Source organism: Miniopterus natalensis, chromosome 8 (assembly GCF_054644295.1).
Source record: "Miniopterus natalensis isolate mMinNat1 chromosome 8, mMinNat1.hap1, whole genome shotgun sequence".
Classification (NCBI taxonomy): domain Eukaryota; kingdom Metazoa; phylum Chordata; class Mammalia; order Chiroptera; family Miniopteridae; genus Miniopterus; species Miniopterus natalensis.
The window spans coordinates 1,267,164-1,336,088 of record NC_142088.1 but is presented as its reverse complement, the minus strand read 5'-3'; the positions used below and the strand labels follow the sequence as shown (position 1 = coordinate 1,336,088).

Genomic DNA, 68,925 nt, shown 5'->3' with positions numbered 1-68,925 from the left:
GTCGCCCTCGCCTGGGAGACCGTGGCTGCCCCAGGCCAGGGCGCTCTGGTGGCTGCCATGGGCACGGGGGGGACACTGAGGAAGCGTCATTCTGTTTGACTCTGGGGTAAAGGTTCTTCCTAAGTCTATCCTGACGTCCCTGAGTGAGGGCTGAAGCCTGCAGCGTGGGCTCTTCATCACTGGTACAAAACAAGCAGCAACTTTGCATCAGAAAATAGTTTGAAGGGAAGCAGAGCGACTGTGGAGGATGGTGGATGATTTAATATCATTCTCAGGACACTGTTTCACTGGCAACAACACTCGTTTTTTATTTTACTTTATTTTATTTTACTTTATTTTATTTTATCTTATTTATTTTATTTTATTTTTTTGTTTTATTTTATTTTTTTCTCTTGTATATTTCAAGTCTTCTCGCCACGCTTTGCCCCGCCTTGCAGCATCTAGGAGAGTTGGCGCTGGGCATCCAGAGTGCAAGCTGAGCCACTATCAGTATATTCTCTTAGCTGGCATATCATTTATTATAAAAATATGTAAAATATGCTGCTGGTTATTTTTGAGAAACTCTGTGAGTATCATTACAACAAGGAGCACTGGTATTTTAGGCCCCTCATCAGAGCTGCCCAGGTCGGGGTCTCTGCAAGGGACTGAGATTTACCGATGAAAGCCTTCCTGTCCATGGCTTGAGCTGTGGAGTTACCGGCGACGACTGTCATTTACTCCGTGATTACCGTCCATTTATCAGCTGGACTTCAGGGCTGCGTCTGCCTGGCTCCCCATCAGAGAGCATGAAAGGAGATGGCACGGCTATGCGGGCAAGTGTGCACGGGTGTGTAAGCATGTGTGTGCATATATATGTGTATATGAAGCAGGCCGTGTCCTCCTGGAGACTGTATTCAAGTCAGGGCAAATAGAAAACACAGTAAACCAGCTGTATACTTAGTTAGGTGACAAGTGCTATGGGCAAAAGCAAGACCGGGAAGGGATGTGAGTGGTCACCAGGGGAATTTATAAATAGGATTGACTGTCAGGAGAACCATGCCGTACGGTGTCTGAGAAAGGACCTTTCCAGAAAGAGCAGGAAGCTCAAGGCTCTGAGCCAACAAAAGGCAGTGTGGCCGAGGACAGCAAGGAGGCCAGTGTGGCCGAGGACAGCAAGGAGGCCAGTGTGTCCGAGGACAGCAAGGAGGCCAGTGTGGCCATGGCGCAGAGACTGAGGCTGGGGGTCAGGGGATGAAAGCGGAGGGGCCCGAGGGGCCCGCACACGTAGGATCTGGCGGGTCCTGGTAGGGACTTTGCTTTTCACTTTCAAGCCAGATGGTTTCGAACAGAGAAGTGACGTGATCTGACTTAGTTTTCACAGGATCATTCTGGCTGCTGTGTGGAGAAAAGTCACAAGGAGGCCAAGACTGGAGCGTGTGCATGAGTGTGTATGTGTGAGTGTGTATATGTGAGTGGGTGTGCGTGTGTGTGTGTCAGGGCGTGTGTGTCAGTGTGCGGGCCTGCCCTGTGATCCTGGGCAGGGTGTGAGGAGCTGAGCTTCGGGGGGAAGTCTCGAACCTCCACCTCTGGTGAGCGACGGAGCCCGAGGCTGCTGGGGAACAGCCCGAGCAAGCCCAGCGTGAACTGCGCCACCGCAAGCCCAGGGGGCCCCGGCCTCTGCTATGTGCCACTGAAGCGTAGCTGCACTGATGCTTCTTGAAACATGAATTTTCAGTTATTTTTCTGAGATTAAGACTAGGTGGTGGGGGAGAGGGTAGTTGGGGTGGTTCACAGTGACCCTATTTTAGGATCCAAACCACCTTTAAACGTGGGACATGGTCCAGAGAGCTGGTTAGACTTGCTGACCTGGTCCTCTCGGCATCAGTGCTCCTCCTGACTCCACAGCAGGCTGTGTGGGTGGGGAGTGGGTGTTGCTGGGTGTTTCAAATAGTGGGCAGCAGATACATTGTTATTCAAGGCTGTAACCTTGTTGCCGGGGGAACAGAATAAGGAAAAGTCTAACCGCTTGTTAATCGCATGTTGCTTCTCAGTCTAAACAAAATGCATCTATCAGTATCCTTAGTATTAAGAATGTTAAATTCTCACTTTTTTTTTTTATTTCTCTCTCCCTACTCTGAACACTTAAACATCTGAGTATTTTCATGAAGTTCCTCCCATGAACTTCAGCAGGAAATGAAACCCGATGAAGAGGTTATAGGTTGATTAAAACTCAGTCCTTTCATTCTGTGCACTGCCCTTCACTGGGGGTCACCGCTGGCAACGGGAGGACCATGTGCCCTAAGTACAGGTGACTGTGCCTGTGTAACAGGAACCCCTAGTGCTGAGCAGCCCACACGAGGTGAGCTCTGCCAGGTGCAGCCTTGCTGGTGCCAGCCGCCTGACCGAGGGCACTCTTAGAGGTCATAACAGTGACATGTTATGGACAGTCCACCGACCACTTTGAACAGACCTCTAATCTGACTTAGGCTCCTGGGGCCCCGCACAGTGGCTCCGTCAGGGGGCGGCTGTCCCCTAGGCCCCCCTTCTGGGTGGGCCTCGGCCTGCACACCCGTCTGCCCGCCTCTTCTGAAAGTCCAGCTGCTTCCAGCTCTGGGCGCACGGCTCCGGCTGTTGGAGAGCAGTGCTGAAGGGGACAGCTCCCCAGGGCCCTGTGCAGGACCACAGGCCAGGTCATCGGAAACGTGGGCCCCCCAGGGGCAGGGGAGGCGGTGCTCAGGGCCCGCCCCGTCTTCCATGGGCTGAGGTCTACGGTTCTAGATTTCTTGTGAAAATGGCCCCTAAAATCAGCAGCCTCTGCTCGGCGCCTGCCTACGTTGCCTTACTCAGCGACACCCTCCTCTCAGGTTCTGGTCCCAGTTCACACCTAGATGGGGACCAGGATGTCACCTGGTGATCGAGAGGTGAGCACATCGGTGTCTTAGGAGTGAGCGTGGTCCTGAAGCTGGTTCGTAATGTCGGTGAGAGCCGTGGACACAGGTGCTGCTGGGCGGAAACTTAACAGTTCAAACCAACAGTGGGAACGATTTCAGTGCCATTTCAAAATAACATCCCATGGGGGGGGCAATAAATCACATTAAATAAAAGTTCAAATCAGCATATTCTATACATTATTAGGAAAAAATGATAAGGCATTAATTTGAGTGCTGTGGAAAACATCGAGTATTTATTTTTGCTTTCTTGTGGATTTCATTAATTTAGATTTAAGTCTTTACAGTTCAAACACAAGATTAACAGGACACATATCAGTGTAGACAGTCTTGAGGACTTTATTCTTTAAATTTTCATCTGTTTTAATGGTGCCCAAATCTTTGAACACGAGTTGTATTCATCTCCCGAGAACGCCCTGGAGCGGCCCTGGAAACCCGGCCGTGTGACAGGTGGAAGCTCTGACTCTGGGCGCCGCTGTCTGGTGATTGCTCATTTGAAACACCCTATACGGAGCCGCGCAAAGTCCCGATTAATTCATGAAATGGCTTCGATTTTAAAAAGGAGAGAGAGAGAAAAGACAGGAAGCAAAGGTTTGGGGCTGTTTTAACATCTTTTAAGAAAGGTGAGGCAAAAAAAAAAAAAGCAAAGCAAGGTGAGCCAGCCGGTCCCTGGGGCAGCGACAGGGCCTGGGAATCAGGGGAGCGGAGCCGACTCGACAGCCGGATACACTGTTGCACCTTCGGCTGGATACACTGTTGCACCTTCAGAGCCCGTGGCCTGAACCTAACGTCTGCTGAGTGCAAAGGTTTCCTGACCCACAAACGTGGGAGCTGGTGTCAGCTACACGTCAATTAGTGACCCCTGTGGCCAATTTACAGAGGATTCACTCAGCGCGGGGAGCTGCGGGGCCGGGTCTTTCGGGGACGCCGCGCAGGAGCACTGCCGGGGCCGTTTGTATTTGCCGGTCAGCCGAGTCCCTGCTCGGTCTCTCCCCCAGATCCCATCCCTGTGCGGACCTGAGGACCTGCCGCCTGTCCCGGGTAAACTGGCATTAGAGAGGCTGGAAAACCAAGATCTCGGCCAAGCTGCGCAGGCTCGGGGAGCGGCGCCCGGAGGGCGGTGAGTGTCCGGATCCGGGGGAGGCGCGACTGGGCCTTGCCGTGTTTCCTGGGGGGGGGGGGGGGGGCATCACAGCGGCCCCATCAGGCTGGCTGGTGACCTCGGCGTGACACAGATGCCCAGGTCTGGCCGTGGTTCCAGAGAGCAGAAAATGCCATTTTTTCTACAGCCACTGTTAAGAGTTTTCCTCTCCATCCCTGGCTTTGGTCGGTTTGCTTGTGATACGACTTGGTTACAGCTTCTTCACCTAATTCCTGTGGTTAAGGTTGGCGGAGCTTTGTGGGTCTCCGAGTTTATAGTTTTGCATCAAATCAGGAAAAATTCTTGGCCGTTATTTCCCTTTTTCTTCAGATATTTGTGAATCTCCCGTGTCTTTGCCGAGCGTGCTGACGTGGGGCCGCGGCTCTGCGCCGCCCTAAATCTGCTGCGAGTCCCGACCCCTGAGCGGGCTCTGGGCGGCTCAGGCTCGTGGGTTCCTCTCGCTGTAGGCCCTGTGGCCTGTGTCTTTGCCCGCCGGGCTCTCCTTGGCCGGATGTCAGACGTGGTGAATTTCTTTTTGTCGGGCGTGGGGGGCATTGTATTCCTGTGAATATCCTTGAGCTTGCTCTGGGACACAGCGAGTTTCTTGACAACAGCGTGGGCCTCTGAGTCTTGCTTTGGCGGGAGCAGAGCCCGGCCGACCCAGGGTTCTCGGCCTCTGCTGCTGGGGCAGGTGCGGGGCCTCGGCCCGGTGCCCCGCGAGGTTCTCCAGCCTGAGTGGCTGGAACAGGGGCTGTTCCAAGACCTGTGTGAGTGCCAGGCGCGTCCCTCCAACCCGTTCAGGTGACCCTTCTCCGGGGCTGCGGTCGTTTTCCTCACATCTGCTGATCAGAAGCCAGCTAGTACTTCGGGGTGAGCCTCTGCAGGCCTCCAGCTACTTCTTTCTGGAACTCTGCCCTGCAGAACGTAGTGGCTTTGATCTCCCCAAACTCTCAGTTCAGGGAGCCTGCGGGCCATGCGGGGCCCTGGCTTGCGCGGTGGCCTGAAAACTCAGAGCAGTAAAGTGGGTGCCATGGGACTCGCCTCACTTTCCCCGCCCCCAGGGGTCACCGTCCTTCGCTGCCCGGGTTTGCTCTGGTTTTTGTCTCAGGCGCAGGGAGGGGCACGGTGCTCAGGTGAACCCCACCGGGCCTGCCTCCGCCCTCTTGCACCCCCAGCGCCTGGGAAGGTGGGTTCTGAATGTGCGTTGAATTCATGAATCAATGAGTAGGCGAATGCAACCACACGTCACAGGGCAGGGAAGGGGCGCTCGTCACAGGCTTGCAGGGTGCAACCTGTCTTGCACACTTGTTTGTGAATGAGTCTGATTTCTTCTCGGTGACACTCGGTGAGGCCCAGGAGCCTGTTGGACTCATTCTTACAACACCCTTAGGACTTAACAACTCTGTCTTTCGTACTTTAGGCCTTTAATAAATGTTCGCTTATTGAATAAGTGAACAGGAAACATGATGTGCGCGTGTAAATGAAACCAGGCTGAGGTACGAATGTGTGCGAACCCAGCAGCTCCGGCCTGAGTCCTCTGCCCCAGCCCCGTGCTGCTGGGTCCCAGCCGGCAGGAGTCCTCGTGACAGAGCTCAGCCTGAAAGGTGCAGCCGTCACTGCGACAGTAAACTTCACAGGGAACGTCTCAGTCTTTGCCAGGTTTTCAGGTCACGATTGGATGGAAAGAGTAAAGGGCAGGGAGGGTTAAGGCGTGAGGACCGGTGGCCACTGAAATCATCCAAAGTAAACGGGTCACGGGAGTCGCCGGGGCATAGAAGCACCTTCGCAGGTGTGGAGCCTGGGACGGTGCCTGGCAGGCAGCAGCCGCTCACTGTGTCACCCTAACTCCGTCCTGGCTCGGTCACTGCCCACAGCCTGGTTGCAGGAACTCCCACCGCTCGGGCGCTCACGGGCAGATGTGGCTGGAGGCTGCGTGACCAGGCTGAGAGCAGGCGTCGCCTCGAGGGAGGGGTCATAACCTATCGCAGGCTGCAGGATGCGTCCTGAGGGGGCGGTGGCTGTGTCCTTCAGTCAGGGGGCTGGGGGGGGGGCACAGACTCAGGACACAAATAACCCCTCTGGCTGGACCACAGCAGGGCCAAGAAGACAGGAGTAGGAGGCGTGGAAAGGTGCCTGCCTCCTTCCTTCCTTCCTCCCTTCCTTCCTCCCTCCCTCCCTTCCTTCCTCCCTCCCTCCCTCCCTCCCTCCCTCCCTCCCTCCCTCCCTCCCCCCCCTCCCTCCCTCCCTCCCCCTTTCTTTCTTCTTTCTTTCTTTCTTTCTTTCTTTCTTTCTTTCTTTCTTTCTTTCTTTCTTTCTTTCTTTCTTTCTTTCTTTCTCTCTTTCTCTCTTTCTCTCTTTCTCTCTTTCTCTCTTTCTCTCTTTCTCTCTTTCTCTCTTTCTCTCTCTCTCTCTCTCTCTCTCTTTCTTTCTTTCTCTTTGGTGACGGATGACGAAAGATGAACAGACCAACCACATTCCAACCGCTGCCCGAGGTGACACCATCCAGCAGAAAGAACACCCCGAGTTCCTGAGACTAATTTGCTGTCCCTCTAGCAGATGAAGCTCAAACCACAAATTCAGTTGTTCATATAAAAATCAAAGGTACCGTGTCCTGCACACCCGAGTTGGTAACTGAGGCCCACGTTATGATAGCAAAGGCCGCCGTTTATAAGGACCTCACACCCAGGGCCTAGTTAACCCCACTGCACGAGATTTAAGGGGGAGCTTTCCGATTTTTCTCCCCTTTCAGACTAATGTTGCCTGCTCCCAGTTTGGTAACAGGGTCTGTCACCAGCACAGCACTGGGGTGAACTCCAGCTCCCGGGGGCACTGGGGCCCAAGGCCCTGGGAGCGCAGCCACCCAGCCTGCCCCTCCCCTTCCCCCGCTCTGAACCCCATCACCCCAGGGCCTGCAAGCCTGGGGCGCGTGACATTCAATTTGCAAACCCTGGGAACCTCCTCGCCTGGGCCTCTCTGCCGTGTAATCAATACCTGGCCCTAAACCACTTTATAGCTGGTTTTATTGTTAAATGGATTCTAACTATTTGGTGATTACAAGCGACTCTATTTTTGACTTGGCTCAGTTCTTCCGCCGCCTGCACATGTGTTCCCAGTGCCTCGCAGAAGCTGCGGGGGGCCCTGCGCCCCCAGAGACCTCCACAGGCTGCAGGAGAGAGCAGGGCCCGCCCGGCGCCCAGAGCCTGCTGCTCGCACTGCCCCCTTGTGGCCACGCGGCGGACGCGCCCCCGCAGGGCCAGCTCCAGCCGGAGCTCGGGGGAAACCCGCTCTCCAGCCGCAGAGGCTTTGCCCGCGTCCCTTTCCCACGGCGCGTCCACACCCAACGGTGAGCCCGCGAGAGGTCACGTCGGGGCCGTTCTCTGTCATGAGGAAGCAGCGGAAACGCTGCATTTTTTTTTTTTTAACTTTAGAAGTGTAGGTCATCATTTTGGCTGCCCGAAATCACAGGATGTCCAAGCTCGGAAGGAGGTTTGAGATGATCTTGTTTAAATCCCCCTTTTGGAAAGATGAAGGAGATTAAAGCCCAGAGAGAGAGAGACTCATCTGAGATCGCACAGCAAGCTGCTGAGCGTTTCGGGTGTGGTGCCCGGGGTCCCGGCGCTGGCCCCTGCTGGGGGGCTCCAGCTATGGGATGCTTGTCCCTTCATTTCACACAGCAGGAGAGAGCCCAGCAGTGGGCCCAGCGGTGAGGCTCACACGGGCCCTGAGAGCCCGGCTCTGGTGCTGCCTGGGCTCCGAGTGGTCCCCTGGGCCGGTGGCCGCCCCTCCGGCCCGCGTCCAGCCTTCTTCCTGAGCTGGGGCTATCACCTCCCCATTTGTAAGTGCACAGCTCAGTGGCGTTAGTACAATTAGTACATTCCCATGGTTGCACAGCCGTCACCACCATCACCCCCAGAATTTCCCATCTTTCCAGACAGAACCCCTGTCCCCATCTCGGCTCATCCCCCGGCCCCTGCACCCACCATCTTCTCTGTCTCTGTGGCTGACCCCTCAGGGACCTCATGTATGTGGATCCTGCAGCACCTTCAGTGGCTGGTCACTGTCCTCAGGGGCCACCACGTTGGAACCTGTGCCAGACAGGATTCCTCCCTTTTAAAGGCTGAGTCACATTCCGCTGTGTGGATGGACCTCACCGCACCCCTCTGTCCTTTGTGGACGGACACGTGGGCTCCCGCAGTTCATGTGGTTGCACCGGAGCCTGGTACGGGGAGCCCATCACATGGGTTGAAGTCACAGAGAGGGGACGTGTCACCCAGAGCCCTAACGGGGGGTCACAGGCCCTCAGCAGCCTGGTTTCCTCCTTCCTGCCTGGTGGCTCCTTCCGGCGGCTCAGGCCACTGTCCGATGCTGCTTGAAATTGGGAACTGGATGCAGAAGAACCGAAAAGAGATGTCCTTTCAGTTGCCCTGAAAACACAGGACGTGTGTTGATTTGCTGGGAAGGTCGTTCTCAAATGAGCAATTTCCAAATGCATCAGACAGACACGTCCCTGGAGGGTGCCGGGGGCCAGGGGGGTGGGGGGGTGATGTCTCCATTTCTGTGAAGTTCAACTTGGACTCAGCCTCTGGAAGGTGTGGTGGCCCCTCGAGTGTTACTGGCCCCCCCCCCCCCCGATGCTGCGGCCCCTTCAAGCAGGGACTGTGCTCACTGCCGCTCTCCCCTCTGCCTCACTCTCCCCGGAGCGCAGACGTGGAGGCAGGACTTTTACACGCCTGTCCCGTTACCGCTCCCTCCCATTCATGCCTGAGACTCTCCCGTGGCCCCAAAGAGCTGTTCCCCGAACCAGCATCCCCGGGGGCCAGGCGGGTCCCCAGCCCCACCCTCACCGTGAGGCCCAGTCGGGTTCCGTCTGTCACCCTCGCGCATCCTTTAGTTTCTGCGCTTTTACCCAGCTTCCCTTTCAAATCCTGCGGCGGGACCAGCAGTTTCCATTAGAGCAGGTTTATGGTTTCCTTCCAGGTCATCAGCGCTCAGAGGGCCTCAGGTAGATGCCGCCTTCGCTTTGCTTCTACTGAGCATCCTTTGTCCAAACAAGGGCAGAGGCCTGGGAGGGCGCCACGGGCGGGGCCCTGGTGCGGGAGCGGGGGACCCGGGCAGGAGCCTGAGCGGGGCACAGCCAGCCCCAGGCGCCCGACAGGAGCCCATCCTGGGGCTGCAGGCACCGGGCAGCTCCAGGTCCCCGGGGATCCAACGGGAAGGTCATTAGGGGGTTACTTCAAGTTCACTCATCTCCTCGGATAGCAGAGAAGTGTGTGCAGAGAAAAAGTCACTGAAAGTTAAGTAAAGTCCCCAACAAGTGTTATAAAGAAAAGACGTCCACTGTGACCCAGGGTGTCCCATGGTCACCGAGTTTCCTGGAGCGAGAAGCTACTCCCAAGACTTAACATTTTGAATCAGGGTTCAGCTACGGCCTTGGTCAACCATGATTTAATTTTTAAAAACAAACTTCAGAAGTTTAAGTCTTTTAAAACTGATTTTTAAAACTAAAAAATGTGTTCTTCTAGCAATTCCTTAATCTCTAATAAACTTAATAGAGGCCATTTTGCAGCTAATGCGATTCTTTTTGAAGTGACTTTCTAGTTTTCACTTACATGAGCTCTTAGGAAACGGTAGGCTGCTAAGTTGAAGCTGGAATGGTTTTCTGCTTTACGGCCGTTAAGGAGGTGCCAAGGCTTTTCCAAACAATCTCGCATTTAATTAAAAATCGAAATTGAGTTAACAGGATGCAGGAGAAGATGCCATTTCACTCACACAGCTTCCCTCCCTCCCTCCTTCCTTCTCTGCAGCTCAGTGAGGTCCGAGTCTCCTACATTTTTGAGCGGAATGACTAAAATGACGGAAAACCTCTGAGAAATTTTGGCAAATCCGACGTCAGCCTCGGAGCAGCGTCGTTTCCATCACCCGCTTCCCAGGCGGCGCCCCCAGGGCCTCCACATCGTGTTTGGGCGGAAAGGGGGTGATTCCGAGGGCACCCTCCGGGAAGGGCTTCCTCAGGCGACGGGGTGGCTTTCAGTTCCAGCTTCCCACGCTCACGCCGCGTTTCGGACACGACACGGCGATATTTTGGGTGAAACTGTCTCCACTAAGCCTCTGGGTTTTTCCGAATTTGTCTGGATAAAAGAGAGGGGCAAAAGTATTTTCCATCTGCAATGTTTAAAGTCCTAAGACATTTAAAAACCTGCATTAAATTAACGATGGAAACGGGATTCTCTGTCTCCAAATCTTCCCGGGATTGGGAACGATTTCTCTTTTCTAATCCAGAGCCTGTGCGACGCGTACACAGGGCACCTCTGCCCGTCTCTACACGTTGGGACAGAAGCACAGCCCTTGCCGAGCGAGCGTTTTGCTAAAACACATTCCCACAGGTTTAAAAATGAATGTATTTGCCCCATCAACTTCTTACACAATGAAGACTTTATTTAAAAAATCAGGCTTGGGATCACTGGTTCTTTTCTGAGACCTGTCATGGGAAATACACCTTCCAACGAGAAAACAGGCTCCCTGAAGGGTAAGTTTACTAAAGCTCATTTGACGTAACCTTCCAGTGGGCGCTCACTGTTCGGGGTGAAATGCAGACTCCGTCCCACGCGGCCTAGACTCTGCCCCCGGGAGTCCGAGGTGCCGGGAGGGGGACCGGCTGGCCCTCTGTCCGGGCACAAGCGAGCGCAGGCCCAGTGCGCCGTCCCACCTGGCAGCTGCCCGGAGCTGCCTCCCTGCAGCCAGCTCTGCAGCCTTTTAACCTGCAAGTGCCCCCAACTTATCAGTGGCAGTGGACACACGTTCAGGTCACCTCCCCCCCAGTACATGTCTAGACCCGGCCACACTGTCTCTGGCTCTGAGGAGACACGCGTTTGTGTCCTTCTCTCTGGATTCGCCACCAGGGTGACTGCCCGGGTCCCGGCCCCGCCCACTCCCGCTTGTAAAACCCACAGGTGTGTCTGCCGGCTGTCACCTGTCCAGCTGGAGAAACAGAGTCCAGGTTTCCGTGTAATTACAGGTTTCCTCTCACTCCTTTAATCAGCTGCTGACACCTCGCTGCTCAATGTCACAGCCAGCACACCGACACACACCGAATTCAAAAATTCATAATTCAAAAGAAACCTCTGCTTAGTAACAAACATAAAACCCACCATTATCCAATACAGGCAAATCTTGTTTCATTGTAACAAAACATCAGTTCTCTGCCCCAGCTTTATTTTGATTGGGGAAATTCTTTTTCCGACAAAGCAATTTCTCTGTACAAAGAAACATTGTATCTTTTGTTTATTTTCAGTCCTCTGATCTGACACAAAATAGGAAACAATCTTCTAGAGAGTAATTCTGTTTCAGAAAACGCTTGACTGCCTGGCGGCCGTACAGAAGGGAATATTCCTTCAAAAATTATTAGCCTTTGGGTCATAAAGACGACCTAGGGGTTGTTGTCCTCTAGCAAATCACCCTAATTTCCTCGAACTCTAGTTCTTTACGTAATTAAAGCCGCCGCTTTATTTTATTTGAGGATTTAAATGTGCTTTAGTGTCCCCCATGGCCTCAGCGACTGTGAAATTCAGTGTTTTGAGCCCGGTGTTGGGATCAGCTACCTGTGTGACTTTACTGCGGCCCTTCTCATGATAACAGTTTAAAATGCGAGGGTGCCAAGGCCAGGAATCGGGACCAGGTTGGGTGCCCATTGTCCTGGTCTCCTCCTGTCTGTCTCCCGTGTGGGCTCCAAGCCGATTTCTACAGCCAGTCGGGAGAGGGGCTCCCAGCGTGTTTATTGATACAGAATGTTCGGGACCGACAGACGGGCCTTTGCGTGTGATCAAGCGACTTTCTGTGCGAATCTTAGGAAGGCGGCATTCCAGACTTTAAAGGGAAGGGGGGTTGCCATGGCAACGGCACAGGGGGCTGGAGATGGGGGTTCCCTCGAGAGCTCCAAGGCGAGCAGAATTCAAAGCATTTGCAACTTAAAAAAGAAGAGGAAACTCCAGGACTCTGCCAACTATGTCCACAGGAGCGGAACCGACAGAGGGTCCTGCCGAAGATCCAGCTAAACACGGGCGAGCCCTCGCCGGGAGAGGCGGGACCGTCGGCTAGAGGGGCGCAGAGCCTGGCCTTTCCCGCCGAGGGGGTGCCCTTGCGGCCCAGGTTCCCAAGGACAAGTGTCCTCGGCGGGGGACTGCTCCCCCTTCTGCTCCTGACCACCCCGGAGGCTCCCTCTCTCATGGCTGGAAAACAGCGTATCTGAAGACAGGAGACCTGCTGGGAAGGGGACCCGCCAGCAAGGTCCCTGCCACCCGGCCTGCGCGCCGCTCAGAGACACGGGGCCCGGCCCCGGAGCCAGCGCTGGGGCTCCCGATGCCAAGGCCGGTGTGTAGGTGGAGCAGCTCCGACTAGCGCAGGAATCTCTCAGGATTGCAAATAATAAACATTAGCGGGTGAAGAATAGAGCTGACTGTAAAAATACGTGGTTTGGAGTTGCCGTACCTGCAAGAGGAACAAAGAAAAGAGATTCCTAAGTGGGGCTCGTTCAAACACACTAGAAACGGGGCGTCTCACCGCCCGCCTGCCGCCTTGTAAGAGGGGACGGGACAGACCGTGGGAGCGGAGAGCGGGATCCGGGCGGGGCCACTGTCCAGCCTGTGGCCTCGCGGGGCTCCCAGGTGCTGGCTGAGGGGTGGACAGCAATTCCAGGGCGGCAGTGACCACGGCGGGCCCCCCACCTCTCCGCCGGCTGCTGGCCTGTGTGGACAACAGGTCACACTGTGGGCTCTCCGGTGGTGAGTCAGAGAGGTGCCCTCGCACGTCCAGGGGGCATCCGTGTGGCCCCGCTTTCCTGTGCGGGTGCCCACAGGGCTGTACCCCAGACACCCCCACCCCTATTACTTCACGACGCCTCACTGGGCACCCGCACCAGCCGCTGAAAACAAGGCCTCGCAGCAGAGACGATGCACAGGGACCCCGGGAGGCTCTGGTCCAGGCTCCCGCCCAGGCTCCCCCACCTCGCTGTGGTCTGTGGGTGACTCATTTCGCCTCTCACAGCCTTTGTTTTCTTGTCTGCAAAATGGGTCCAACAATACCTTTGCCACCCCTGGAGGCAGCAGCCAAGGAGAATAGAAGAGGTGCCCGGGTACCGTCAGGGGCAGTCCTTACAGACCCCCCAGGTGGCCGACACTGTCATTTCCACCCGGGGCTGGGAAAATCGAAACCTCCGAAAGATCACGTCTCTTATCCAAAGGCACCGAGCTGGGGCGCAGCCGGGAGGCGAGCTGGGAGCCAGCCGACGGCGCCGGCCTGACCGCGGCCACACTGCGCGAAGGACCAGGGTGTACAGCTCGCGTGGGGTGGTGGCTACGCCGCGGCACACGCTTGTCAGAAGGAAAAAGGGTGAACTTTACTAAATGCCAGCTGCGCCTTAGTAACAACGGGGAAGCACGCTGCACAGTTTCCCTGAGTTTGCAGGAACGTGTTTTGTTTGTTTTAAAGAATTTTAGTGACTTTCGTTCGCTGCTCCCTTGCTAGGGACCCTCACCCTGCAGACGGAACCGTCGGCGTTGGCCCAGCGGCGCCGCCTCCCAGGGAGACAAGAGCCTGGCGGGGACTCGGGGCTGGTGGCCGGGATCCCAGGCCGGGCTCTCCGGGCGCCCAAGGGCCAGGTCTCAGGGGCCATCACCGGCCACCTCCTGCCCGGCGTAACGCTGAGCGCGGGCACCGACCCGGAGGCCCGGGCGTCTTTAGCTGTAAACGCTGCCCGCCTCTGAGAACGAAGCTTCTCGCCTGACGGGCTCGGTTACGCCAACTTGGCGTGGGGGGCTCTGGGGCCGCCCTTCTGTCTGGAGCGTCTGTCTCTGCTCCTCTGCGGGGGAGTCACCTCTGTGAGCACACGTGTGTCGGAGGGAGGGGCAAACAAAGCGACAGCCCTGCCGGTGCGGCTCCGTCCGTTGGGCGTCATCTGCGCCCCGAGACGTGGCCGATTGAACTCCTGGTCGGGGCACACGCCTGGGTTTCAGGCTCAGTCCCCAGTAGAGGGCGTGCAGGCGGCCGGCCGGTGTCCCCCCTCCCTCCCCCCTCCCTCCCCCCGATGCTCCCCCTTCCTCCAGGGGCCTCCCTGGGACCCCCCCCCCCCCGCCTGTGCAGCGGGTGGATCCCGTCCCTGCGCCCAACACCACGGTATCCGGGGCCCCGCCGCCCGGCCGTGCCACTGGCCCTGCACCCCGGGCTCCCTGTGCCCGGCCCGGCCTGCCCAGCCCGCTCCCCCGGCCTCTCACCCGCCGGCCCCGTCGGGAACCTGCCCCACGCCCGCCTCTCCCTGAGCCCGACTCCCACTCGCCCTGCGGCTCTGGAAAGGGCTCCGCTCGGCCGGGTGGGCGTCTCAGGGGCGGCTGGGAGCCCGCCGGCCGGAGGGAGAGGACGTGGGTGGCTTTCGAAGGCAGTGTTGTTGAGTTAGTGTCGCTGGCATTGAACGCACGCGTTCCCGCTGCTTCCCCGCCCACGGAGGAAACCCGGGTCAACGGGACCGAGGGACCCCTGAGATCTGTCCACACGTCGACTATTTCAAAGCGAAGTCTCGCTGTCTGATGAGCCGACGGCTGTGCCTCCTTGGCTGGGAGGCTGGGTTAGGGGCCTGGCCAGGTGGCGGGGCCGGTTCAGCCTTCCCCGCCACGGCGGTCACACAGCCACCTGCGTTTGTACGAACAGAAAGTATGGATTTCACAGAACGCAAACCGCCTCACCCACAAGCCGAGCCGCACGGGTTATACGGCGAGGGCGTCGGGGCCTTCGGCGGGTCTGGGCCGCGTCACACCAGCAGCCCGCTGGCGAATGTTTTCCGTTTCACCAGCTCAGTGGTTATCCTGAAACCTGGAGAAGAACCAGGTTTAATTCTCCGTACAGGCCGGGCGGGGGGAGCACTCCGCCCCCCTGTCTTTTCAGCTCTCCTCCCTCTCGGGGAGCCGCCCCCCCTCCGCAGAGCTGGTCCCACGGGGGTGACCCCAGAGCACCCCCCCTCCGGCCGCGGGGGCCGCCCGAGACCCAGCAGAGCCCATCAGGATGCTTCCCTGAGGCAGCGGGGGCCGTGGTCTGGGAGGGGCAGGCACAGCCGGTGGCAATGGCCTGGCCCCCAAACAAGAAGGGGGTGCAGGGGAGGGAGACAGAGCTCATGGGCCGGGAGAAGGGTCCCAGCAGCGTCCTGTCCTGGTCCTGCCCGGTCCCCACGTGGGGCCTCATCCTGGCCCAGGGCACAGACCTGCTCCGAGGTGCCGGCCTCCGGGGTCGCGCAGTCCCGGCCCTCGCCGGAGCAGGACGTCCCGCGTGGGGAGCCCGTCCTCCCCGCTAGGAAACTGCTGACTGTACTGTGCCCTTTCCAACTTGGCCTTGGAAAGCAGGCCTGTGATGACACACGCACTTCAATCCAGCAGTTTCCTTCTAAAACACGACCCTAAGGAAATAATTAAAGGCGTGCGCAAATATTTAGCTGGAAGGAATTTGTTACAGTTTTGTTTAGAGTAAAAAGTTAGAAATCGCCTGAGCTGTGGAAGCAGGTCCTGGCCCCTGGGACTCAGGACTGTCCCGCAGCCACGGGTGACGCTGGGCAGAGCCCGGGAATGGAGAGGCTGCCAGCGCGGCCTGAGCCCGCGGGAGAGGGGCGAGCCGGCCGCGGCCGCGTGGGGGCCGCGTGGAGGGAGGGCGAGGGGGGGACATCTCCGAGATGCCGACAGGGAGCCCGCAGGTGGGGCCTGAAGGAGCCTTTTGTAGGAAAAGTGTATTTCCTGTATTTCCACAGTGAATGTGTTTGGCTTTTGTATTAAATAGAAATAACAAAGTTGTGATTTAAAAAATGATTCACAATAAGAGTTAACCTTCTCTTTTCTGAAATTATTACCGTCTGAAGGGGGACATCGAGGCCGAACGGCAGAAGCCTGCCTGAGGCCGGGGAAGCCCCCTGGGCAGCCTGGGGCGACCGAGGCCGGGCGCCGCCTGGAGACAGGTCCTCAAGGCGACACCTTGGCTTTCGCGTCCCTTTGGGGAGAAGGGCCTGGGTCAGGCGGAATGGCCGGTGTACTAATCCGATCGCCGGCAGCCCCAGCAGCAGAGAGCTCTCCCGGGCGACTCGGACGCGCGGGTCCCGAGGGTCCACAGGCGCGTCACACAGGACGGAGCTCACTTTCAATGGACATTTTGAAGAAGAAATAAATGAAAGCATTGGCGCCAACGACAGAAGTGTGCCCGTGAGGCTTGGACTCGATGGTGCGAGTCTCTCACAGAAAGACTCACGGCCCTAAGGATATAAAGTCGTCCTAAATTAATTCAGATTCAAGATGCTACAGGATTTCTCCAACTTCGAGAAGAAGTCATGTGAAATTGGCTGCGAAAAAGAAAGAACTTTAAAAAGGCAGGGATGGGAGGAAGCGAGAAGCGAGCGAAGCGGCCCGAGCAGATATCACAGCCGTTTCCAACCCACACGCACTGAGTGGATTCCTGGCCATGAGCAAGGACCCAGCAGTCATGAGATTTGTCCCTGCTGGTTCCAAACGCTCAGAACTGCTGATTTCGGTTTAAAACACGGAGCCAAGAGAGCAAGTGAGTAAGGCAAGCTCCAGTTCCCAGAATCGGAGGAAAATCTCAGCCCCAGCCGTGGGCAGGCATCGGCCGCAGGCTCCAGGGGGCGTGGGCTGGAGCTGCCACCACGGAGGTTACCGGTGACCGAGCAGCGAGGCTCGGGGACAGTCCAGGGGGTGAGGGACGGGAGAGCTCCCTGCCGCGCACGGACAGAGAGCAGACGCGTCTCTGTGTTCGGCCCCGGCTCACGACCTGGAAGAAAACACCCTTTTAAGAAGTTGTGGGCCCGGCCGGCGTGGCTCAGCAGTTGAGTGTTGACTTATGAGCCAAGAGGTCGCAGGTCCAATCCCCGGTCAGGGCACAGGCCCGGGTCGTGGGCTCCATCCCCAGCAGGGGGCGTGCAGGAGGCAGCCGATCAAGACTCTCATCATTGATGTTTCTCTCTCTCCCTTCCTCTCTCTCTAAAAATCAATAAAAACATATATGTTTTTTAAAAAGCTGTGAAATGAGAAGAAACGGAGCCTGTTCTGTGGGCAGGTGCGAGGCCGGTTCACGTTCCCTCTCTCGGGAGTGGAAAGGCCGGTGCTGGGAACGGAGCTCACGCTCTGGGCTTCGCCGTGGGTGAGGCTGGGGCTCTCAGAGCCAGGTCACAGGACCCACTTTCCCGAATGGGAGAGCTCGCACCCAAAGAACTAGAGTTAACAGAATAATCCGAATGGAACGCAGAACTAAAAATACTTTAAATATTCAAAGAGCCAGAGGGAGGGAAAAGACTCTGTAAAACAAGACTAGGCAATCATGAGACAAAACTAAGCAAATCTGAAAAATAGTTGAGTAGAAACCCTGGGTTGGTGAATTTTTTTAAGCTACAAGGGCAGAGCTGACAGAGTTGAAGAGAGAAACAGTCAAGTGGAAATACACCTGGAAACTCACCAGCCCGCAGCCGAGAGGTAAAAAAATGGACATATGGGCAAGAAACAAGAGACGGGGGGAGTAAGAAGCCTGCGTGGGTGCCCACGGGACAGGAGGCTCAGGGGCAGGGGCAGGGGATGCTGGAGGCTCCCCAGGCCCGAAGGACGGCACAGCCCTGCCGTGTAGAAATGCCCTCAATCCCCAGACGATCAGAAAAAGAGCAAATTCACACGAGCACAGAACCTAGAAACCTGCCAAATACCAAGGAAGAGGGAAAAATGTCCCAAAAGCTTCCAGGGAAAGAAAGACGGACAGACTGAAGGAGTCACAGGGAGGTGGTAGACCAGGTGTCAGGACACATGGGCACGTATCCACCATCATTACGGGGCCTACACGGACCTCAGACAGACAGACAGACAGACAGGGGGAGGAGAAGAGAAAATCCAGGAGGAGAGAAGAGCATTTGACAAAGGAGGTGTCACGCCCAAGGTCAGGGAGGGTCCGTCCATCAGCGGTGCTCACTGCACTGGTTAGGTACCTAGATAAACACGGGCGTTTTCCGCCTCCCACAGCCACCAACATTAAGACGAATGAGTTAAATTTAAAAATAACAATAGGACAAAATGTGGCGTGAGTTAATTTAAAAATGTGTCGAGCGTTGCTGATGGTGGAAAAACGCAGATCAAAGCCATGGGCTATGTATGGTAAGCAGAGATTTTTAAAAATGTTGAGGCTGTGTGCCGGGCGGGTGGGGGTGGGTAGCCTCCCGGATTGGGCAGGATGTGATGGGACACCCTGGGGAGGCGACTTGGGAAAATGTATTAAATATGATCAGGTCCCACCGTCTCCGACCCGGTGATGCTACGCTGAGTCACCGGCTTTAAAGAAATAAGCAAAGACGGAGACAACGATTTATGCTTGAAAGTGGGCCTCACCACCTCATTTATAATAATGAAATCTGAAAATAACCACCACGTCCATCATCGGAGACAAGTCTTCCAATAAATCATGGGAAAATGGTGATGAAACATCACACAGGCGGTGTAAACTGTTTCATGAGAGCTTCTCACAACAGAAAATGTACGTGGGATCGTGTTAGCGAGCAGGTGACGCCCGGCCTGCGTGGCTCAGCCGCTGAGCCTCGACCTAGATCCAGGAGATCAGGTTTGATTCCTGGTCAGGGCGCAGGCCCGGGTTGCGGGCTGATCCCCAGCAAGGGGCGTGCAGGGGGCAGCCGATCAGTGACTCTCATCATTGATGTTTCTCTCTCTCTCCCTCTCCTTTCCTTTCTCTGAAATCAATTTTAAAAAATGTTTAAAAAAATAAAGCAGGTTACGTTCCTGCAGGTGAAAACCATGCAGGGTCTTCCCTGAGCAGGAGCTGCGGGCATTCCTGGGGCTCATCTCCGAGCGGCGGGTCTTGGGAGACTTCTGCTCTCCCCTTCACACTTTCCTGCATTTTCTTGCATTTCCCACCGTAAGTGCAACTGTTTTATAAGCTAAACAAAATAGTGAATGTTTTAAAAAAAATCAGAACCCCTGTTGGAAAGAGACTCCCCCGACCCGACGTTGCACTGTGGCTTAGAGACAAAGCGCGGCCTAGGTCTGTGTCGCTGGGTGTTGCAAACCTCTGGGGAGAGAGGGTGCCCCGGGGAGCACCCTGAGCGAGCGACTTTGGGGGGACGGGCTTGGTTCTGAGACGGGCCGCTCCGTGAGAAGTTTCTAGAATAGTCACTGCCTTCTCCCTCCGTCTCTGCCCCTGAGCAGTGCCGCCTGTCACCTTCTCTCCTTTCCTCGGAGGGGCTCGGCCTCGACTCAAAGAATCCCCGCGATTGCACCGCAGCTGCCAGGAGGGAGACCAATTAGGAAAAAGTAAATATTCCTCCAGCAGGAAAATGGATGGAGCTGCCAAGCACCCCTCCCGGGGCGGAGAAGGCAGGCTTCCTGCGCCCCGGCCCCGCGCAGCCAGAGATGAAAGCAACAGGAGAGGTCCCCGCCGCCTCCTGGGCCAGCGCCCACTGGGCAATTAGTCCTCAGCATTTATTTATGGAGCTCATTGTGCATGTATCGCCCCCATTTCCGCTGCAGATAAAAAGCAGAGATAATCCACCCGGCTGGACGCGGACCCTGCCGGAGCCGGCGGGAGCCTCACGGCGGGGAGATGCTGGGCGCCTGGTCCGGCCGGGGCCCGAGTGCACCCTTTCCACCTCGGGAGAGTCTGCGGGGACAGTAACAAGCCTTCCACCGGGAGGGAGGCGCTTTGGAAAGGAGGGCCCGGCAGGAATGAGGCGTTTTCCTGTGGGAAGCCCACCTGCCGTCATTGCCGCCCCCAGGCCCCAGTCCAGCAGCATCCAGGCCGCCCCCAGTCTCTCCACCGCATTTGACCCACCGGCCACGCTCCTGGACTTGGTGTCTCTGAGGTCCCTGATGATGAATATCGAGGATCCCCTCCTCCCGAGACAGCGAACCCCCCCCCAGACGTGTTTCTGCGAGAGTGTTCCTGGGACGCGCGGCCTTTCCCAGCACACGGCACACAGGCGGCCCGATCGCATCTGGGGACTTGGAAAATCCAATTTGTTCTCACAAAATTTCCTCACCTGTCTCTGGACCTGCGTTATTAGCATTAGGGTAAATTTTTTTTTTTTTTAAAGGAAAGCTTTACTGCTTAAAAACCGGTGGGGAAGCAGCTGCTGAACCAAATTGTTGTAAAATTAAATGATTTTTGGGCTGATTCAAAGAGTACAGAGTTCTCCCCCCCCCACCTCCAGAAATAACTACCACCTCTTCAGACCCGAAATTAAAACACCAGAGAGAAATAGGTGACCCAATAGGTTTTGAGATTTAAAGCTGACTTTGTTATTTTAAGAATACAGTGTTTTTCCTGTTCCAACAATCACGTGTCAGCTTCCTGGAGACGTTTTTAAAAACCCTCCTCGTACCAACTGCCCTGCCTTCATCAATTAAAGCATGTTTGGAGGAAGTGGAGTGATTAGTTAATTCAGACACACTCTATTAATCAGGCCTCTGTGAGGACGTTCGTATTGATGGAAACGTGCCTCGTGGGACAAACAGACCCTGCGCGTCTCTCCGGGCGTGGGACCGGGTCCAACAACTTGGGAAAATAAATATGAGGAATCTCCTATGAAACCTAAGAGCTGGCTGTGTTAGCTTTGCTGCAATAAAAAATAAAATAAAAGGGACTTCAGACATATAGTAGGCTTGCTGTTTAAAACGGGCAAGAAAGATCTAGAACGTCGAACACAATGAACAGGGATGGCCAGACAGTCGGTACTTAATGTCGGTGTTCGGGGGGCAACCTGATGAGCTCAGGTGGTTGAAAGTGTGACCCGGCGCTGGGCGGCGTGTGTTTGCTCACAAGGCAAATGCACCCCACCTAGGAGACACCCCGTAGCTTTACTTTTGCCCAGTTTGCCTTCCGAAGCGCACATGGGTGGTGGCCCGCCTGGGTCTCTGAGCAGCTGCTGATCACTTTGTGGTGGAGTTACCGCTGTGAGCGAAATCTTACCTGAAAACGATGAAGGAATCAGCAGAATCAGCTCCTTGAAGGTTTGCTGCTGCTGTTTTGCGAGGAAAGTGCCCCCCTGGGTTCTCTGCTGGGCTCTGGGAGGGGGAACTACCTGCAGCGGCTCCTGGGAGGGGCAGGTGCTTGGTGGGTGTGGCCTGGCTAAGCCCCGCCCACCAAGCGCCTGATTCCACAAAGGACCCGGGAGGCAGCGGCGCTGGCGTCTGGCTGCACCAGAGGAACATCAGGTTGCAGACCTGGCTCAGGGCTGCGTGGTGCCCTCTCGTGTGACCATAGACATGGGCGGGCATTTGAGTAGGTTCAGGCCATGTGCATATGGTCCCTCTTTCACAAGAACTGATAAACTATTTCCATCAAGTTTCCATCGCTGAGTGTGTTGGGTTTTCTACAGCTTTGTTAGTCAAGCGAATCTAGAATTTTTATTGATGCAAAATGATGACAGACACTTAATCAACTTGGACCATACCTTTATTTTCAGCAGACTAGATAGGTCTGTGTGTGCATGAGTGCATGTGTGTGTGCATACATATGTGTGCACGTGCATGCATGTGTGTATGAGCATGCGTGTGAGTGCATGTGTGCATGTGTGTGCCTCTGTGTGCGTGCATGTGCGTGCACGTGTGATTTAAAACAACCCCCTTTGTTACTGCACCGTCCTGCGGGTGAGGAGTGGGCACAGCTCCGCTGGGCTCTCGTGGCCAGGCTGCCCTCTCAGTGGGAGCTCCCCGGCTTCCTCTAAGCTTGTTCAAGTTGCTGGTGGCATTTGGCTCCTCGTCATTGTAGGACCGAGGCCCTCAGTGCCTAGATGGCCACCCCACCATCAGCTAGTCACAGATGGCTGTTTGCTTCTTTAAGGTCACCGGCAGAATCTCTCTGACCTCTGGGCCATTTTTGCATGGATCCCCTGATTAGGTCAGGCCCACCCAAGGTGCCCTCCTTTTCAACAGGTCCCGCCCACTCTCAGGAGGAGGGGTGACACCAACCTGGATACCAGGGCCAGACGGCGGGAAGCCACGTGGGCATTCCCCCCGCCTCATCCTCTGCCTCGTGGGGTCTCCCCAGCAGGGCAGCTTCAGAGGAGCTGGTTCTTACTTGGTGGCTCAGGGCTCCCACGTGGGGCCCACAGTTTTGCTTTTCCTTCCTTCCTGATGCTTGAAGAGTCTGTCATTCTCTTTCTCTTCAGAGAACTGTGTTCGCCTTTCCTTTAGAACAGGTTTGCTGGCCATGGACGGTCTCGGCTTTCCTTTGTCTGAGCCCGGCTTTGTTTCCCGTTCCTACAGCATCATTTTGCTGGGTGGGAACCCAGGCTGACAGGTCCTTCATCTCCGCACCTGAGAAACGCGCCACCTCCCTCTGGCTTCCGTGATTGCTGCCGGGATGCCGCTGTCATTTAAATTGCTGGCCCCCGGGTAAGTATCATTTCTTTCTCACCAACTGCAAGACTTATGCTTTGTCTTCCATTTTCTGGAGTTTGATTATGATGTGTTCTTTGAATTTACTTTGCTTGGGGTGCGCTTGGCTTCTTGGATCTGTAGATTTGTGTCTTTTGTCAAATTTGGGAAATTTTCTGCCGTTATTTCTTTGAATGTTAGATCTTTCATTGTAATCCCACAGGTCCCAGAGGCTCTGTTGTGTTTTCCCCCTGTCGTCAGGGCTGGATGATTCTATTCCCTTCTGTCTGCGTTCACTGATTCTCTCCTCTGCCTCCTCCTCTGGGCCGCTGGGCTCGGCTGCTGAAGTTTTCTTTTAGTGTTTCAGTCACTGTATTTTTCAAGCATTAATTGACTTGGATCATATTTTTATTTTAAATAGATTTCATAGGACGTTTAAACTGGTGTGTTTCTCAGCATGTCTTTATGTCTCACGTTAAAAACCTCCCCTGAGGCAGGAACGGCTTCTGGTCGAGGTGCATATGGGAGGCAATGGATTGATGATTCCCTCTCCCTCCCTCCCTCCCTCCCTCCCTCCCTCCCTCCCTCCCTCCCTCCCTCCCTCCCTCCCTCCCTCTTTCTTTCTCTCTTTACCTTCCTTTCTCTCTCAAATCAATAAAAATCATATCCTCAGATGGGAATTAAAAAAAAAAAAAGGGTTGGTCCACTCTGTAGAGCTGAGGCTCCATATCCAGAGCTCACCTGAGACACAGCTTCCATGCAGCAGCCTTCGGGGCTTCTGCTAGGACACGTGTCTTCCTGCTGCAGGGCTCGGGGGTGCGGTGATCAGACCAGGCGTGAGGGCCTCCTCCCTGCTGCGGGCAGGGGTGGGGGGTGGTCCTAGTTTAAAGTTCCTAAAGGCAGAGCCTGGGGTCCTGGAAAACCTATTTTGGGACCTGGCTGCCTCCCGCTGTCAAACAGCTCTGTGTTACGAGACTAATTTCCTTGGCTGTCAGACCTGCTTTTGATGAAGGTTGTGGACCTTGAGACAGACATGGCTGGTGCAGCCTGACCTTAATGCCAGAGCTCCAGTCCTGGCTCAGACCCCGAATTCGAAGTGCTGGAGCCCCGCCGACCTTTAGCTGTGTATCTTTAAAGAGCCTGTGCCTGGGAACAATCTAGAAGGCTCAAGGGATCTGGACAGGAATCCAGACCCAACTTCTGGTACCTGAACCTGGTCAGCCTGCGCGTACTCTCAGGGCGGCTGAGGCCACGGGCCCACCTGGTTTGGGCCGTGGAGGGGGCCTCGGCTGAGCCCCCTGATGGATGTCCGGACCCGTCCTTCCCCTCAGGGCCAGTGGGGCAGGGGGTCAGAACAGCCTTCCCCTCTCTCTGCTGTCCCAAAGCCCTGGACGCTGCCTGGAGTGAAGAGGCGGCCGCCCCACCCGTCTCTGCTCCAAGGCCTCCCTGCCCTCCTCTGAGGTCTCAGGAGTCTGGAGGTGACCCCGGTGCGCCCCTGGCCGGGTTCACCTGCACCCCTGGGTGAGGCCTCCACCCAGTGCCAGCGCTGCTGTAACAAAGTATCGACCTGAGAGCTCCAAACAAAGAGCTTTCCTCTCTCACCACGGAGGTCAGAGGTCAAAGTCAAGGTGCCGGCAGGGCCAGGCTCCCTCTGAAGGCTCTGCCAGAGCACCCTTCCTGCCCCTCCCAGACTCGGGGGCTCCGGGCCGCCCTCGGCTGTGGCTGTGTCCCTCTGGTCTCCGTCTCCCTCGTCACATGGCTTTTCCTCTTTCCTGTGTTGTTTCCTCCCCTGTTTCTTATCAGGACACTTGTCCCTGGATTTGGGGTCCTCCTGACTCATCTGGGATGATCTTACCTTGAGGCCCTCGACTTAATCACATGTGCAAAGCCCTCCTTTTCAAATGAGGTCGCATCCCCAGGTTCTGGGGGTCAAGACGTGGGGTCACCATGCACCCCACTGGGAGGCCCAGTCGTTTGGACCGCGTCCCAAGTCCAGCTGGGGAACCCAAATGTCAGTGCTCAGCCAGTTTCTTCTAGGACCGTCCCGTCTTCTCTGGGATTTCCGTGGTCCAGGTTTGGTTTGTTCCAGGCCCATCCAGGACGGTGGGGACGCCCACGGGTGGGATCGGTGGCCCGACTCGCCCCGACTCGCCCGACTCGCCTGCATGGAGCAGGGGTGCTCGCCGGCTCCCAAGGCCGGTAGGATGCACTCCTGGTAAATACGTGGCTTTTTGAAAGTCATCTGGAGATCAGAAGAAGAAAGCCCCCCCGTTAGCTCCGCCATCTGGGTGCCCGTGACTCACGGAGAGGCCGCCTGGCTCTGGTTTTCATTTCCAGGGATGTTTACAAGCAGTTCAAGCGGCTGCCTCTGAGTCCCCTTTAATATACGGCCGCGCTCTCCGCGGAGCCCGGACCCTCCGTTTAAAAGCAGAGCAACATTTTCCACGGCGGTGTCTTAGGAAACACTGGAGGGATGGACAGAGGTCCCGCTCGCAAATCAACCTCAGATCTGCTGGTCCCCACGGAGAAGATGTTGCTATTTTATGCGCTAATTAAAACCGTGTCTCTGAAACGTTGCTTTCCCCCCTCATTTGAATAACAAAGGGAAACAGAGATAGAACCACATCTGTTGGATCCTCTCAGATATTTCTGAGTGTGGGGTGGAAGGAAACCATGAGACGCGGGAGAGGCCCGGGTGTGCCGATGGCAGAGGGCGGAGGCCGAGCGGGCAGGCGTCTCTGCTCGTGGTCGTCTCAGCGCCGCTCTCCCCTCTCGCGGGCCGATCTGTGTTGCCCTGGCCTCGGTTCGTTTCTTAACATACCTCTCCCCTCTCTCCACCCTCGGCTCTAATTTTGAACTGAAAAAATGCCGACTCCGTTAGAACGTCCAAGGATAAAAAAAGGAAACAGACGGACACGCAGCAGATGGACATTCAGTGAAAACGACGTTAGACCCGAATGCTCGTGTTCTTGCCGGATACTATTTCTGAAGGTTTTTCATTCAGACAAGCGGCCTGTGAGTCCGTGTTGCCAGACAGGCCCCTGGATGGATGGACTGTTTCCACTTTCATTTCAGCCACGTGGCGTCTCAGGCACCAAGGCCCTTTCCGCCTGTTTTCTTGTGTCCTGATCGCAGCCGTCTGCCCGACACAGAAGGAAACCCGCCCAGAGCTGAGGGTGACCCTCAGCAGCTCCTCTGTCCTGACAGATGCCTCTGGTGTGGCTCCTGTACAGGGAACGGCCTTCCTGGAGCCCAGGGACACCGAGCAAACAGCCCCGGACAGAGGGCCCCTGCTCCTCACTGTTGCTTCGGGTTTGAAACCTGAGTAAGAAACGTGCTGTCTGGAGAGGCGGCCGCGGGCACTGGACGGGGCAGACAGTTCTCCGGGGCCTTCGCATTAGGACGAGCTGGAGGAAGTGGGGTGCGTTGGGGAGCGGAGGGGGATGGGATAGAGTGTGCCAGGGTGCGGTGCCCTGCAGGCCCTCTCCCTCCCTCCGGTGGCAGCAGGAAGCCCCATCTCTCCTGCGCCCATGCTGGTGACGTGGGTGAGGCTGACCCCTCCTTGTCTGTCCGCGGTCCCGCCCTTGGTTCCAGTAGCCACGGTTCATATCCATCCTTGACTCTTTCGACTTCCCGGCCAGTTAGTCACAGGTCGCTCTGAGGCCTCCTGAACCCTGACCGCAGGGGCCACCACACCACGTCATTCACTGTCAAGGGCCAGCCCCTGTGCCGGGCTGTCCACCGGCAGCTTCTCACGGAGCCCCCGGGGGCCTCCGCGTGGCAGGGTGATGAGGAGGAGGGCGACACCCCCATTTTAAAGATTAGAAAACTGAGGCTGTGGCAGCGTGACCGCTGTGGCCATTTGCCTCCTTGGAGTGGGGACGACCTGAGGATGCTCCAAAGGCAGCCTCTGCAGCCTAGAGAGCTGGCCACGTGCCGGGTGGCGTGAGGACCACACGGAGGACACGCATGTCAGCTTCCTGAGGCCGTGCCGTGTGACATTCACCATCAAGCGTTGAGGGGACACGTCGTCTCTCCTGCACGAGACTCTGGGTGAGCTGGGTTCTCCTGCCCCATTGGTCTCCATTATTATTCAAATTGAATTGTCATCGTCTCCTACCATTGGCAACTTTTATTCCTTCATGTTCCTTAATTGTACACACCAGACAGCAGCACCGCATGTCAAAGCTAGAGCAATACAAAGTGGCTTTTAAATTAACCACAAACCAGTTAGATTTCTCTGTGGCAAGAAATGCCACAGTTTCCTTCACCCCAGGCCCGAAAATGTCTAGTAACCGTTTTCTGATTTATTTCACTAATGCGCCTGGAGGTTGCTGTGTCTGGGAGACGGTCTGTGGCAGACGCATCCATGGCACTGGAGGGACGTGGAGAGGAGGCTCTGCAGCCCTGTGCCCAGCGGACCACGGCCAAGGCCACGCAGGAGAAACGTGGACCAGCTCGGCCACGTCTCCTCAGGGTGGATCTGAGAGTGAAAAAATCCTTCTTGATCTTAATGAGGCTTCACTACAGTCCACTGAACTACTGTCATATTTGGGCAGAGTCAGGTATGGAGCCCCGGCGAGGGTGAGCCTAGTGGAAAATTAAGCAAATGCACCAATTAAGCAAATCTAATTGCCTGTAAGGACAGGGGCTCCACGGACCAGGCTTTAGCCAGAAAAGCAAACAGCATTTAATGGGGCTGCAAACTCTGAGCCACTGAGCCCCGGCGCCTCGAACTGACGACCCGCGGCGACTGGTCCAGGAGGAAGCCATGTCAGCTTCCCATCGCTGCTGTGACGAATTACAGCTTAGAGGCTTAACACAGTGCACATTTATTATCTACATTTCTGGAAGCAAGAAGCCTGAAGTGGGTCTCACGGGACTAAAATCAAGGTGTGGGCAGAGCTATGCTCCTTCTGGAGGCTCCAGGGGAGAATCCGTTTCCTTGATTTCCCGGCTTCCAGAGGCCGCCAGCATTCCTTGGCTCGTGGCCACAGCGCATCAGCTGACCTCGGCTTCTGTTGTCCCATTTCCATCTGTCTGACTCAGGCTGTCCTGCCTCCCTGTGAGAAGGAGCCTGTGAGCACACTGGACCCACCCAGAAAATCCAAGGTCCTTTCCTCATTGCAAACCCCGCAACTTTATCGTCTCTGTACGGTTCCCCTTGCCCTGGAAGGTCCCTTCGCAGGAGCTGATGTCGGGGCCTGGACGTCTCGGGGGCCACCGTTCGGCTCCCCCGGAGGAGCGTTCCGAGTGGCGGATGGCGGGCTCCTGCGGGGGGGGAATCAAGAGAAGCAGGTTCTGTGTTAGTCAGAGGCCTGCCCGGGGATTACTCGTGGAAACGCAACAGGGTCATTAAAGGAACAGCCTAGAAAACTTGAGACAGTAGACGTGAGGGTGAAACGAGAGCAAACCCGACACGACCTTGGGCTTCACTCTTCACCTCAGTTTCCTTAATCATCACTGCCGCTTATCAGGGTGCCTACCGTTACCGTCCTAATTTGCAAAAAGGAAAAGCCGAGCCTGCGAAAGGTTGAGTCACCAGCCCCAGATCCCCACGCCATGTCCATCTGTCACGGTGGACTGAGGACAAACTGAGGCCCGAACACCAACCTTTCTCTTTTATGGCGAGTTTAACATTTCAGATTCAAGAAAGCAGAGGCCCTCGCTAATGCAACAGACAAGGGGTTGGAATAAAAGGTGTGCGACCCCCACTCTTACCGTGCGGTCCAGCCGACAAACTCCTGGGCCTTTACCTGGAGGAGTCGGAAACGGGTCCACACGAAAACCCGCACTCGGATGTATTCATAGTCGCCACCACTGGGCGTCCCCGGGAGGTCCTTCAGTAGGTGACGGATAAGCAAACGGTGGGCCATCCGGACAATGGGACGTTCCTCAGCACTAAAAAGAAACAAGTTATCAAGCACTGTTGCTCAGTGAGAGAAGCCAATCTGAAAAGGCTACATACGTGTGACTGTAACTTTGTAACTTACGACATTCTGGAAAACGCACAACTGTGGAGACGACAGGAAACCAGTGGTCTCTAGGTGTCCGAGGGGAGGGATGAGCCGCGGAGCTCAGGTTCTCAGGGCAGTGAGCCTGCTCCGCGTGACACGAGACGGATGGACACGTGTCGCCGTGCATTGGTCCAGACCCACAGCATGTACACCAGGAGCGAACCTTGTGTCCACTGTAGGCTCTGGGCGACTATGATGTGTCGGCGTTTCATCAGTGATACCAAATGCAGCATCTTGTTGGGAGATGCTGCTAGTGGGGAGACAGTGGGGGCATGCAGGCAGCGGGTACTGGGGGATCTCGGCACCTCCTCTCAGATTTGCTGCGAACCTAAACTGCTCTAGAAAAGTAAAGTCTTAACAATAAGAGAGTCGTGAAAACCCCCTGCCCGTGGGAAGGAGGAGGCGTCCTCGTTACCACGGGCAGGAGCCACTGGGCTGAGACCCGCCGAAGCTGGAGGGGAGCATTCGCCTGTGATGTGAAGATCTCCGGCCCGTGATTCGCGGCGCCAGTGGTTCCCCACCGAGTCCTCCTCGCCTAAATCAGCCCCACGGTGGCGTGTGTTCCCTGCCACACGTGTGCCTCAGACCAGCCTCATGATGTCAGCGCGAGACCATGAGCATCTGCAAGTGTGATTAATGGGCCATGTGTCGGCGGGAAGATCAAAGGTTGTGGGAGCTCGTGCTCCAACTCAGGGGGCTGGCCCCCCAATGCTGCCTTCCCCACGGGGAACAGGAGGGGAAATGCACGCCCCGGAATAAGAGAAGGAAAAGTCAAGGGAAAATTTACAAGGTGGGAAATGTTTCCATGATTGGAAAAGATAAGAAATGGTGGGATGTAGAGAAGAGAGGAGCCAAAGGACCAGTGAGTGGCCAGCACTGGGCACTCCTCTCTGTTCATCTGGAAAGAAGTGGAGGCGTCTGGCGCTCCCTGGGTCTGTGCAGAGCCCCACACGAGGTGCCCTTAGCATCGATGCACTTGACCGTGAACAGTACAGACTCGGGATAAATCCACAGATGTGCGGGCCAGCTGCTGCTCTCATGCAGACCCTGGCTGAGTGTCCTGCTCTCTAGGCTCAGGTTTCTCTGGGCCCTGGGAGGCCCCAGCATGAGCCAGGGCCAGGGAGGGACCTGGAGGCTGGTAAGATGGTCCCCACTTGTTGGCACCTGGCCCCCGGGTGACTTAGGGCAGGCAAATGAGTGCCAGCCTGCAGGAGTCCGATGGTAGGAGCTGGGTGGCTGTGTGGAATCAGGACTGGTTAGTTTGAACATAAAGGCGTTGACTCAGGCAACTTGTTGGCCATCTCCAGGAATGAGCTAACTCTGGGAGGGGCAACCCCTCGCTGGGTCTACAGGACCCCAAGATGTCAAAGCATCGTAAAGTACAGAAAGCAAACAACGTGATTCACAGACCCCTTCTCTCAACCCCTGGCTTTTTGCCTGCTTTCTGTCTCTGTGGGTTGGCCTGTTCTGGATGTTTCATATAAATGGAACCATACGATACGTGGCCTTTTTCTGCCTTGTTTTGTTTTATGTGTCTTCAAGATCCACCCCTGCTGTGGCGCGTATCTGTACCTCACTCCTGTTCATAAGTGAATAATATTCCACCGGATGACTCGGCCTCTCTTGTTTCTCCAGCACCCACTGATGGACATCTGGGCTGTTTCCGTACTTTGGCCTCTGTGAATAACGCCACCGTGAACGTTTCTGCTTGAACACCTGTGTTCAGTTTTTTTGGGCACATTCCTAGGAGCAGAATTGCTGGGTGATGGGGCCATTCGCTAACCATTTCACTTTCCCACCACCCGTGAGCGTTCACGTTTCTCCACATTCTTGCTAACACTTGCTACTTTGTTTTTTGTGTGTGTGTGTGTGTTTTTTAAATCATAGCTGTCTGCAGCTGCATTTTTATACACGGCTGGTGGGACTGTGAAATGGTCCAGGCATGTTGGAAACTAGCTCCGCAGCTCCTTCTGAAGTTAAGCAAGTGCAGGACTCAGTGATTTCTCTCTTGGGTTCTCACCTGAGAGAGAAGAGAGCCTGTCTGAGCAATGACCTGGGAACAGCTTTATTCACAATCGGCCCAAACTGGACACAACCCCAGTGTCCATCATCTGCTGCGCGGGTAAGCGAATGGCAGTGTCTCTATACCACAGATACTCAGCAATAACGGGGACGAACTATAGATGCGACAAAGAGGGTGGAGCTCAACCACATTAGTCTCCACATAAAAAGCCAGACAAATGGCTGTGTTCCATGCGACTCTTATGTATGACCTTCTGGAGAAGGCACAACAGGGACAGGCATTGCGTCGGTGGGTGCTGGCAGCTGGGAGGGGAGGTGGCCGCCGGCAGAGGACACTGGGAAGCTTCTGGAGTGATGGGCATGCTCCCGATTGTGGAGGGAGCGCACATTGGTCATAAAGAATCTAATTTCAGTCCTCAACTGGGTGCATATCGGACCTTTAAAAAGTGGTTGATTAACATGGTCCAGTGTCTCAAGGGGGACAGAGGGACGAGCAGGAGGTTGGGGGGCGGGCGATTTCCCACCGCCTCAGGGGCGTGGGCTCACAGGCTGGTTTTCCTTCCTTTGTCTCCTACTTGATGTACCAGCGCCCCCCCCCGCCCTCTTCATCGAGTTGACCGTTTCCCTTAAATTGGAGCATAAATCGGGTCATTTGAAGGTTCCCACTACTTGCATTGCTGTTGATTATATGCCGAAATATTACTCGTGAAATTTTCCTAGAAGAAAACACAATATTCCAGATTTCTTTCACAAGTAACTTTAAAAAATTAAAAATTAGTGCAAACATTTTCTCCCTTTTAAATGGCAAACCTCTCCGCAGCCCGGAGATGAGGGAGTGAGACGAGCTGCTTGGTCCCAGGGCAGTCGCCTTGGACTTCGACACGGACCGAGGGTGTGGGCACCGATGGCCTCGGAGCACCCTGAAGACAGAGCTCATGTCGCACACGGGATATTCCGGGGGCCAGGGAAATAAGGTGGCAGTTTCATCCTGGGGGTGGGGCATCATCAAAAAGTAAAATAAAGCTAGTTTCACTTTATTCAGAGTTGAGACAGCGTCTCCGCAGAGTGAGGGCCCTTCTGAAAAGCAGGGAGGGAGCCTCCAGGGCCGGAGGAGGGAAGACAGGCTCCGGGGGAGGAGCCCAGGGGCCTCCCAGGAGGACCCCAGCACCTCCATTCTCACCCGTGAGGAGGGGAACTGGGGGGAGGGGACTCCTGGGTTGTTATTATTTCATCTTCCCTGGTAGGAGATAGACATAAAGTAGAAAAATGGAGTCAAATAATTAAAAACCTTTTTAAAAAATGTGTAGCCCAGAGAAGTTACAGCTCAGCCCATATCCCCACCTTCACACAGGCCCCAGGCATTTTCTTCCCCAAACCGGGACCTCCGCCCTCTCTCTCCCGTCACTCGGTCACTCCGGGGGGCTCCACAGCCCGCTCCCCACCACCCCGTGACCCCGTGAAAGGGGAAGCTTGCCACACACCCAGAGGTCCCCCCAGAGGACCCCACTGATGCGTTTTTATACTCAAGACATAACCCGAGTTTCAACACACAAGTTTAATTCCAAGTTTATTTCTGCAAACATCTTGGGTTAAACCTGGATGTTTATTTAAATCAGTGCGCAGGACACTCTAAGTCAAAATTTCAGCTCAGGAATTTAGAGTTTTCTGAAGAACAGCTTAAAACATGCCGTGTATAGGTTTAATTTAAGATCTGCTAAAACTCAAAAGCGCCATGCAGAAGAGAGACCATAATTCTCATTGTAAAGGACTGGGGACAATAAATCCACGTGACCTTCTCAGGCAAGTTTACGACCAGGCCGTGACCGGGCAGGGGCTTTATGAGGGGTCGGGGCACGTGCGGTCCCCAAAGGCTCCCCGCGCTTTATTTAACAGATTAAACAGGGTCTCACTCCTCAGGTCTTGGTAGGACCCCCCCCTTTCTAAAAACCATCGACGTGTGACATGACGCCTCAGTCCCCCAACAGGGACTTCAGTTCTGCAAACAGAACCCAGACGTCGTCATGTGAAGGGAATCGTAAGGATCGTTCACCCCGACCGGTTATTTCACGGGGGGAAACTGAGTCCTGCGCAGAGGAAGGGGTGAGGTCGCCTCCCATCAGCGACGTAACAGAGCCCCGACTCCTCGCCACCCGGGCCTGTTTCTGCTCCTAGCACAGCCTGGTGCCGCGCCTGGGTCGTGTTTTTTCTTACACGGAAAAGCATTTAAATCGCACGCCTCCTGGTTCCCAACCAGCACGTCTAAAAGCGGAAACAACTGCGCGCGAGGAGCGGTGGGTGATGCGACCTCCCTCGTTAATCCCAAACCTAACTGCGGGCCTTCCCGGCCACACGAGAGAAGCCAAATGCCACCGACTCTCGCTCTGAAATCCCGTCACCCCCTCCGCACAGTCCCTGCGCCGACCCCCAGCGAGGCCAACCCCTCACCCCTGGCTCCCTGACCCCGGGCCCCCGGGTTCCCGGTTCCGGGCCCGCGTCTCCTTTTTCGGCCGGCGGGCTTTGGAGCCCGTCTCCCATTGGGCTGTCATCTCCAAACTTCTCACTGAAAAGCTGCCCGTCAGGCCTCTCGGAACCCTCCTCCCCCCCCCCCCCCAAAGCCTCCAGAAAGAAACTGAACTCCCTCCCGGGTCCTGCAAGACCCTTGGGGGCTTGGTGTGTGAGAATCACATTGGGGATGGCAAGAGCTCTGCCCAGGCCTCTTCCCTCCCTTGGCGCCCAGGACCCCAGGACCCAGGCCGATGTCCCAGAACAGGACATGGAAGGGCCACCCTGGGGAGAGGGACCAGCCACTAAGAGGGTGAATGTAACGACCGGGCCGACCTCCCAGGTGTCACCGCCCCTGGCTGGTCATCTTAGAGCAAGTCTATGGGTGACAACAGCCCCTTCACCAACACGCACACACGCACATGCACACACATGCACACACATGCACACACACATGCACACACGCACACACGCACACACACACGAGCTGCCAGTCAGTTCTTTAATTCCAAGCTCTTGGCATTAAACGCTCGGCTGTGGGACTCATGTCAGCCCCCCAGACATTAGCAAATAGGACACAAGCGACAGTTTGACAGCTGTGAGTACAGCTCGCGTTCTTTGTCCCGCGGTCGGAGTCGAAACCACAGAGAGAAGCAGCACCAGCTAGCCCGCTGGAGGAGCCACGTGGACGAACGCCGAGGCTCCCCGGCCGACAGCCTTCTGACCACATGGCCTGTGACTGAGGCCACCTGAGGCTGGAGCCGCGAGGTGACCACGGGCACAAGGGTGACACCAGGCGGGGAGTCAGCAAATCCGCCTTGCTGAACGCAGTGCGACCCGCCCGTGGCCGGAGCATCGAGACAGACTTGAGGGAGTGAGGAAGTCGGCCACGCGGCCATCCAGGTGGCAGAGAGTTCCAGGGGGGCCTTCACACGGGGCACCCACTGTGTGGGGCGGAGCTTTGGGGATGGACTTCCAAGCTGCACTGCAGACCGAGCCTCAGGGGAACAGGGGTCCAGGGTACCCCGAGTCCAGGAGCTGCCTCCGGCTCCCCAGCCATGCCATGCCCGCTGTGCTGCACTCGGAAAACATGTCCGTGCCCTTCCTCCAGATCAGTGACCAGACACTGTGCTGCCAGGGGGACCACACGGCCCCGCCGTGGGACTTAACAAGGAGCGCGGGGCCCCTCCTCCCTTCCACACCACCGGAGTGCATCTTGCTGACCAGGGCTGCCAGCGTCTGAGGAAGGTCGTTTTGAGCCTTCTGTCCCCTGTGATTCAGGAGGGAGCAGTAGAGCAAGGAGGGGAAGGGGAGTGGGCACCCGCCCGCCCGACGCGGGCAGGCCGGCCGGTAGCATCCTATGAGCAGTGGCAGAGCCGCCGTAAGGAAGGCCTGTCATTCGCCGCCCTGAGCCGCCTTGCAGAGGCTTTTAGAGGAGAGTCGGCCTCCACGTGGCGTGGGCCCTGGCCGTTGGGTGCCGGCCCTTCGGAAGTGCCGGCCGCCGTGCTGGGTGCTGGTGTGACTGCTGTCATTGAGGCAGATGACCTGCTGGGAGACCTGCCTTCCCGTCACCAGCAGGAGAGACAGACGCAGGGACTGGACAGAGGCTCCTCTCCCCTGAAATGCGTCCGGTTGTGGGGAAGGGGTGTCACTGGGCTCATTGAAGCTGGGCCAGCAAGGAGGGTCTGGGTCCCAGGATCCCCAACCTAGGGGCACGCGGGGGGCAGCGCTGCTGTGGGCCCGGAGCAGGAGGGGCAGTGAGAGGGGAGGAGGGCGCAGGCCCATCGGGCGCACAAAGCCGGGGAAGGGCGCCCCGGCCCCTGGGGGACAGCACCGCAGGGGAGCAGGCTCATCCCGCTTTGTTTTTGTTCTGAAATTTTTATTTTAGAATTTTAAAGAAAAGGATATCCAAAAGCTTTCTGTTCTGTGGATGAACCGCGGCCTTCCCAGAGCGGGACGGGGCGGTCAGGCGGGTGGGGCGGGGCCAGCGACCCCCGAGGGCCCTTAGGTCACAGGATTGCGGAGCCCGGGTGGGGAAGGGAAGAGCCGAGGAACCATTAGCTCTGTTCCGCAGCCGCGTCTGCGTGCGGCCGGCTCTTCTCGCCAACCGCGCGGGGTGTGCGGGTCTGCGGGGTGTGCGGGTCTGCGGGGTGTGCGGGTCTGCGGGGTGTGCGGGGTGTGCGGGGTGTGCGGGTCTGCGGGGTGTGCGGGGTCTGCGGGTCTGCGGGGTGTGCGGGTCTGCGGGGTGTGCGGGGTGTGCGGGGTGTGCGGGGTGTGCGGGGCTGCGGGGTGTGCGGGGTGTGCGGGGCTGCGGGGTCTGCGGGGCTGCGGGGTGTGCGGGGTGTGCGGGGTGTGCGGGGTGTGCGGGGTGTGCGGGGCTGCGGGGTCTGCGGGGTGTGCGGGGCTGCGGGGTCTGCGGGGCTGCGGGGTGTGCGGGGCTGCGGGGTCTGCGGGGTGTGCGGGGCTGCGGGGTCTGCGGGCCGCCCCGGCGTTTCTCGCGGGGAGTCCCGCCCGCGGGCCGAGGCGCAGCCCGACTCCAATAAAAGGGCCCGGCCCGCCCTTGATCTCCGCCCGCCTGACAGCCCCGCTCGGCCCGGGCCTAATTGAGCCGGGGTCACCTGGGAATAGGTTCAAAGGCATCGCAGCCGTAAACCACCTCCAGGCCCCGAGCCAGAGCGGCCTGGCGAACAAAGAGGCCCCCCTCGCCCCCCTGAACCACTTCAAACGGCCCGCGCGCGGCGTCCAGATGGCGCGGGGCCGGGTCCACGGTGCGCCCGCCGAGGCCGAGGCTGAGGCCGGGCCGAGCTCCCGCCGCCCCGCGTCTCCCTGCCCGGGGCGCCCTCGGCCGTGCCCTGCATCCCGGGGACACTCGGGCGGGCGAGGCGGGCGGGCACCGCGCTTCCCCCCGGGGCTCGCCGTGGCGCCCGCGTCCTAAGGCGCTTAGGAGGAGGGTCTGCGGAGGGGCCGGAGCCGGGCTGCCCAGCAAGACCAGGGGAGAACCGCTCCCCCTCCCCCACGGCCTGGGCAGAGCCGTGGGCGACTCCGGGGGCCCTCAGGTGCGCGCGCGGGGCGCAGTGTCTCCAAGGGCACCCGAGTGTCCCTGCCCACGGCCCGGGCGCCAGCCTCCCCGCCCGCGCTGGGACCACCCCCAGGCCGAGCTGGCGGGTCCCCGCGCGGTCTCGCCGCCCGCCCGGGGCGGGCAAGGCGCACACCGGCCCCGGTACCCCCGGAGGCTCCCCGCGCTGTCCTCACCTCCAGGGAGCGCATCGAGGGTGAGACTCGCCTCGGGTGCCCCTCGTGCTCCGGGGGGGACCCCGCAGCCCGGCGGGGCCCAATCCCCCTGTTAAGGAGCAGACAAAGCCGGGCCCCTGAGCCCGGGGCGCGGGGCAGCGGGAGGGCGGCCGGGCCCGGCGGAGGCGCGGGCAGCGCCAAGGCCGGGCCTGCGGGGTGCCCGGCGCGGTCAGGGCCGCAGGGGGAGGCAAAACTGAAAGCGCGGCGCCGGGGGGCGGGGGCCCCAGAACTCGCCCGGCCCCCGGCCCCGGCGGCCAATCAGCGCGCCGCCCTCGCTCCTGACAACTATTTAGCAACCCAGCCCGGCTAGAGTTTCCAAAAAGTTAGAATAACTTCCTCTCCCGGAGACCTCGGCTTCGCACGAGCCGCCTTGAAACCGGAGCCCCTCCGGCCCCTCCGGCCGCCCGGGGAGCGCGGGCTCGGCCGGCGGCGCGCTCGGCGCCCGGCGCCCCCAGCCCCACGCGCGCCCGGCCGGGCGGGCGCCATGGAGGAGGGCTCCAGCTCGCCCGTGTCCCCCGTGGACAGCCTGGGCACCAGCGAGGAGGAGCTGGAGCGGCAGCCCAAGCGCTTCGGCCGGAAGCGGCGCTACAGCAAGAAGTCGAGCGAGGACGGCAGCCCCACGCCCGGCAAGCGCGGCAAGAAGGGCAGCCCGAGCGCGCAGTCCTTCGAGGAGCTGCAGAGCCAGCGCATCCTGGCCAACGTGCGCGAGCGCCAGCGCACGCAGTCGCTCAACGAGGCCTTCGCCGCGCTGCGCAAGATCATCCCCACGCTGCCCTCGGACAAGCTCAGCAAGATCCAGACGCTGAAGCTGGCGGCCAGGTACATAGACTTCCTCTACCAGGTCCTGCAGAGCGACGAGATGGACAATAAGATGACCAGCTGCAGCTACGTGGCCCACGAGCGCCTCAGCTACGCCTTCTCCGTGTGGCGCATGGAGGGCGCGTGGTCCATGTCTGCGTCCCACTAGCGCCGTGCCACCCGCGGCCGACCGGCGCTCCAGGGTAGGTGCTGCGCGCGCGCGCGACGGGCGTCCGCCGCTGGGGGGGGGGGGGGGGCGAGGGGCGTTTTGGGGTGCAACAGATGGAGGTCGGTCGGGAAGGTCCCGCGTCCCAGGGGCACCCCGGGGGCCTTTCACAGGCTTCCATGCAGGGTGTCAGTCGGGTAAGGGCGGACTGGCAGCGGTTGCGTTTTCCATTCTCGGTGTCCTGTGGGCTCTGGGGGTGATTTCTGGGGGAGTGAGCACCAGAAGAGCTGCCTGGGGCGACCAGGGGCAGAGAGATGGGAACCAGCTGCCCTTTGAGTGCCTCGCAGTGGTGGCCGGCCTGGAGGCTGCGCGGCCGGGTCGCGCCGGGTTGTGGCTGCGCGCTCTTCCCCGGAGCGAACACCCCGCTCTCGCAGGCGGTCCCGTCTGGTGAGTGCCGGGGTGCGCACCGGGGGCTCCCAGGTTTGCCTGGAGAGGGCGGGGGACACTGCCCAGGGCTGGCGGCTCCAGAGCTAGTGCAGCCTGGGAGCCGGGGGCGCAGGGGACTGGCCGAGGCTGATGCTTCAGATGGCAGCGCGGAGGCCGGGCGGACCCACGGCGGGAGCCCGGCTGCCGCAGACAGGTGGACCGGACCTCGGAGCCCGGAGCCCCTGGTCCCAGCCTCGAACCGGGACCGTCGGGGAGGGGGCTCCGCCCGCGCCCGGCACCCGCCCGCGGGAAGCGCCAAGGGTCCAGGCTGGGAAACAGGTTTGGGGCAAGTGGGGTCCAGTGCTGGTCGGTCCCGCTGGGGCAGGCGAAGGGGACGCGGCTGCTGAGGGCCTTGGGAGTTCGGGTTCCCCTGGAAGAGCATCCAGGGCGGCCGCGGCGCGTCTTTCCACCGGGCACCTGGAAGCCCCGTCGGAGGAGCTCCGGCCGCCCAGGCGCCGTCCTTTCCCGGGGTCTCCGGGGCTGCGGCTCCCGCGGGCACTGGGAGGGCGCAAGATTTACTGGGGTGAGTGTGTGTGTGTGTGTAAAAAAATCCTTCCTACTCAGTATGTTTAGTTTCTTGCTCACCTTGCAATGTTTTCTTATAAAAGTCTCCACTTAGCCCAGAAGGAATTTAGATTACTCAGGGGCGAGCAGCCGCCCACTCTCCCAGGCAGATCTGTTTCTTTTTTTTTTTTTTTTATGTGGTTCTATAATGTCTGCAAGTGTTTTTGTTGTGCCCACGAAAAGCTGATCTAGCACAGGTGGATTTTGCTTTATTTTTAAATTTTTATTTCTGTGCCACTGAGAAGTCTCCTGATGGGATCGCCCTCCAAAATAATGATTAGTTTATGGGTCTTCAACAAGGAATTTCAGCAGAGAATAACTTATGGGAATCGTCTCCTATCTTTGTCAAAAGCAGATGGAAAGTGTCTCCATCGCATATTTCTCCAGGAAAGAGGGTCGGGATTGGCCGAGCGCTGAAATGCTGCGGTAGGGTAATACATTAATTCTGGGTTTTGCTGCCTAAATTATGAGCTTCCATTAGTCAATCCCATTTACCCTTGAGACTGCCCATAGTTTACAGCACATCTGAAATAAGAACAAACAGATGAAGAATGTCATCTTTTAAAAATATACACACATAGCTTTGTTTAAGGAAAATGCCAACAGAATTATCGTTAAGATTTTCCTCCAGAAAATTATTGAAAACAAGTACCCGGAGATACACCTCAATGCAGGATTTAGTACAGTCCTTCAAAATTCATTACAAAGTAACCACATTCCTAAAACCCAGAGAATCAGACATAGGTGACAGTGAAAGATTATATAAAAACAAAAGACAGTCCTTGTAATAAGTAAATGATAAGTGTTAACAGTTTGGGAAAATCCTTAAAATGTAACAGATAACACATTGAGTTGGAGAGGATCTATAGGGGGCCCATTTATTTTGTTTTTTATGAAACTGAATCTAATTGACTAGTTGCAATAATCAAGTTCCTTCCAGTTGACAGACCCTCGCAGTAGTTTAGGGGGCAGATGGGATGTTCTTGACGGAGGGGTGGCCTGTGGGCACCTTGTGTTTACCTCCCGGCCACATTAGGCAAACACCTTGTATCCTATTTGCTTTTAACCCCTTCGTCTCTACCAGTATAAACAGTCAGCATTGGTTTGATTTCCTGAAAATGTTGCTAAATGTCATTTGTTGTTTATTTGTAACATTTTAAAGAAACGTTAGCTACATGTATCACCAAAGAATTTCTAGAGCTTTCAGGAAATGGTATGTGATTTTAACGTCTGATGTGAGATGTTTTCACATGTATTTTTAAAAAAGCTGTGTGTGCCTGAACAGCAGCAACGATAAAAAGTCTCAAGTGTCCCTTGGTATAAAGAGAGACACAGAAAGTCGCATGGCTGGTGCTGATATTTATCCTGACTTTCTCCTTTGGCCTGGTCTTTAACACACAGATAGACAATAAATCTGGTGTCTTTGGATAGTCAGCTGGGTTCATCGAATGGAAAACTCTCGGGAGTTTCCAGTCTTTTCATTAAAGGCCTGAGCCTCAGGAGCAGGGTCAGAGGCACCTGGCGTGGAGGGAGGGGGAGGTGACGCCTACTTAGTGGACGTTGACCCCCCCGTTTCTCCCGCTTTAAAGAAAACATCTTCTGTAACTTCTGCAAGGTCTGCGCGGATCTTCAGTGGGTTCCTGTACTCCAAAAACGAGTTTTCTCTGAGAGCTTGTAGTTACCCAGGGGGACAGAGTACGGCCCTCTCAGCATCCAGTGTGTGTCAGCAGCCTTTTCCTCCCTCCTGAAAAGTCAGCCCTTGGAGGCGTTTGTGAGCTGCGGTGATCGGAACGCTAGCGGGTCTCCACGGAACGTGAATCCCCGTGGAGCACGGAGGCGCAGAGTTTCAGTAGAGCTTTTGATTGGTCAGAAGTGAATGAAAGACCGAGCCACCTGAATTACAGGCCGTGTTTTCTTATGAAACACCCATCGGTAAGGTCCGACGCAGGGAGCTGGCCTCTGTGTGTGGCTGTTGTTCCCTTGAACAGCAGCAGAAAGTCTGCTGGTCCCTCGGGCAGGGTCGGGCCAGAGGCCTGGGACTTGGAGAGTGGCTGTTTGGGGTCCTTTGAGATACAGCATTGTGTCGAGATTTACTGAAAACTGCATATTTTCAGACAAGTCTTGAGCCTGAAAATACTGAGTTTCCATCATCCCGCCTCCCTGTATTGTGGACAGACGGCCCCGACGCCGGATTCCTTGTGCCTGCAAGACGCTCATAAAGTAAACTCCGTGAGCCGAGCACCATAACTCATAGCTCCAGTTTAAAGCTGGGTTTAAAAAAACAAATATTTTAATAAGCCAATTTTAGAGGTTGGGGTTTTATGACAGTTTTTAAGCTGCGTGTGTATATTCATCTATTCTCACTGGTCTCTTTAAAACCCCGTGAATGCGCCCTGGAATGTCTGTTTATATTTGTGTCTTTTCATGGGGAAGGATAAATGTTCTGCAGAAGGCAGACCAAAGACAGAGCTCTCCACCCGCAGAGAGCTCACGGACGGGGCAATAAAACCCCGAGACGAGAAGCGTGTGTGACCGTAGCCGGGGCGCAGAAAGCTGCAAGGAGCAGGAGAGGCTCAGGGAGGCCGACACGGGCGCGTGCGATCCCGCGCCGCTGGAGACAGGAGCTGCGTGGCGAGGCGCTCCACGCGGCCGCCTGGGACCCTGCGTGGGATGGGCTGTAAGGGAGGGAGCTCACGCCCGCACACGCGCGTGCACACATATGCACACATATGCACATGCGCCCGGTGCGTGCAAAACTGGGGAGAGTGGGATCGGCCTGGAGACGGCGCCGTGTGGGTCTCCCAGCCGCGACGCTGGGCAGGGGGCGAGGCGTTGCGCTTGGGGGACTGAGCGACGAGGAGAGCAGGTCTCCCTGCATTATTTCTTGCAACTCCGCGTGCATCTACTGGTACCTCAAAAATCAAACGTTAAGAAGAGTTATTCCGCAAGGATTAATTTTTCCCCCGATACACAAACGCGCAAATTATAGAAGGAATTACTATGCCTTGTCTCAGAGCAATAAACCAGAAATGCGCTGTGAGGAAAACCCGTGTTTTCCTGCTGTCCTTTGTGTTGCTGGGCTCCTTTTCAGGACACGAGGCATCTCAGCGTGTTTCCAATAGACAGTTCATTCGAGGTGGTTTTCTGTAATTCTGAAAGAGCAGAATTCCAGAAACCTGAGGGAATACCAATCAAAACATTTATTCCTGTACTAAAAAAGAAAATAGTTTTTCAAAGGAATTTTAGGAAATATTTACCTGAAATGGGCACATCAGCTTTTAACTGAGTGTGTATTGACTTACGTCACACACACACAGACACGCTCTTCTAAAGACAAAGATTTATAAAAATCATTCACTGAGAGGTGAATGACACCCTAAAGGTGTCATTTTTAGAGCCATACACAGTTAGTGGGAGCAGGGGGGTTGGGGGGCGAGAGAGAGAGAAAAATATCAAATCCGCAATTCAGTCGAGGTTATTTTAAATTAGTGTTTGTTGTCCTGGGAACATACTTTGTATTTGGTTCAATAATAAACCTTCGAGTGCAATTTAGTTACATTAAATGTGTCTAATTTCAGGCTAGTGTTGGACTGAGACACAGGCACGTGCTTGAGAGACAGGGTGACTTTCGGGCTGGTGCTCACCCAGGCCCAGTGCGAGTGTCCTCAGCGGTCACTCACGATTGTCCCGGTGAAAGGAGACCTGGGTCAGAAACTGGCAAAGCCGGCATGTAACCTTCTTCTGACAGGAGGGACATTTTTAGTGGTTAGTTGAAAACAGAGTCATTTTGAATCAAAACAGTATTTCACATGCTTTGAATACCTGTATCATTTTACCCGCAACGCGGCCGTTGAGGTTCCCTTGCTACTGTGATCATGCGAAAGGAAGGACATGAGGGGGACCTGGGCGCAGGCCGTCGGCCCGGGCCGCTGGCCGTCTCCTCCGTGAGTCCACCAGGGAACGAGTGAATTAACCAGCCTCTCAGGACGTCGCCTGTGGAACTGCAGTTTAACTTCTCCAATCCTGGGGGCAGTGCCCTTAACATCGGGCACGTCCCTCCTCCCGCAGGTCAGGATTCCTCCATCAATTAAACGAAGGGCAGGGTCGAACCCAGAGAACTTTCAGTTTTCAAATCCAGTTCTGGAAAATATTCTTCCTCCTTAGCTCACATTCAGCCTTTAAAAAAGTAGCGAGCAGCCTCTTTGGGGGGGTTGTGAATTCAGCGGTGCCGCCTGGCACTGGATGCGTGTTTCTCGCTGTTTAATTCGGTGGCGAGCTTGCATTTGTTTTCCTGGCTATGCAGATCTGCTGTGCGACTGACGGGAAAGATTTGGGCAAAAGCTTTGACTTTTATTAACCCTTTGATGGCGACTGAACATCAGACCCCCAACCGCAGGGCTGGCTGAGGTTTGTGGTGTGTTCGCAGCCAGAGCGGCTCCGACAGGACAGGACAGGACAGGACAGCGGGTGCTGGCCTTTGGCTTGCAGGGGAGGCCTGGGGGCCTTTACTGGGCTTCCCCGTGGACAGCAGATGCCCGGACTCGTATTGTTGATGCTGTTTTTCTGTGCTCCGTGGATAAAACACCACACCAGCCTTTCTGTCAGTTCTCCAGGAGTGCACCCCTCTTCTTAAGAGGTTCCAGAGATTTCTCCCGGCCCCAGAGGCAGCGGGGGCTCCGGAGAGGCGGCTTGTAAAAGCAGCGCACTCCCTGAAAGAAAACACAGGCCGGGTTTGCGGCGACTGGGCTGCTCGCCGCCAGTTCTTTGTGTTCCGCTCGAACGCTCCGTGAGTCCTGGTGCAGGCCGGCGGCCGGCTCTTCCAGTCGCGAGACCCAGGCACGAACGCCCCGTGGCTGTCTCCCTCTGTGAAGCTCGATGCTGTGAGTGGCTTTGGTTTGCGGGGGTGCGGGAGGCTCAGAAGGGAGGAGCCACGGGCTCGGCGTGACTGTCTGGACCTGGGGGTGCGGAGGTGCCTGTCACCTCGTCCGGCCTGCCCTCGCTGTACCCGGGAGCAGCCGGAGCCAGGCAGGCTGGCCTTGCAGAATTAGCAAGGTCTGTGTACGCACCGGGTCACTTCCAGACGCACGTGTGGGTTTGAACCCCCTCCCGGTGAGCCTGCCGCGGTAACACACAGCAAAGCCCTTGTAAATGCCTAAATCGCTGCCCGTCGGAGAGGAACGGGGGCTGCGGGGGGGGGGGTGTGTTTTTTTTCTTTCTCAAACTGAACATCGTGTCTCTGTTCATGGAACTGGCTGGGCTGATGAACAGCATCTTCATTGGAGACTCAGGTTCCCGAATTGACAGCGTTCCAACCGTGCGCTGTGTCCACACTGGTTCCCCGCGATGTTTGGGGATGCGCCCGGCACCTGCCCCCCTCTCCCCTGATATCCTCGCAGAGGGGGAGCCTCAGAGAGAGGGGTCGGACCCCCCCCCGTGTGCCTGGGCTGCCTGGAGATCGTTGCTCCCCCAGCCCCTCCCCCTGCACCCGCCCGGCGGGGGACTCACCGCCGGAGGCCGCGGGGTTCTGCGCCGTGATAAGTAATGAAGGCCGGACCCAGAGCCCAGCATCGGGTCCCAGCACCACGGCCGGGGGAGGAGACAGGCCGGCAGGATTCTCCGAGCCCAGGGTTCCTGGGGAGAGTTCCGGGATTTGGGGGGGCAGCTCAGGAATGGATGTGCCCCCACCAGTGCACTTGGTGACTCGGCTCCCTAGTTGCTATTTTCTAAGAAAATCGTCCCGTTGATGCTGGAACAGAAGTGCCCAGTGGGTGACTGTGCCCTGGGAGACCCGGAGCCTCGTTTGTGCTGATTTCTCTGAGCAAAAGCATCTGCTCGGATCACCCACCTGCACGTAGCTCGGGTGGGGGCTCAGGGGTGTCCAGGCCCCTGTGGTGTGATCACGTAACAGAGGGTCACCCAGTGAGGTCTCTTCAGGGCAAAATTAGCTTAAGGCTATTTTGCCGGATGTTACATTATTGCCAGTAACAAAACTGTCTCTTAGACTTCTTTGAGGATAGAGATTTTCTTTTAATTAAACAATAAGCTAAGGGCGTGGACAGCGATGTATTTATTTACCTGCTCCTTTCGGCTGTCGCTGTCATCCTATATCCATGTGTGTTCATTACCTCCCAAAAGTGAACAGTTTCCTGTAATTCCGCTGTCAGGCAACGTAATCTCCTCGTGTGACTCCAGCGGCTCTAATCGTTAACCCATCGTTTACAATTTATAATATGAAAAAGGTGATTTTTCTCAGGAATAGACCAAGTAAAAGAGAAAATGGGGATCTGGACAGGAAAGGGGGCGTGGGGAGAATTTCACCAGGAGTGGGGCAGTTGAGGGGCCCCCGGCTTGTGGGCGGCCTGTCCCACCACCTACTGCTTGTAACGGGGTGACCGCCTCTCCCTGGGGTCAATCAGAAGCCTGGGAGACCGAGGCTTATCAGGGCGAGCGCCCTGCCTGCCTTCCCACAAAAATGACCCTTTGTGACAATTCCAACTGGCGACCTCGGCACGGCCACAAATGCCTGGGTGGCGGTCACCGGGGCCCGGAGACCCAACGGGGACCCCCAGGGCCTCTGCCTCTCATTTGCTCCCAGACATCAGCGTTGCCCTGTGGGGAGTACCAGAGACGCCCCAGAGGTGCCCCTGACTGGGGGGCAGCAGGTGCTGCAGGTGCCAGAGAAGGGGGAGGCCCCGCAGAGCAGGTGGCCGGGTGGTGGGGTCTGTGGGACAAGGGCGCGCAGCGGGCCTGGGCTGCGCAGTTCCCCCGGGTGACGCGGAGGGACCGTCCGATGGCCGGGCGGGGGCGTGAGAGGGGAGGCCCCGCCGGCTGCACCGCCCTCGCCATCCTGGGGCCCCGAGCGGACAACCCTGCAGCCGCTCACCCGCGCCCCGCAGGCCACGCCGCGGATGTCTGAGCCCGAGCCCAGCCGGCTCAGCGCTGGCCGAGGTTAACGGGAGGAAGTGATAACTCAGCGTTTATTTCCTCTCCTGGGTGTCGTAGCTGAAGGCGTCACCCTGCGCCACATTCCTCCTTCAAGGCCTTGGCTCCTCTGAAGGCAGCCGGCTTCCAGGAGACCACCCGCCCACCCCGTGGCCTGCGGGGAACGGGCCTGCAGAGGGGACCCGGGGACCAGGCGGCCCGTCCCGCGGAGCATCCTCCTGCCTGAGCAGGGACAGGACGCGGTGTCCTCAGGTGGCAGACTTGCCCCTGGGAAGCGTCTCCTTGTGGGGAGTCTGTGGGCCCAGCTCCCTGACAATCCGCCTGTCGTACTTTTAATTTTTTTTAAAGTTACAGCAACTCTCGTTTCATGCTAATTTCATAATTTCACTTTTTCTAACCAGAAAGGAGAGAGAGAGCGCGGAGCACAGTTGGACGCTAGCGGCGGCCGGGCTCCCGGGGCCCCCGGCCCTCAGCTGCCCCGCTGTCCACCGCGGCTCTTTCATGGGCCCCGAGTGTGTCCTGACCGCGGGCGGCCGCTGTGACTGCCCACAGTGGATGTCGCAACTTACTGAAGGCGGCGTTTGCCCAGCAGACCACGTGCCAGTCTTTCCCTAGCAATTAGCATCACGACGGGGCATTCGTCTATCTGGGGAATTTTAATTAGACGGAAACCGAGGCTGCTGTGTTCGCGGGAGAGAGCGGCCCCGAGTCCCCAGTTACTCTCGGGCAGAACCCGCCGTCTGGTGGCCAGCGTGTCCCGAGTCCGGAGCAGGACTGAGGTGCGCCCTGGGGTGGAGGCTCTTCCCGCTCAGAGTCTGCGCGGCCTCAGGCAAGTCACAGCCGCCCTGGCCTTGGTTTCCCCTCAGATCTCTGAAGCGAGGGTGACGGGCCTCCAGTCGGGGAAATCCTGGGCCCAGAGGCCCAGCCACACCCTCCCGGGGTCTGCCCCTCGGAACTGAAAGCGCGGCCCCTGCACCAGGACCCTCGGGTGTTATTCACAGCGGCCCGAGGGGAGACAGCGACGGTCACTCAGCCAGGAACCGGCGACGTGCAGGCCCGATGCTGCCTGGAGGGACCCTGAGGTCACTGCGCTCAGTGGAGGGAGTCGGCCACCAAGACGAACCTGCGTGATCCCGTGCGGATGAGGGACCCAGAGCGGGCAAAGCGAACTCGTGGTCGCCCGGGTGGGGGGTGGGAGACACGCGATGGATTAACCGACGCCGGGTGTCTGTTTGGGGCACAAGAGGCTCTGGAACTAGGTGGGGGTGATGTTTGCACAGCAGTGAGACTTAATTCCACCGACTTGTGTACTTTAAAATGGCTAAAATGATAAATTTTATATTATGGGTATTTTAGCACCGAAAAAACGTAAAAAACCCCTCTGACTCAGCCCGTGGGCCTCTCTGGTGACCGTGGGAGGTACCCTAAGCCTTCAACTTTCCTCCACTTTCCGAGACGCTGCCCAGAGTGTCCACATGATTCACGCTTATCAGATGACTCGTTCGGTCGCTTTGCGCCTGAGTAAAAGCATTTCCTTTCGAAATCCATTTCCCGATGCGTTCGTTAAAAACAAGTTCCCAACATCTGTAAAACTTTCAATAAACTAAAGAAACAACAACAAAAACCTGAGAAAAAAACCAAACCCAGTTCCCCAGAGGCCTCGGGCAGCGCTGCTTCCTCTGCTCCCCCCGGTTTAGGGGCAGGTCCCGGTGCCTCTGGAGGCCTCTCCTGGGGCTGAGCCCTCACGCTTTGGGGGCCGGGGGTCCTGCGTTTCCGCATCTGTGCTGGGGGTGGCCCGGGAGCTTTGTGACCCATCCCGCCCAGCAGTGGCTCCCCAGGGCCAGGCGGGTTCAGGCTGGTTCCCGGGTGCAGACCCTCGAAGGGCGGACGCCGCCACCCGGGGTGGTTCCGGGAAAGTGGGGCTCTGGCTCCCGGCCACCGCTCAGCAAGCCCCCCTGTCTCTCCAGCCCTGCTCCTCCAGGGGCTGGGAACGCGGCAAAGTGCCCCGAGTGTGCGCAGAGGTGTGAGGGGCAGCGGGTGAGGCAAAGCCATTCAGGGCCCGTTGCGGGGTTTCTCTCCTTTGCGATTTTTCTCTCCTCCCCTCACCGCCCCCCCGCTTCCCGAGCACCCTGTGTCCCCCCCGCTTCCCGAGCCCCCTGTGTCCCCCCCGCTTCCCGAGCCGCCTGCGTCCTGGGACCCACCACGAGGGATGGGCAGGACAGTGCCTCCCCGCTGTTTCCGTCGCCGTGACTTGGCTCCTTCTCTCCCAAGCCCCATGGCCTCCCTGGCGTCCAGCCGTCAGCACCGGGACCCTCGCGGTGACCCAGGGAGCGAGCTGGGCCCGAGGAATCCACACAGAAGGGCCAGGAGGCCGCAGAACAGACCCCGCAGAGGTTGACCGGGGGCCTGGCCAAGGCCACCTCCAGTCCACACTCCTCCTGGTCCTCTGGTCCCGGCAAAGACCCACCGGGGGGGAGGCGGGGGACAGGCTCCCAAGGGCCAAGAGAGGGGCTCCTGAGGGGGACGGAGCCTGGAGGCGCCGCTCCCCTGCCTGACCAGAGCCTGGGCCACCCCCAGGCCAGACACGCCTTGTCTATCTCGGGCCCGCCAACCCCCCGCAGCCACACAGCCAACACTCAGACCCGCCTGCCCCCATCCCCTTAGGGTCCCTGAGGCTGGTTGTGCGTGGGTGTCACCATCGTCACACACTCAGCGTCTCCCGTAAAACACCCGCCGCCAGAGCCCGTGGGAAACCAGGTTTCCTGGTGGATATCGGGACGCCTTGGTTTTGCCTCATCGAGGTCCCACGGCCCCGCCTGGCAGGGATCCACCTACAGTGTGGGGCTCCCAGGGGCCGGGACCCAGAGCACCCCAGGCTCTGATGAACATTCGAGGGACTGTGACATTTACTCCTGTCATCTCGCAGCCCCCGGGCCCCAGAGCCGGCCTCCACGGAACAGCAGGCGCAGGTCGGAGAAGGGTCCTTCCGGCTGCACTACCCTTTTAAACTTCCAAGTACCAAAAAAGCCCGATAACCGGGATTCTGCGTGACCCGGGAAGGACGTCCTCACGGCCTGAGTTCACAGTGGGCCAGGCTCTCACCAGCAGAGAGCCCTCCAAACTCACGGGGAAAAGGCGAGTCCACAGTAGACAGTAAGGGGAGATAGGAACTTACAGAAGAAGACATTCGGTTGGCCAATAAATATGTAAAAAGTACTGAGCTTCAACAACCACCGAGAAACTGAAGCTAACACAGGACGATATTATTTTTTATTAAATTGTACAAAGTGTAAAGATCAGCCGGGTGTTGCGGGAGGTGCGGGGCCTCTCCCCGGATACACTGTGGTCTTTCTAGAGCGATTCTGGTGGCCGAGGGCAGTTTAAACACAGGAGCCCCCGGAGCGAGCGGCGCCATGGTGGAGGCCTGTCCTGCGTGAATTGTGGGGAATACCCCTGAAACCTCCCGAATGTCCTGGGAAGCTGCTGGAAGGAATCGTGGTTATCCAGGTGCCCGAACACGACGCAGTCAGCAAGCCTGTGTCATGAACAGTATTTAATAACGTGAGTGGAAGGGCCGTGCTTGGGGCAGGTCCCGCGGTCCCGGGTGGGCGACTCGGAGCCAGCGCTCACACGGGGTGTCTGCCTCGGGGGCGGGAGGGGAGCCTCTAGACCACGGCCCTTAAACCAATCACTGAAACCTGCAGCGCAACTAAAAATACATATATTTTGCCGACCTGACAGAAAAGAAAAAAGGTGTAACTGAGATTCATTCACGCCAGCGGCGGCCGTGTTGGCCGTTGTCCCTTTTTATTGGACAGTCTAAGGGACAAGGGGTCAGGGCCTCTGACTCAATGCCCGGGCGTCGTGCGTTGTAGACGCTCTGGCCGCTCCCCGCCTGCCGCCGGCTGAAAATCGCCGCTCAAGCCGAAGCGTCAGTGACGGGCCTTCCCTTCCGTCCTGCTGGTCTCGTTGCCTTTCTTTCCTTTCCAGATTTTCTGCAAATGCCACGTATGACATTCGCCATTTAGAAAACAAACCAGAGCTTTTAAAAAATGCAGACGGGGGCACATGCCTCCCTCCTACCCCCCACCCCACCCACCCCTGTCCCTCCCAGTAAAGCCCTGAGTGCCCTTCGCCCCCCGCCCCGCCCCCGGAAGAAATGCCCTCGGGAGCCTCCCTTCCATGGAAGGACTTTGGTTTCCACTGACATCCTACAGGAACGTGGCTTACAAAGTACAGCGTGTCTTCCGGGCCCCCAGTGAAGACCCTGCCCTTGTTTACATACACGCCTTGCGTGTCGGGGTGATCTGATGTGTTCCCCCAGAGTGTCTCACCGAGCCGAGCCCCCCGGCTGCCGAGGGACTCGCCCTCGCCGGCTGGCCTCGCATGCCCGGCTTGACCCCCGAACTCAGCTGGTCGGGTTCTCCAGAACCTGGGCCCCTCCTATAACGTCTGAATCACACCTGCACCTCCCTGGGACCACCAGCCTGTGTCCCCAGGCAGAGCCCAGGCTGAGTCTCACTTTTTTCAAATTCTCGGGCGTATAATTTGCACCGGGCCTGTCTTCCCTCATCCCCTGGCCGCACTCGCTGGGTCCTTCTGGCACATTCGGGGACTGTGCTAGCCAGACGGCCAGTCCTTTTCAGAGCCCATCACCACCGGGAAGCGGCTGAGGTTCCTGGGAGGGAAGCCCTGCGCCCCACCCTCCCCCTCTGCCTTCCCCGCCCCCAGCCGCAGCCCTGGGGCAGCATCGCCCGCGGGGCAGGGAGCTGTGCCTTTAGGCTCCGTCCGGCCACAGGAGGTTAAGGCCTGGTTAGTCCCCACGTGGGCCTCCCGCATGATTCAGCCGGGGGAGCACAGTGACTCAGAGCCACGGCTTTGTCTTCTGGCTGCAAATACACAGAGCGGGAGGCTTTCATGGGACGCCAGGACTCCTGGGCGGAGGCAGCTTCCAGCTCCTGAGGGCCAGCCTGGGTGCAGGTGGTCGGACGGCCGGGACCAGGACCGGGTGGGACAGGGCTGAGAGGCTGGTGCCCACGAGGCACAGCAGGGCTGAGAGGTTGGAGTGGGGGTGCAGGCCTTGGCCGCTCTGCAGAGATACTGGGCCAGGGTCCACCCTTTTTCTGGGTCTACCTACTCCCGTGTCCACCTGTCCTGATGTCCACCTGCCCCAGGCCCACCTGCCTTGGCCTTCACGGGCGCACAGGAGCACCTCCACATCCTGCAAGCCAGCCCCCAGGAGGTACTGGTCAGGTACATCCCCACAAGCAGCCTCCCTTCTCTGAGCTCCTGCTCTTGAAGGAAGGGGGTCCTTGGGGGTTCCCCTCTTGAGGCCCTCAGCAAGGTCCGGAGTGTGAGGTGTGTGGCAGGGGGAAGGGCTGTGCCAGGCCCGCAGCGGGAGCTGAGGGGAGAGCAGGGTTGGGGTGGCCGGGTGAACTGCTCCCACTGCCAGGCTGGCTGCAAAGTGCTGTGAGGAGCCTCCTCTCCTCCCAACTGTGCAGGGCAGAGAGGGGGTGGCAGAGCCGCCTGCCCCGGGGAGCCCGGGGGCAACATGAGTGAATGATATGTTCTAACAGCTCGGCAAGTATTGGGGGACCCCTGCGTGCCAGGCACAGTGCAGGGTCTTATAGTCATTAAATCCCCGAGACAACCCAGCGGCGGGTGGGGTTTTCCATGGCATTTTCTAGAGGCAGGTGTGGGTCTCAAAGGGCTTGTCATGCATCAGGCCTGGTACAGGTGGCAGCTGGTGGCTGGGCTGGGACCCACCCACGCCCTCCGACCCCATGGTGGTGCCTCCGCCCAGCCCCCAGGGTCCCGTGATCTTGAAGAGAGACCAGCGCCCGCCTGTGCTCCAGGGGAGCCCGGTGTCTGCAGGGCACTGGTGGTTTGGAGGTGCAGGGGGTAACGAAGTACCACAGTCGATGGCCCGGCGTGGCCACAGCTGGACGCTCTGCCTCTCGGGCCCGCCTGCCGGGACTGACCGGGGATAGAGGGGCGGTGTGGTGAGACGGAGATGGACACCGTCCCGGTGGTGGGGCGTGGGGGATGCACACGCCTGACAGTTCAGGCCCTTTTCTGCAGGAGGAGGCCAGGGAAGCCTCCACGAAGACATGGGTGTGTGCAAAGCTCACTCAAAACGTGAGCAGTGTGGCCTTGTTTACACAGCTCGGGGAGCATTTCGAGGGACGTGAGGGCTGCTCTTACAGAGGGTTTCTCGAGAAACTTGCCAGGGGTCAGTTCTGACCGTCCAGGGCTAACTTTTGGGTCCTCAGACTTGGAGGCTGGCCCAGTCCAGGGCCATTTTGGGTGCCCCTTTGACCCTAATCCCAAGGGGGCTGGGGCTCTGGCTGCCGTGATGGGATTCGTGCTGGACGGTGGCCTGAGCTGTGGGGCCAGGACTCCGGCCAGGCCATCCTGGGGGGCCTGACGGGTCAGAGGGGTGGCCCTGGGTGCACAGCCCTGAGTGTGTGGGGCTCCAGCGCCTGCTGGTTGAAGCGATGCTCACGTTTCAAAGCAAAGGCCCTTGCAGAAACTGTTTGTCTGTGTCTAGATAGTAGCTTTTTGGCCAGTCCTGTGGAGGGAAGGAGGCTGCTCTTTCTTTTCTAAGAATTGGGTAAAATGTTTATTAATCTGATACAGACATGTGTCTTCAAGGTCATTCAAATAAAAGGCTTCAGGACTGTGAATTTTGTCTTCGGAGATGAATTAGGAAGTAGCACGTGCCTGGGGCAGGGTGGCCTCGCAGGGACGCGGGCCCAGTGGGCCCAGTAGAGGCCCTGTCCCTTTCTGCACCTGGGCAGGTCGCCGGGCAGGTGGCCAGTGGTTCCCATGCCGCAGACGGACCATGTGGGGGTCCTGGACGCATGGCCCACAGCCCACACTCCGTGGGGTTCTAGAGCAGCTGGTACTGTGTCTGAGCTGGGAGCCTGGGCTTGTCCCCCTAGTTGCCACCCTGTCCCCAAACCCTTCCTGGGGATGGGGACTCCATGGGCATAGGCTCAAACTGCCGGAAACTCGTTCCAAACGCGCCGATCCGTGTTTCTTTAGGGAACAGTAATGATTCGCTTGTGTTCTCCTCAAGCTGAGATGCCATCCGTGTCCCAGAGAAGTAAGGGACTCGGATGGGAGACTTGGGGCCGAGGCGGGACGGTGCTGGGTGGGGGCCATCTTCCCAAATCAGGAGGTCGTGAGGCCAGTAACCCAGAGGGTTAGCACCTACCGTTTCTCCAGCAGCTCGGGGAGCACAGCCGCCCAGACGCTTTCACTGAAACCTGTGTGTTGCGGAGTCCGGAGGATGGAGATCTCATTGGCCTGACAGTCCGACGCTCCCGCGGTGGTTTCCTTTACGGTGCACGCAGGGGTCCGCTTCAGCCTCCCGCCCTTGGTCTTAGGAGGCTCAGTTCAGTCATCTGATGCTTTTCTTTTTTAAACGATGGGAAAATGTACGGGTGTGGGCCAGGGGCTTCTACAAGGAAAGGCTGGACTTTCCCAGTGGTTTGTGTGGTGGTCAGACCGTGGTCCGTGGGCGTCCTCCCTGCTGGGCGGAGCCCACAGCAACCCCCACCCCAGCCCACGCCCAACGGCCAGGGGTAGTTTCCTAAGGACCAAACCTTGGCCCTTTGGTCCTCTCTGAGAACCTACAGGGGCTCCTCCCCCGATGAGGTCCAGGTGAGCACCTTTAAGTGCCCGTGAGCATCTTTTAAACGCCCTCAGGTAGGAGAGCTGCCTGCCCGGGCTCCCCAAGGCACCAGGTTCAAGTGAGCCTGCAGGAGTGGGGTCCGTGTGTCTCTCTTTCCTTCTCTCTCCCACACGCCGCACCCTTCCCTGTGGGGCACCTGTCCTCGCCTGTGGGGCACCTGTCCTCGCCTGTGGGGCACCTGTCCTCGCCTGTGGGGCACCTGTCCATGTAGAATCTCGAATGCAGGAAGGAACTGGAATGAAGGAAGGGTGGCAGAGTGGACCCAGCTTGATGGGTTTATTTTCTCTGACAACCAGACCCCTCGGGAAACGATGCAGAAAATGCGAGTTACAGCATTGGCTGTCCTGCCTCCTAAATGCTTTGACACCCTGGTCCAGCCCTCGCTGGGCGTTGGGACAGCCGGAGGCCGCCGCTGTCTCAGGCCAGGGGACATGGTGGACACGTGGCCCCTGGTGCAGCCCCGATGACAGATGAGAGGGAAGGTTGAGCTGCAGGTCTTAGCCAAGGACAGGGCGGCCACCACCGAGACTCCCGGCAGGGCCACCCGCTGCAGCGGACCCCTTCCTGCGCCTCCAGCGGCCTCCTCATCGAGAGAACTCATTGACCCAAAGAGCAAAGAGGAAACTAAGTCCTTGACATGGCCAAGCGTTCGGATAAAGGTGCATCCCCGCTGCTGTTTCCTGTGCGGCTGGCGCTGGTCCGTTAGGGACCCGCAGAGCTGCACAGCACCTTGAGGTGCGGGCCGGCTTGCAGCAGGCCGCACAGTCAGGACCACGTGGGAGCCAAGACAATGCCGCCAGCTTCGGCTCCCTGACCCGGGTCACTGGGAGGCCATCAATCAGGCCAGATTCCCCCGGCGTTAGTCACTTGGCCCCGTTTCTGGGGTCACAGATCTCTCCCCTGTCCCCACGTACCAAAGAGTAAATAAATAGATGGAAAGGTTCGCTCGCAGGCCTTGGCAGGGACCCCTGGAGCCGCACAGCCGGTCCTGAGGGTTTACTTCAGGAGGGTCCTGATGCAACGGAGAAAAACAAACAGGAGGCCAGGGAGCCCGTTTCCTGTGGGGCTTCCCCGGCTGGCAGGGCTGGGGGGGCCCCAGGTGCAGGCGTGGAGCCTGGGCCCACAGGCTGGCCAGGGGCCTGTCCGCACCCACTTGCTCCCTGTGGGCATGGGGCTGTCAGCCTGCCCCTGCCCCTGCCCCTGCCCCCTTCCCTGCCCCTGCCCCCGCCCCCTCCCCTGCCCCTGGGTGGTGCAGGAGGGTGCCCAGTGCACCCAGGAGGTGCACTAGCATTCGCGCCCTCACCAGAGGGGCATCGATTCGGGCACCCAGGCAGCCCCTGCAGTGGGACCAGGGGCCTCCCGGGAGCTCATAACTTTCCTTACTTGTGGGAGTTTCGAAACCGGGCAGAATAAAGTCCAGGAAAAATGACTGAGCAGCGTTTCACGAACTGCCTCCCTGGGCGACGTGGGGCCCCAAGCCTGCCCTGTCTGGCAACTCCCTTTTTTTTCAGGGACCATCGGGCAATAATTAGGCCCCCAGTGTGCCAGGCCGCCCCCCGGACTGAGGAAAAGCCCCTCCCTTTGGGGACAGTCCCAACACAATGCAACTAGTGCAGAGAAAAGAAAGCCTCTCGGGGCACTTATCCCAATTATGATTCCCAAGCCTGTTGAAGTTAAAGAAACAAACAGACCCATTTCCTCGGGAACTTAGATCGAATTCTAGGTGAAAATAAATCAGCGGTGTTCCAGGGCAAGGGCGGGGGCCAGGAGGCTGTATTATGGACGACAGGAGGACTCTAACCCAGGCGCCTGCGCCAGGGCTTTGACACGAGCTGGCGATAGGTCAGAGCGTTAAAATTATTCCTAATCTTCTCCTGAGTTACGGAATTCGACTCATCCACCCTCCAAACAGAAAATAAATGTCAGCGTCTCGGCTGATGCTGAAAACACCCGGCGGTGCCCTTTATGGAGCCCACCTGCAGCACAGGCCACGTGCCTCTCGGGATCGCACTGAAACTCCCCCAGCGGCCTAATCGAGAGCTAAATGGCAAACAGACTAACCGCAGGGCGTCCTGGCGGCGAGGAGGGGGCCTCGGCGCTGGCTCGGGCCATGGGGCCCGTGGCCCTCCCGGGGGTCCTGGCCTGAGGGGACACAGTGCCCGCTGCCCGGTGCCCGGGATGCTGGCACAGTGCAGGTGGAGCTTGATCTGTCTTCAGGTAGGTCTGAGTCCCGGGGGGATGTGGAGTCTGTCCCTTCAGGAGGTAACGCAGAGGAAACGTGTCTCCGGGACCACACGACTGCACAGGTTTAAGGTGCCGGCGGCTGTGGCCCCGAGGCTGAGGCCGAGGCAGGTTTAGGGGTGAGAAGGGTGCTGGGCACCGGGGTGGGTCTGTGCCCTCCGCAGGAACCCGGCCACCCTCCTTGCAGCCGCTGGCCCCTTTTAGGAGCCCCTGCCCCTTTTCAGTGTTTCATTTCAACGCTCACGCTGGAGGCTGCAGTGAGAATTCACCTACTAAACCCGCCGAGCAAGGGCACGTTGTCGCCTGCAAGGGCCGAGGCACCCGCGTGTTGGGAGTGAGGCCGTGATTACAGGGGGTTCTCGCTGTGCAGCACCGAGGGCAACGTGTGTCTTACTGGAAGGAAGGACCCTGCGGACACAGCGGCAGGGGGTGGCCGTCCAAGGTGGACACCCCCCCCCCAGCTCCCTCCCGCTGAGCCTGTGTGTGAGCCAGGGGGTCTTCCCTGGACCCCAGCACCTTGGAGAGCATGGGGGTCACGCCCTGTGGAGGGGGGGCGGGGCGGAGCATCAGAATGAATTGCAGTGGACGAGTGACCGTCCCTGCCGATGCCCAGGAGTGTCTGGGCTTGTTCCTGTCGTCTGCGCCTCATCATTCATAGGCCCCTCTCTTGAAAGCGGCTCACTTCAGACGCCCCATTGTGCCCTCAGCCGGCCAGGCACCGCAACCTGGTCCCCAGCAGCCGGGAGGACTCCTGGGGGGCTCCGCAGGGCTGGGTCTCTGCCCCGAGCTGGCGGCTCTCCTGGTGGGGAGCTCTCCCCGCCTCCCTGCCTCCCTGCCTCCCTGCCTCCCTCCCTCCCTCCCTTTCTCTCTCACACACAGTCTTGTTTCGGGGGGCACTCGGCAGGCCGGGATCTAAGTCCAGGCCCCGGCTCTGAGCCCCTGTTCATACGCCAGGGCTCAGGGCTTCCCTCTCCCAGCAGCCACCCAGGTCCCCACGCCCACGGGTCCCGTCTCCATGGGCTCCGCCGCTCGGTGTCCGACCTCGCTCTAGCCTGCCTGCCTCCGCGGCCGTCACCGGACGGTGGCCGGATTGCACGCCAGCGCTCTCCCCGGCCACGTCGGTGCTGCGGCCTGAGCGGAAACGCAGATGCCCTGTCCTCCGGTGCCAGCGCCCGCCTCTCGAGCAGCAGGCTCTAGGAGCTTGTGTGAACTGAATGTGGGCTGACATGACTCATGTTGTTATAATTTCAGAGCCACTGTGCCCGGCCTTCCCTTGGTCTTCCAGGAGGGAAGCCACCAACACTGCGGCTCAGCTTCCTCCCCGCTGGGCCTCTGGCCACGGAGCTAATGATCTGTGAAAACGCTTAAGTTCATGAGGAAAACTCCTTGAAAGGAGCAAATTAGCTTGTCACTCACACGTCCGTCCTGTCCCCTGGTGAGGGAGCCGGCGGGAGCGCATGCGTCTGCGTCCCGCGGGATAACGCGATTCCAGGCGTCTTGGGACCACGGTTTCTCTTTACAAAACAGGACACTTTCTGAGGGGCCCTCGGGGACCTGGGGCCGTGCTGGCCGCTCAGAGCCAGAGCCCCAGTGACGGCAGCCAAGGGGCCGCAGACGCGGTGCAGGTGCGCCCCCGGGATGGGCGCGGGGCTCCTGGTGACCCGCGTGTGCGCCCTGCTGGGTGCGAAGGAGCGCCTGACCCCGTGCCTGTTCCACTGGCCGGCGCAGCCCCAGGGGCGGAGCACAATGTCCGTCCGTCAGAGCGTCCTGTCCGGAGAGCTCGACCCCTGAGGCTGTTCAGACAGGGTCAGCATGGCCCCGAGGGACTGGCCGGAGGGCTTCCGGCAAGGTGGACGTGAGTGGTTCTCTGGTGTTTTCCCTCCAGCTTCTCTTTCTCGGCTGATCCTTCTGGAGACTCGCGCGAACCCCATGCGTCCCTGGTCCTCCGTCTCCAGCTCTGTCACTTCCTCCCATGGTCCGGAGGGGCCGCGGGGGACAGCGCAGCGGCTGTGAGGGTCCTGGTCTGTCGCCATTTCCTCCATCGTCTCCCCTTGTGAGGCCCGGGACCCATGGGCACCCGTGGGGCCAGCAGAACCCTCCGCGGCGGAGACCGGAGCCTTCGCCACGTCACTCGTTTTAAAATTCTCTGTTGATTTAAAGTCCACTTGAGCTCATGTCTGCAGCTGCTGGTCTCAGGGGCTGGGATGGCTCACTTGACATTAATCAGGAAATATAAGGAGAGGAACACGGGAGCGAGGGGAGAAGGCACAGGGACGCCGAGCGGCCAGGGCAGAGGCGGCCAGCCCACCCGGTACCCTCAGAGCCTTTACTTCTGATGGAGGAGCAGTGGGATCTCGAAGGCAGGGCAGGGAAAGCTGCCAGCGTGTGAGCGGGAGAGTTTTCTGGAAGGCTGGGCAGGGAGGGGCTGAGCACATGGCGAGGTGGGGTGAGCGGTGCCCCCGCTCCCAGCGTGGGAGAGGCGGGGTGGACACGGGGTGGACACGGGGTGGACACGGCGACTGTGGGCCTGTGGGGGCGGCTTTCGGGGATGAAAACCATGAAGGTCTGTTGGCTGGTTTCCCAGCTGCACCACACACAGGACTGTGGCCGTCCCTGCGTTTGCATTTGCAAGATGTCAGGGACTGATGGCTGATAGAGTCGCCTGGCAGGGCCCCGGGCTGGGAAGCAGCGAGAGGCTCTGGTTTCAGCCCCTCACAGGAGGCACTAACCGCGGGCCGCCCTCCCTGGGGTTGGTCTGCATCCCTTCCAGCCCCCTTGTTCCCTTCAGAACTCTCCCCAGAAAGGGCTGTGAGGACTCGCGGTGCTGAGCATCTCCTGGGGACACGGGTCTCACACCTTTAAGACCAGCTCTTGGAAGAGATTCATCAGATGCCAGCTGGGCCCCCAGACAGAAAGTGTGAGCAAGCGCTCAGATCTTGAGACTCTAAAAAATCATGAGACCTCTCCCAGGACCACAGAGACCCCTGAGCCAGGTCCCCCGCTTCTACCTGGGTGGAATGAGGTCCAGTCTGAGGACAAGACAGGACCAAGATCACAGGTGGCAAAGGGGAGGCAGGTGGGCGTAACCTGGCCTGAGGGAACCTTCCTTGGCAAATAGCCTTTCTCTCCAGGGCAGTTCTCAGAGTGGAGCCCTGAAAGTCCTCGTGGAGTGGGACATCCCCCCTACCCTGCTGGCCACTCCCTCAGTGTCCACCTGGACACCCCAGGCAGTGGTGTGATGAGTGAACAGGTTCCCACGTGCCACCAGGCAGGGCTGGGGGTGCAGGGGAGGCGAGCACACCCTGGTCCCTGCCTGGGTGCTGAGACGTGAGACAGGGCCAAGGCTGACTGGAGCACGACCTTAGCTGAGATAGAGGGTCCTGGGGTCAAGCAGAGCTGCCAGACCACAGCAGGCCCAGGGCGGCGGGAGCCTGCTCCCTGCAGTCAGCTCCTGCACCTCGGGGAAGATGCCAGGGCTGGTGCCCAGCACACTGTTTTCTCTCCCCAAGTTCACCATCCCAGGCCCGTCCAGCTCCCCTGGGTGGCACGATACGGAGACAGAGCAGGGCCAAGGATTTCAGCAGCTGAGCTTCCTCCATCGAGGAAAAAGCCAGTGCAGGATACAGATGAAGACACGTCACCCTAGAAGCTCAGCGCATCCGGGGTCCGACCCGGCCCACAGAGCCTTCCTCCACTTCTCCAGCCTCTCGGCTCTCGCCTTCCACACGGTGGACGTGGCAGGGAAGCTGCGCCCCTGCAGGGAGCCCCTGCCTCCCCGGTCTGCAGAGTGGTCCCCCAGGAGAGCTGCCAGAGGGTTTGCTGTTGGACAGTAGGGTCCCCTCCTCTGGGCCCTGGGCCCCTCTGCCCCACTCCTCCCTCCCAGTGCCCCATGTACCCTGCAAAGGTTCGCTTTATTTAGGTCAGGCGCAGACGGGGAAATGAAAGCGGCCTCTTTGGGTATATTGTGCACATTTGACCCGGGGAAGAATACAGCTGAGAAACGTTATTCACGACTCTGCCTCTCTGGTGTCCTCAGTGTCTGCGACACCAGCCCACTGTCTGGCAGAAGGTGTCTAGGCCTGGGCACGGTCCCCTCCCGGTCTCACGGGTTGGTGCCAGCAGAGCAGGAGGGATTCTGTTTGGTGGTGTCGCGGGCGACGCTAAGAATTCACTGTTGAGACCTCCAAGGATCCTGAAAGCCGTATTACAGGTGATCTGCACAGCCCTGGGAGGCGAGGATACGTTCCTGGAACGCTTCAGGGTCATGTCCGTAGGGAACCAAGGTGGCTTCCACATTTTGAAGCATGTTTGTGATCTGAGCTTACAGTTATCGTATCAACCATCTTCCCGCTAAGACATGGATGTGCAGTAAACGTTATTGTAAAGACCCGCGGACAGCTCTTTGGTTTACTGCCTGCCAGGACCCTCCCCGGGGTCAGAGTCCCCAGCTGCTCGTGAAAGGATGCTGACCCCTGCACCCCTGTAAATATTCAAGGTCACAGTTTCACTTAGTGTTAATTATGTCTTCAACTGGGCAGTTAAAATGCCTGAGATTCAAGCTGGACTCTATGGGGAGAAAGTGGTTTCTTTCCACGTCTGTTGGTTGATTTTCTTTCATGGTTCTCTGGTCCCTCGTACAAGGTCTGGGGAGAATTCAAATTTTGTCTCGGAAGATGCTTTCGAGGTCAGCACAGTGTAGGCGGTGATCCGCCACCCAGCCCTGGGCGCCCCTGGCTCATAGCTGGGACCGAGAGCTGTGGGCTGTTGGCTGAGCCCTGATGTTGGCGTGGGGGGTGCTTCTTGGTGGGAAACACCTTCCGTCCACAGGTGACTGGCTGATGCAGGTCGGAGGGAAGGTGGGAGGCATGCGGCACTGGAGAGTCACAGTGAGAGACCTACCTGTTCTCAGGCCAGGGTCCCAGGAGCAAGAGGAGCGTCCACTCGTGGCCTGGACACTGCCTGCCCACAGCCACACCACCTCCCGGCCGGGGTCTCTCTGTCCTTCTCTGAGCCGATTTTACCTGAACCGGGCAAAGTGTTCAGCACTTCAGTGTGTGGTAGCTAATTTCTAACCAGGACGTGTTTCCCAGCAGCGATCAGTCTTGTTCACAGGGGACCAAAGTTCAAAAGTATGGAATGAGCTAAAAGCGACTGAATCTAGATCTTGGGAAGGAGGGCACTTGTTCCGGTTGCCGGAGGGGTGGGCTGGCCAAGCCCCCAGCCACCCAAGAGCCTAGAGGTAGACCCTCCATGCCAGGGCCCCTGGGTGCTGCTGGCTTTTCTAAATCAACCACAGACCTCAAGCGTCTGCGCGACCAGGATTCCCAGAGATCTCAAGGCCTGGGAATTGGACCGCGGCAGGATTCTTTCCAAAGCTTAGTAAGGTTTTTGCATTCTCCTGAATATGCGCAGATATATGCAAATATTTCCAAAGTAGCATCTTTTATCTGGGTCATTTGAAAAGAAGAGTGCCTGGTAAAATAGATTTAGGTGTAATTGTTTCTGTAAACAGTCTTGAATTTTTAAGAGTGTCCACTTTTCTGAGGTTAATTTTGAGAGCTGAAGCTGGAGGTAGTTACTGAGAGCTTGTCCTCAGAGCCGATGTGCTACGGGGCAGTTTTATACCTGATTGTTCATAGGAAATGGTCTCAGAGGTGTCCTTCCGAATGTTGTAGCCCCCCCCCCCCCCCGTGAGAGACGGGCGACCTGCTGCAGACCTCGGGCCCGGGGTTAATTCCCATCTCATCTCTCCCTGCGCCTGCTGTCTGCCCCTCTCGGGGCTCCGCGTGTTTATGTTGAACACACGGGAGGGGAGGGCGCCGCCTTCAGAGGCCTCGAGAGCCTTCGGTGAATTCCATGTAAACCGCGTGGGGGCCTCGCACACGGGGCGCGAGGCGGCGCCACAGTCGGTCCCAGCTCCTGGCACGTTGCTGTCTCTAAGGTGTGGGAGACTGTTCCTAAGGGGCCCAGGCCACGCTGGGCTGGACCTGCCCTCCCAAGCTGGCTGGTGACCCTCATTGCCAAGTCCAGGTGCTGGCTGCCCCCTCCGAGGCTGGTCCTCCCTCCAGCAGGGGGCACTGCCAGCCAGCTCACAGGTGCCCCTTACAGGCTGTGTGCAGCCTCCCCAACATCCTCTCCAGAGACACTGCTCCCCATCACCCCCGAAGCCTCGCCTTCCTTCAACCTACTTCGCGTGTGCCCCTGTGGCCTGTCCTCTGCCCACGCGCGCTTCAGCCCGTGGCCGCAGCCCAGCCGTCCTTCGGGATCCAGCGCCAGCCCCTGAGCCTGCACAGGTCCCCCAAAGCCCCGGGAACTCAGCTGTTGCCTCTGTGTTTATGACGAACCTTGTCCTACCTTTACCGTAACACGTTACATTTTGCTACAACCACTTACATTGATGACATGTATTTTTATTTTGTAGCAAAATGGTTGTAGTTATTATGTACTTTTATTGTATCTTCATTAGAACACAGTCCATCTTTGTTAATATAAACATTGTCTGTCCCCACGTGACTATGACCTGGGTGAGGACAGGGTCCGAGTCGTGCTCAGCGCAGCTCCCGACTCTCCGGAGCCGAGGCTGCTGTCGCTGGGAGCCTCGCGTCTTCAGGTTCTCGTCTGTCAACTGCGCGAAGACATTTATTAAGTCGGGACCCCGGGGGCCCGTGTGGCGGGTGCTGTGGGGGCGAAGGCGGTGGCTGGAGACGAGGCCTCCGTGGCCCAGGGCTGGGGGCCTGCTTCCCGCCCGGTGACTGAGGGTCGGTCACCGCCGGCCTGTCTCTGAAATGCCGTCGTCAGGGGGACGGTCTCCAAAGGCACTTCCCGCACCACCCGCTGAAGCTGCTCCGCAGGGGGACTGTCCCCCCTCTCCTAGCAGTGATTTTATCTGGAAGCTGGGTTTGGAGCCATCTGGAGAAGCCGGAGCTCCCCGCTGGTGGCAGGAGTTCAGATGTGGAGGCCGCGGCCCCTGGAAGAAGCTGCCCCCACTCTCTGCACACTCAGGACCACAAGCCTCGCTGTCCCGCACCCTCCGCGGCGTCTGGTCCCGGGACTCACGGGGGAGAAGGGGGGAAGCCTCCCTCACAGGCCGGCCGCGGGGTCAGCGCCGAGCGTCGCCAGCGGGAACGCGGGGCTTCCTGCCGCGGCTCCCCTGGGACAGCAGCTCGCTGGGAACGCCTCGGGCGGGCCTGCAGGGCGGGTCTCTCCACGGCAGTGACACTGGGAGCCACTAAGGACGAGACCTGCTGGTCACCCAGAGGCGAGGCTGCCTCTCCCCAGCTGCTCTCGGGCTGACTTCTCCTTGGCAGACAGGCCGTTCCAGACACAGTCAGCCTGACTCACCGCAGCCGGGCCCGGGAGAGGGAGCGAGAATAAAAGAGGGAGAGAGAGGGAGAGAGAATAAAGGAGGGAGAGAGGGGGAGAGAGAAAATGAGAGGCAGAGCCGAGTGCCGCTGCCAGATGCGCGGAGTCTCCCGTCCCTGGAGGCAAGGCCAGGACTCTGCTGCGAGCCGCCAGGGAGCCTCAGAGGAGCGGCCACGGCACCGTAAACACGGCCGGTCCACACAAGGCTCCTTTCTCACACACGGGCGGCAGGAGCTGGGGTCACGCCTGAGTCATGGAGCCAGGGACAGGGACAGCCTGTCCTTGCCGGCTCTCGCCCTGCCCGCCAGCCCCAGGCCCCGGACCCCGGGCCCTGAGTGCAGGGGCCTCCCGCAGGTGGCGTCGGCGAGCATGGGGTGGTCATGGAAGCAGCAGAGGGTTCAGAGAACAGGGGGCCTTGGTGGCCCCGGTGCAAACAGGCACGGTCCTGCCAGGCCAGGACACACAGCCTGCGCCGGGGTCGTGGTAGCCTTCCTGAGCTTTCACCTGACCCGCGCACACCGCAGCCACCGGTCCTGGAGACCGCAGGTCACCTCTCAGCTGTGTGGCATGGGCGGCGTGTGGGGTGTTTCTCTGCAGGGTCAGCAGGGGACCGTCAACTGCTAGGTGTCCTGGGAGCTTTGCAGGTGGGATGAGGGAATCCCCCCCATTCCTGGGAAAGCTGGACCCTCCACAGGGGGTTTGTCCCCACAGACAAGCGCCTGGACCTCAACTCTGACCTGCTTTGCAGAGCAGTGTGGGCCACGTGTGGCAGTGCCGTGGCCTCCGTGACACTGGCCTGGGACTCGTGGCCGTGGCCTCTGTCCCACTCTTTGAAAATGGGCGCAGGGCCCACAAAGAGAGGCCAGAGTGTCCTGCCGGTATAGCCACCCTGGTTCAGGGACCACTTACAGGTTAGGGACACCCAAGGGAGGGAAGGACCTGGGACGAGGGGCCAGGGCCCAGCCGTCGGAGGCACGCAGTGAAAATGAAATAACCTCACAAGTCCGGTTGCTTCTCGACGCATGATTCCCAGGGAGGGGGAGTTCGCCTTTTGTCCATCCCTCCTCAGCCCACCTGCCCTTAAACGCCTCTTTTGAAAATCAAGTCGTAATAACCGAGTCCGACCTGCGCGGGACAGCCCGGTCCCCTCTGGCGTTCTCAGTGTTGGGGGGGTTCTCATGGTCGTTGGGGCTCCCGTTCTGTCTTTGGCCTTGTGTTTCCTCTGTCCTACCCCACCCTGGCCGACAGGCACAGAGAGGGGGGCAGGGAAGGGTGGGGCCTGACCCGTGAGGGTGTCCCCGGAGGGCCCCACACTGGGGTTGTCTCTACGAGCCCTTGGCTCGCTCCCTGCTTGTACCTTCTAGTCCAAAGGAGGCTCTGCTCGCTTTGCGGGCGCAGACCCCTCTGGCTTCTCCCGACGATGCATCCTGTTTGGAAAGGCTGGTCCCCGCTCTCTGGCTGTTGGAAGCAGTTCAGCGTGGCGATGCCCCGCCCCCGCGATGTGAATTCTGTTTGTCATGTCAGTGATGAGATGAAGCTGACTCTGGCCCTCAGCCAGCTCTGGGGAGCCGGGGACAGCGTGGCCGGGGACAGTGCACCCCAGTTGAAGGACAGTGCCAGACAAATGCCCAAGAGAAAGGGGCCGCCCGGTGGGACGGGCACCCACAGGGTAGGTGGCCACGGTCAGCTTCACCACGGTGCCCGTTACTGCTCACCTCGACTTGGCCCCTTCCCTGCACCCCAGGGAGGGTTTCTGGGAGCCCAGGATTTGAGGGGCCTTTGTTTTCGGTGCACCGAGAGGGAGGAAGGAAACCAGGTGGTGCCCCTTTGAGTGAATCGGGCAACTCCAGGGTCAGGTGGAAGCAAAGACCTCTCCACTCTCCGTGCCAAAGGGGCTGTGAGTGGGCAACGCCCGGGACGCCTGCTCTGTGCTGTGGATGACGGCCACGCTCTGTGGGCACCCCCAGGCCTCGCGAAACCACCTCCCACCCTTCCCGTCTCCACTGGCAAAGTCCAAGGTGTGGTTGTCTGAGAGTGTGAGTGTGTGTGTGTGTGTGTGTGAGTGTGTGTGTGAGTGTGTGTGTGTGTGTATGTGTGTGTGTATGTGTGAGAGTGTGTGTGTGTGAGTGTGAGTGTGTCTGTGTGTGTGAGTGTGTGTGTGTATGTGTGAGAGTGTGTGTGTGTGAGTGTGTGTGTGTGAGTGTGTGTGTATGTGTGAGAGTGTGTGTGTGTGAGTGTGAGTGAGTGTGTCTGTGTGTGTGAGTGTGTGTGTGTATGTGTGAGAGTGAGTGTGTCTGTGTGTGTGAGTGTGTGTGTGTGAGTGAGTGTGTCTGTGTGTGTGTGAGTGTGTGTGTATGTGTGAGAGTGTGTGTGTGTGAGTGTGTGTGTGTGTGAATGTGAGTGTGTGTGTGTGTGTGAATGTGAGTGTGTGTGAGTGTGTGTATGTGTGTGTGCGCCTGCGCCTCACTGTGTCTGGCTGGAGGCCTCCCATCGGTGCCCCCCCTTCGCTCCCCACCTGCTGTCCCTGACAGCGAAGTCCCCAGTGCCGGTTCCCCCTTTCCGGCCGCAGAGTCTCACTGCGCCCGGCGCGCCCGCTGTTCACCTGCAGCTTCCTCCCCCTCGCTGGGCCCTCGGGCGTGTGCCGGGGCTTTTCAAACAGCCAGTGGCATCCCTGGCACACGGGCAGGTGACCGGCGCTCAGGTGGGAGGGTGAGTGGATTTACCGACGATGATGGCCGGCGGTGGGAGGGAGGAGGGACGGCGGGCGGGAGGGCGGCAGGGTGGCGGGCGGGGCGGGCAGAGGGCAGGTGGGCGGAGGGCTGTCATCAAGCGTCTCCCTGTCGCCCGCCGCCTCCCTGTCGGGAATTCTCACCGACGTTTGCTCCCTGCGCTCGGCCCGGCGTGGAGCTGAGCAGTGTCCGCAGGCTGTGGGCAGCGCAGAGGCTCCGCTCGGCCCCTCGACAGGCTCACGCGGAGACGCAGAGGCGCCCACGGCTCCGGGTGGCTCTCCTGTGGGGAGGCGGCCGGGGCCCAGATGGTTCCACGGCAGCAGACGGGGCTGGTGTCAGGGCGACACCGAGGGGGCCGGGCGGAGCCTCTGGGTCAGGAAGACGGATGCACCTGCCCTGCCCCCTGCGCCTGAACCCCCTGCTCGGGCGGCCCTGTCCTGGCTTTTCGTGGGTGAGCCCGCGTGTCCCCTCGGACGGCCGGGCAGCTTGAATGTCAGGAGCCGCGGTGCTTCCCCTCCCGCCGAGGGGGCTCCACGGGGCCTCCCAGCCCCGTTAGTCACCTAATCATAAGCACACGCTCCAGGGGCGCGGCCGGACTCCCCGCCGGCCACTGGAAAGGGCTTCACACTCAGAGTGCTCTCAACTGGAAGGGTGTGCGTGTGTCCGCGTGTGTCCGTGTGTGTCTGCGTGTGTCTGCATGTGTCCGCGTGTGTCTGCGTGTGCCCGCGTGTGTCCGCGTGTGTCCACGTGTGTCCGTGTGTGTCTGCGTGTGTCCACGTGTGTCCGTGTGTGTGTGTCTGCATGTGTCCACGTGTGTCCGTGTGTGTCCGCGTGTGTCCGCGTGTGTCCGCGTGTGTCCGTGTGTGTCCGCGTGTGTCCGCATGTGTCCGCGTGTGTCTGCACCACGAGTTCTGGGGAAAGCCTGTCTGAGCCTCTTCAGATCCTTGTCTTAACTCAGCAAAGGTTCTGGGCTTCCCAGAGGAATGGGGGTCAGTGTGGGCTCGGGTGCGAGGGGGGACTCGTACCCCTGCTGCCCCCTGCGTCAGGGCCACCTGCTCACACTGACACGCTCACAGGGACACACTCACACCGACACAGTCACACTGACACACTGACACGGACACTGACACACGGACACACTCACACGGACACACTGACACGGACACTGACACACTGACACGGACACTGACACACTGACACACTCACATGGACACACGGACACGGACACACTCACACGGACACACTGACACGGACACTGACACACTGACACACTCACATGGACACACACAGACAGACACACTGACACACGGACACACTGACACACTCACATGGACAGACACTGACACACTGACACACTCACATGGACAGACACTGACACACGCACACTGACACACTCACACTCACACTGACAAACGCGGGGCTGGGGCGTCGCCGTCACCCTATCAGAAGCCCTTCCTCGTTTCTGTGCCTTCACTCACCTCCTCCCAGGACCTGGCCGCCTCCCCGCGACGTCCTGCCCCCCACAACCCCCTCAGCAGACTCCTCCGGGTGACAGTTTCCTGCCTCCTCCTCGGTGACGGTGACGCCGTCCCCGACTCCCACCTGTCCCCGAGCCCCGCCCCAGCCCCTGTGGCAGACCCGGTCTCTGTGTCAGCTCTGAGGCCACAGCCCCCCCCACGCGCCTCTGGATGAGGGCACGTCCACCTCGCTTAGGTGGCCCCAGTGCGCGTGGCCCAGTGCAGCGGGGGTCTCACAAGGGCCCCGTGAACGGCCTGCCTCCTTTGGGGTCTGACGGTTACGTGGTTACTCGTATGTGTCCCCGGCCGTGGAAGTGAGTGCTGCCGGCACCAGGCCTGGGGTGGGCGCCCACACCCCCGAGGCAGCGGGACCCAAGGCCTGGGCGGCCAGGCCCGCAAAATCCCCAATGTGCTCAGGCCTCTGGGAGCCATGATGCCACACGTCGGGGGGCGACGCAAGCTGGCTGGACGGGGCGGTCAGCCTGCAGCCCCGACAGCAGGCAACGGACCTTGAGCCACAGTTACCTCCTTTCTCTGGGTCCTCACCTCCCGCCCCTCACTCCCCACAGCCTCACCTCCTGGCTCACCTCACGGTTCCACAGTCGATACTGGGGGCCCCTGCAGAGCCCGCAGGGAAGAAACCTTCAGTGGGTGCAGGAGGCGAGGGTGGAGGTGGGAGACGGTGCTTGGCCTGGGCCCCTGGGTGCAGGGCGGAAGCTTGCAGATGCCTGGTGGCCCAACTAGAGGCCACCCGTCCCGTTTCTGCTGGGAGGGTGGGAGGAGGCCCCTCGGTGGGAGGCCGGGAGCCCCAGGAGCCGAGGGAGGTGGGGGTGTCTCACGCAAGCTCCCCCTTGTCTTCCAGACTCTCGTGGGCTGAGGTGCGCGAGGAATGCGGATGCGTCCGAGCCCGTGGCCTTTGGAACCCGAACAACCTCAAGGAGGCGCCTGCTCTGCTCTCCGGCAAGACCCAGACGAGGGGACGCGCAGCACCCAGGCCCGGCCAGCACCCTCCTCCCCCGACGGCCCCCGCAGAGCACGTGGCGCTCACGGTCCTCGCCGGTGACACGTTCAGCGCCATCTTTGCCACTGTTTGGATTTTTTCCTGGGTTTTATTTGGGGGGAGGGGGTGTTTTTTCTGGAAACCTCTGGATTCAGGAACACATTTATGAGGATTGGGACTTTGGAGTTGTAGTTCCCTCTAAGTGCCTTTGTGTAATGTATATTTTTTTAATAAAACAGAGACGCACCCCGGTACCCTTCTGTCTAAACTGGACCAAGGCTCTCAGAGAAAGAACCTGCGCCCCGCCCGCCCCCCCCCCGCCCCGCATGAGTCCCGAGTAAGCCCGGACTCGCGCCCGCACCTCTCTCCACGACTCGCTCAGTAACCAGTTTTTATATTTCCCGTTTCAGTGTATATGTTGCTTATTTGTTTTATTTATTGAGATATTTTTAACAAGCTCGGTGACTGCACGTGGCTGTGTATACGCCCCCCCACAATAAAGACGCCGGCAGCCCCAGTGTCCTGTCTGTTCTCTCCTCCACCTCGCCGCTCGGACCCGGCTCGGACCCGAGGCAGCCGCGGCCGGGCACAGAAAGGGCTGTCTCCTCCCTTTAGGAGGGGCAAGGAGTGGCGTGAGACGTCTTATGCCACAGGCGATCGGAGAGCTTTCTAGAAACTCCCGTCTCTGCTGCGGCTGAGAGTTCACAGGACCCGGCCGGGGGAGTGGGTGAGGTTGGCACAGCCGCCCACACAGGCCCCTCCTCAGTCCCCCGGCCCCTGGGCCTCAGCCGGTGGAGGTCGTGCTCCCAGGCCACGTCCCGTCCCTCAGATCACACTCACCGCCCGTGTCCCGCCCCTGCCGTCCGGGGCCAGCTCTGCGCAGCACCCCCCTGCCGGGCCCAGGTGGGACTCCTGCCCCCCAGACGCGATATCCATGCCGTTCCCTCCCTCTTCCCGGACCGGTCACTGTCTGTCCTGGATACGTCCAGCCCCCCACCGGCACACGGGACACGCCTGCCTCGCTCCCCTCGGCCCCCCAGCCTGCAGGCGACCTGGACGAGCAGACAGGTGACGCCACGTGCTGAGGGCCGTCTGGTTGGCTTTTAGTTGTGTGAGTGAT

General features: G+C 58.6%; 2 protein-coding genes across 2 annotated transcripts; one reads left to right on the top strand and one right to left on the bottom strand.

Annotated features, from left to right (window-relative positions):
- Positions 1–27,590: 27,590 nt before the first annotated feature.
- On the bottom strand, positions 27,591–30,988 carry LOC107530034 (uncharacterized). The gene is made up of 3 exons (XM_087819958.1): positions 28,438–30,988; positions 28,226–28,370; positions 27,591–27,740 (listed from the first exon to the last, which is right to left on the bottom strand). The coding sequence occupies exons 1-3, from the start codon at positions 28,611–28,613 to the stop codon at positions 27,591–27,593; spliced, it is 471 nt and encodes a 156-aa protein (XP_087676084.1). The 5' UTR covers positions 28,614–30,988.
- A 5,776-nt stretch (positions 30,989–36,764) lies between these two features.
- On the top strand, positions 36,765–68,323 carry TWIST2 (twist family bHLH transcription factor 2). Its single transcript, XM_016203600.2, has 2 exons — positions 36,765–37,302; positions 67,668–68,323. Exon 1 carries the CDS (start codon positions 36,786–36,788, stop codon positions 37,266–37,268), a length of 483 nt encoding a protein of 160 aa, XP_016059086.2. The 5' UTR covers positions 36,765–36,785; the 3' UTR covers positions 37,269–37,302; positions 67,668–68,323.
- Positions 68,324–68,925: the final 602 nt, after the last annotated feature.

What these genes read in the sequence shown, in the direction of transcription:
- LOC107530034 (XM_087819958.1), bottom strand. Translation starts at nt 28,613, where the DNA reads ATGCACGGCGACACGTGTCCATCCGTCTCGTGTCACGCGGAGCAGGCT. An exon ending in TTACAAAGTTACAGTCACAC is followed by an intron (nt 28,371 to 28,437) that starts GTATGTAGCCTT and finishes GTTTCTTTTTAG; the next exon opens with TGCTGAGGAACGTCCCATTG. An exon ending in CCCGTTTCCGACTCCTCCAG is followed by an intron (nt 27,741 to 28,225) that starts GTAAAGGCCCAG and finishes CCCCCCCCGCAG; the next exon opens with GAGCCCGCCATCCGCCACTC.
- TWIST2 (XM_016203600.2), top strand. Translation starts at nt 36,786, where the DNA reads ATGGAGGAGGGCTCCAGCTCGCCCGTGTCCCCCGTGGACAGCCTGGGC.